This window comes from Rhamphochromis sp. 'chilingali' (assembly GCF_963969265.1).
Source record: "Rhamphochromis sp. 'chilingali' genome assembly, chromosome: 20".
Classification (NCBI taxonomy): Eukaryota; Metazoa; Chordata; class Actinopteri; order Cichliformes; family Cichlidae; genus Rhamphochromis; species Rhamphochromis sp. 'chilingali'.
In genome coordinates, this window is record NC_137947.1 from 22,331,525 (window position 1) to 22,403,613 (window position 72,089).

A 72,089-nucleotide genomic window follows, 5' to 3' on the forward strand; every position below is an offset into this window, starting at 1 on the left:
CCTTACATGGTGACAAAAACTGATAAAGTGATTTATACTACTACTGTAGGCCCCACTACAATAAACAATCAACATAATGACACTGCAAATGTCAACTTCCCTTCCTTAATGCGTAATATCCACGTACAGTAACAGCATAAAATTGTTGCATGATGTTTGACATTAACGTCAGTTAATCTGTCACATAGATTAACTGCCTTTATAAGAACAGGACAGATGCAAATTCACACAGTTCCACAATTTATTGAAATTGCACAACGGAGACCAGACAAGCGCATTAAACGGCATTAGTAAAATTGGACATAATGACATAACCACATTGTATTACTTTTTATATATGAAGTATGTTATTACAAGGGATAATCAGATAAAAAGCACAGCATTATTGGGTATAGAGCATGTCACTGTAATGAGTTCTAGGTTTGATTGTAGCTGGACCTTCACAGCATGCCATTTTCACTATTCTCCATTGTCTGTTTAAGAAAGGCACATTAAAAAAATAATCTAGTGCAAGGGTTGAATTGTTTGGCAAGTTAAAATAAACAAACAATAAACAAAAACATCACATAAAAACAAACTGCAATCATACAGTCCCTTTAAACTGGTAATTAGACCCAACCTTTGTCATGTGAAATTTAAGGACAATACAATGTTGCAAAAAAAGAATAAACAAGAAAAAGCACATTCTTCCTGAAAATTGAAAAACCAAAGCAGAAAAGTGTTGTAAGTGCTTTTGTTTATTAGATCACCTAATGTAAGGTTCCACAGCTGTTCTGGTAGTAACTAAAAAACTTTTTCTATAACTGTTAGTCTACCAGTGTGTGGATGAGTAAAACGGCGAATTACAGTAACTGACTTGCATTACTGTACAGATTAATTAGTTTCAGTATTTGATTGTTATACCTGATTAAGTTCCAACTTTTCAAAGATGCCCAGTGTGCTGGCCCAAAGTTGGGTATAAGAACATGAGTTCAGTTTGTTATTTGCCTAATAAATAACAATATGATTTTTAGTTTTACATAAGTGTAACAAATTTATAAAAATGTGTGACTTCTAGTTTTTAATGACAGGTGGTCTAAGAAATTTGTTAAGCACCATTACATTTTTTGTTGTGCAACAAAAAGCATTTTACATTTGAATTTTTGTTGTTTGTAAAGAAAAAAACAACAAATCATACATTTCCAATATATTTCCTTCAACCACATCTTCCATGAAGAAAAGCTAAAGCACACGCCTCATTTAATGTATAAATGTCATAATATACAAACTGATTTCTAACTAATATAACACAAGCATAAAAGGGAAAGAAATGAATCAGATAGAAAAAGAAAGTGCAAGTAATCATCAAGAGTCTCCAGAGCAAATCCAGTATTCTGACTACCTGGCTCAGTAACTGCCAAATATGCTTGTATATGAGATGCCCACAGATATATTGACTGTATTACAGAAATATTTACAGTGTGTTTTATTGTATAGGAGCCACCATTCATTTTTGGATGCGTCTGATTATTGGATGGTTTCTGTCACCCTGATGATCTATGATGTAAGGCAGGAATGTAAACAGGATTTCAATTTCCTCTTTACGTCTTTTAAGCCCAAAGTTCCCTGTAACATTTCAAGTGCTTCCACTACTGAGGCCTCGTCATGAGGAAAAAGATGAAATTAATAGTTTTACTTTACAATTCTTTTAAATGGGATTTAGCCTGTGCAGAAACATAACATAATGCATTCAGCTTTTCTATTAACCCTGACTAAGACAAATAACCCTTACAGGTAAACAGGTAGATTTCCAGCATAAGAAGCTCCTCAGTCTAATCGCAGATATGGGCACTCATACTGATCAGGCTTTTACACGTGTCACCAAGTCTTTTCACATTTTCAAAATGTGAGATCCTGTGAACAACATCTGGTGCTAACTTATATGTAGCCTTACATTTACTCAGATGTGACTGGGCCTCGGTAGCCCTTAGCCAATTCATCTGGACCCAGCGCCACCACCACTGTATCACGCCTCTCATAACCAGAACCAGGATCCTCATCACCAGAACCAGGATCCTCATCACCTAAATCGGTGTTGCCTACCATGTAACCAGGACCCTCCTCTATGACATTAGACATATCTCCATTGTCCGACACCCCGATGGGCAAGCGGAAGTCATAATCGGTAATTCCGGTCCTGTCCTCCTCTTCTGTCTGTGGGAGTAAAGGTGTGGGCGAGGAAGGCTCCACTTCATCACACCTCTCTAAACACTCCACAGGGTCAACAGTCACCGATTCGGGTGTACTCGTGGGCCAGATAGAGGGTTTAGGGACCTAGACACAAAGAACAACTACTCAGTATGTGCTGAAATTTAAATCCCCCTCCACCTTCAGTGGGGATACATTATTTTAACAACTACAAACTTTAAATAACTCCTGTGTAATGTAATTAGAACTGGTAGATTGAGATTACCCAAGATTTGATCAAAGAAGAAGGTTCAGGCTTGGTAATTTTTTGGTATGCCATGAACAGGATCACCCCGAATGTAGCCACAGCCAGTATAACACTCACGACGTAGACGGCGGTAAAATCTGGACAAGACAGAGAATTTTTTTTTTTTTTTTTTTTAAACAGTAAAACAGCTGTACATAAATACACACACACACACACACACACACACACACACACACACACACACACCCCCCCCCCCCCCCCTGTGGTAGCTCCATAAAACGTATAAAATATGGATGTAGCTTTTGCATCTATAAAGTAAAGCCAGCGCCAAAGTGCCTTAAATCTGTGGTTGATACCTGTGGTTGTAAAAAGACTTCTGGTCCTACAGAAGACAATGGGAAACCAACTTTTCACTTATTTCCTGTTGACATACTGAATAAAAGTCCAATTTATAAATCCTGGTCGCACTATGAAACAAGCTTTATCCACAGAATTCCAACAGGCTGACAACTCAGGCCTCAAATGCCTGAATTGCTCAACTGACATCATGGTGCTGATTACATCTGATTATTCAAATAAAACGAGAAACTTGTGACTGATGACTGTTCATTCTCATTCTGACAGGATGAGCCCATGATGCTAACAAGCTCCCGCTTCCTCTGAAACTTTTTTTTAAGTTAAATAACAGAAAAGAATGTCATTAATCAAAGGTAGTCACTGCCTGGGGGATATATTTTGTACTTGTAAAAAAGATTTGTGTGTGCGTAAAAAAGATTTGTGTGTGCGTAAAAAAGATTTGTGTGTGCGTAAAAAAGATTTGTGTGTGGACTGCAAGTTACAAGTACGGATTTTTGACCCTATTTTTCTTCCCTTCATCTGATTGGTCAATGTCATGTCAATCACAAATGTAACAATCCAATCAGAGAACAGATGGGTTTGGCTGTCGGAGGGGCGCTGTTTTGAACTGCAGGTCCTTGAAGGGTGATACCGTTTGAAGCAGCTAGGTCCCCTAACTTTCAGTAGCTGTTGAAAGGATAAAGTTGTGGTATATCAGTGGTTAGAAATAACATTATTACTTTAGGATTAGTTTAACACAAAGTCAGGGCTGACCCAGGACCATTGCTGTGAGTCACAGTGCGCAGCATAAAAGTCCTTTCACATCGGATGCAGGATACGCTGCTAATGCTAACTGCTAACTAAAAGCAAAGGATCCAGAATTTGTTACGCTGGCTGCTGGGCTCTGTGGGTTTTTGCAGCAGCTCTACCTGTACTAGATGCACCTGCTCCTTGTCTTTTTTATCTTTATGTCCTCTACAAGAGTTTTTTTTTTTTTTGCTAGTTCTTCAAATGTTCAATAAAAACATGTATGCTAATTCATAACGAAGAAAGCTTTGTAATGAAGACTGTCATTTCCAAAACACTGCCCGCCCCCACCCCGCGGTCCGCAGCGCTGTTGAAAAGGCTGTGGAAGTCCCTGTATTAAACACGTAGACCTGTGACATAAAAATCACCAAACTCGGACGACCACAGACTGTTTTCCTTCGTGGTGATGAAGGAAAACGCTGGGTTGGCATGTAAAAGGGCATTTATTCCCTTCAAAGACCTGCAGTTCAAAAACAGCGCCCCTCGACAGCCAAACCCATCTGTTCTCTGATTGGATTGTCACATTTGTGATTGACATGACATTGACCAATCAGATGAAGGGAAGAAAAATAGGGTCAAAAATCCGTACTTGTAACTTGCAGGGGTTTTTTTTCTAAGTCCACACACAAATCTTTTTTACGCACACACAAATCTTTTTTACAAGTACAAAATATTTATGACCACATTTTGAGCCCATAGTTGTTGCACTCACACTACAAACAACGTGCAGTCAGATGAAAAACAGCGTGATTGGAATTGAAGCCATGTTGTTAGAGGCTGTGTTCAGTTCTTCTTACCATCTCTTATTTTACACAAAAGAAAAGGTAGGCGTAAGAAATGTCAACTGTGCTCCCCACAATGGCAGTTTGAGTAAATCATAAATTGTTTACTGCTCTTAAGAAAAGCGACGAGAAAACCTTAAGAAATAAGAAAGAAAGAAAAGATTTTACTCAACTGCTTTGTAATGGTTTGTGGAATGGCTCATCACAGTACAGTTGTGTAGATTTAACCAATATTCCTTGTGATGTTAGTCCGGTGATGTTCACACAGTGTTCCTCTTGTGCTGCATCCACTGGCAGTGTCTTCTCACACACTCTTTCTTCACAGTTAAATGAGTAGGTCTGCACACACAAGAATTTTGAATAAAATATAACACCGACACAAACATTTTTACACGAGGCCAGGAAATGTTATGTGTATGGCTGACTATGAGAGCATGGGATAGCAAAGTATCGTATAATATGTATTTACTCTCCTTTTCAAATCCACCCAAAAAAACTAAAAGAAACAAAAAAACAAAACAATGGGATGTCTAATGGGATGTCATACCAACAGGCTAAGAAACAAAGACGTATTTATGAATTTGAGATCCAAAATTGAGCTTTTCAGCAGAAAAATATTTTGTTACAAGCAGGAAGAAGAAGAAATAAATCAAACATAAAAATGTCTATTTTATGCCACTATATTTCTGAGTTTAGCTGTGTTATAGTAAAGACATGACCAGTATTATGTTTTCAAAGGGCCTTAACAAAAAAACAAACCAAAATGCAGGAGCTTGCTTAGTGTTCTTCCTACAAAAAAAATTTGGTGTGCAACAAAAAGCACTTTGCTTTTTAACGCATTCGTTATAAGTGAGATTTAATTGACTCTAGTTTAAAATACACACTATGAATTATGCTCATGCTACCTCCCCAAAGGCGCATTTCAAAACTGTTGCTAACATATTTCTAGCAGCTAACAAGACGAAACGATCTTCTGACATTGGTGAAATCCAAAGTTTCTGGATAGCTAGCAACATTTTCTTGGCATTAACTAGTGATGCAGCATCAGTATGTCCTGTTTCTGATGACCACATATGAAATTTTTTTTACTGTTTGTTCAACTTTGTAACAATTCCTTAATATGTTTGCTTTAAAGGAGAAAAGAAAAAGAAAAAAGGAAGACAGAACTGACCTGATTGAGGATCTTGACTTTAAAGAAAGAATCCAGGCTGTCATTGTCTTTAAAACATTTCTTTCTATTTTTTTTCATCTTTTGGCAATGAAAGAAAATGGGATTCTCAAAGCTGATATGGACCTTGTTATCTCGCTGGGCCGTGACGTTAACACGTGGAAGATCCAAATAACCTGGAAACCAACAAGTTTTAATCAGAAGTCACTTTTGATTACAAGTACGGTCAGAAGTTCAGCATTTGATCAAATGTTACCCATCCCTTCTTGAGCTATGGTGTTTAAAAATGAACCTTACTATATCACAATTAACATGACCTTTTGAATTTGAGATATTATGTCTGTGTGAAATTCTGTGATAGTGTGTGAACTCTTTAAGCTATGGCCAAAAACAATGCATAGTTGTTTATTTATTTTTATATAAATCTATATTTCTCTCTATTTAGAGATTCTTTATGTAAACACACATATATATGTGACAGATAAAGACAAATAAAAATAAATACATAAATATATATTGTCCTTATACACACACAGACAGACACATACAGACAGACAGACAGACACACACACTCACACTTTGTTCCAACTAGATTTTCGTGGAAATAGCTGAAAGTGATTCCATCGTCTGACGGGGCAGGTTCAGACTCACTACCGTTAACCACAGCAGTTACGGCGACATAATAGCTGTCTTTTGGGTGTGAGAGGGACGACAGATTGGCTTGAAGAGCTGGAGTCATCCACGTGTGACTGTCAGGGGGACTGAAGAAACAAATGAGAAAATGTAGTTAAAAACTTTGAAGAGACCTTAACAAGAAAATAACTCTTGAGTGACATTAAAAATGCAGTAGACTGCAATTAAAAGATAAAAAGAATTTATCTTTATTGCAGCTTGAAACACACTTCTGATTGACAGTGTATATATACGCTTAGGTTGATAAGTGAATAATGACAGATATTTGCCTCAGTAGACTGAAGTGCACAATTTTAGTTTTATATTATGGGCTTTCACAAAAACCGTAACTGTTTTAAATACATTTTTATCCATTTTTTTTTCTTATACAAAGTTTTTGTATTATCACTCATATTCTCTGAAGTAGAACCAGAGTATGTAATCCTATGAGGACAACTGTAGTCTACCTTTTTTAGAGGCTCAAAAAAACACTCTCAAAGTTCAAACCTGGTCTACAGCCAATCAGGACACAGAATACAATACACTGTGGAAAAAAAGAAAAAGAAAAAGAAAAGCGTATAAAGTGTGTAGTGAGGGGCTTTAAGTCTTACAACATCTATAATAATTTCAAAAAATAAAGTTGGCTACTTCGCGGATTTCACCTATCGTGGGTTATTTTTAGAACGTAACTCCTGTGGAGTAAATGAGGGGCCACTGTATCCCATAACACAGAAACTGAAAATCTGCTATAGGAAAAACACAAAGGTTTTAGATTAAGACAACTCAAGTGGATTTAAAACTGATTTGATTGTTTTAACATTAAATTTCATGTAGATCACTCCTGTACTTTGAGTGTTCATCTAGGTTCAAACATATATTTCAAATTAAGACGTTCAAAATGCTGTACGATTCCTATGTACTTCCAGGGCCTATAATTTACATTTTTTATAGTATGAAGGTAAAATGTTGCCAGGGCTCATAATTAATATACTCTTCAACAGAGAAAGGCCATAGCACAACGCAAGGTATCAGGAGTGCTTATCAGCTGTAATGAGCATACACACAACTTAAGGTTTCTAACCTAACATTCTTGTTGTGACATAATAGTGCACCACAACCGCACCAATCTTTGAAATATTAATTATTTATATTTGAACAATTAAGATCCTCAAAACATGTTTTTCTCCCTCTGTATCCAATAACCAGCAAAACCAGCAAAAGCACTTTGATGATTTGTCTCCATCCGACTTCAATAATTTTCATAGTATGTGTAATTAAACTTAATTTTCAGAGTTGTTATTTTAGTTTGTATTAAAGCATCTCAAGACAGACTGGCTGGTAAGCAAAAGACAAATTCATACTATAGAAATGCGCCAATGTCCAATCTGAATTGGAGCCCAGTTGTGTCTTCAGGGTAGCTCCACTTCAGCACGTTATGGAAATTCCGACACTGAAGGGTTACATTCACTGGTGGCAGCACTGTGGAGAAAAAAAAAGGCAAAATCAGCAAATCACTGTTAGAAATGTGTTGTTTTGGGAAGCATTAGCCTATTGATTCAACATTTACACCCCAATTGATGATTTTAGTTTCCCTATACATTAAAGACTTCATGAACATTTAGTTACTAAACAGTTTCTCTCTCAGCCGTCACACTGCCATTCACTTACACTCACAAACCACTAGAGGGCATAGTGTGAAAACTAGTGCACCTGATACTGCTGATGGAACAATTTCTGTGTGGTTTCCTTTGTTCTAATTTGTGCCTGTTTAGCTCCACTTGTCCTATATCTGCCTTCCTGAGAGATGATTCAATTCTTAAAATAAATCAGGAGGACGAAGGAGAGTGGAGGCCCCAGAGCCTCCTCCCGATGTGCCCAGAACATCTCACTCAGTAGGCTGCAAGGGGGCATCCTAGTCAGATACTCAAACCCCCTCAACTCGAACCTTTCAATGTGGAGGAGGAGCGGAGAGTAGGGCACAGCATAAATGACCAATCCAACACTTGCTATGACTATAAAACAAGATTATTTTTAAACCGCATTTTAAGATTAGCTTAGTTAGAGGTGTTGAATAACTACACATAACAAATGTTAAGGAAATCTGTTTATATTTTGTGTGGGGAGTGCTAAGAAATAACAAGAGAATGCCAAGATGTAAACTGGGATATGAGAAAGAGCTGAAGGTCACTCTGACACAGTACCCCCCTTAACTGTAAAGACTGTCAGAAGCATACAGACAGACAAGGCCGTGAGAAAACAATGGTCAGATCTTCAGTGCCTTCCGCTAGTCACTGTGACAGTGCATTGACACACACACACACACACACACACACACACACACCAGGAGCCTCCAGACAGCTATAAAATCAATAATTAGCTAAGAAAACTGCCAAAACAAAAGTGTATAAAAAAATATTTATGTCAGAGTGACAAATCAAAGTAAGGACGTCTTATGTTCCTGCTGCCTTGTGCCTCCATCTGCTTCTCGGGTGAGAGGGAGGGACTAAGATGGAACAAGAGGATGTGAAGATATAAACTAGGAAATGAGAAAGGATGAGTCACTCTGGCACAGTACCCCACATAACTGTGAAGACTGTCAGAAGCTCAAAAGATTGCGAGCAAAGTGCAGGACCGTACCAATGTTTATAAACAAGACCATCAAAAAAACAGAACAAACACTTCACTGATATAATCTGCAGCACCAAAAAAAGAAAACAAAAACAACAAAAAAAAGCATAAATTTGCAGCATTGCACAAAACTCATTTAAAAGCATGACTAATTAAATCTCAATAGAAATTCTTTACCCAGAGCATGCTTATACAGGCCTGACACTTTACCACACCTACAACAGACATGCTTCATCACACTGCACGGTTAACCACACCTCCCTCCAAACGTCCATGCCAGCTACTAATAAATTAAGTTAGATTTATTTATAAATTATGAAGCATTTTCTGGTTGGAGGCATAAATGTTGTCAATTAGACGCACATGGCATGACGATGCTTTGAAGTCTGTTAATTTCCCTGACAATACAAATAAAGCTAGATGTGTTCATTCAAACAAGAGTTTTAAAAAAAAAAAAAAAAAAAAAAATAAGGTCAGTGTTTGTGACTCAGATTCAGAAGCTGAAATTGGATTTTAAATCTCATGGGAGTTACTGAACATGCCACGAGAGTTATGAGTCACATTGTACATTTAAGAGGAGGAGACCCCCCCCCCCCCCCCCCCAAAAGAAAAATATATATAACACGTACATATCAGTTTCCCTTCCTCTGTGAACAGACATTCAATCACATTCACAAAGTAATACCCGCCCACGAAGGCAAATTTAAACGTTTAGCTGTGATGTTGAGAGTGAAAGAAAAATCACTGGTGGGAGCATACACACTGTAAAGAAGTGACAACCGCAACAGTAAAATTGGCGGCTGAGGGTTGTCACCACAATCTGACACATGCACATACTAAGAAAATGAAATGAAAGTGTTTCTAACAGTTTCAACACCGTTTACAGATCTGACACTGAAAATGCAGAAGGCTTTTAGTATTGAGCACTATAGATAAATACCATAAGACACCAGCAACTTAACAGTTTTCACCAACAAGGCCACATCCCACTGCAACCAACCAAAACAAAACAAAAAACCCAAACCAAAGACATAAATTAAAGTAGAATAAAAAACACTGATTATGCAAACTGCTTTGCAAGCCCTGCTGTAGTCCCCACCTTCCATTTGTTCATTTAAAATTTGGATTTAAAAACTGTAAGACAAAAGACAAAAAAACAAAACAAAACCCTACAGCGGCTTTCCGGATGACTTCAAACCATACTGGGGGAAATTACAAGATTGAGTTAGTGAAGATAACATATAGAACAAACAGTAGCCAGCAGCGCTCACACACTTGTGCTTACAAAGCAAAAAATGTAGCACAGGCAGGAAGAGAAAGCAGATGGCATTTGAACTGAAAATGAAGTTACTTGTGGTATGGAAAGTACAAAGTGACTGAAAACCTGAAGTGTGCTTTCAAATTTATTCAGAGAACAGTCATTCAAATCACGCAGGTTTACAGATACAGAGACTTCTTCATCTTAATTTTAGTACCCAACAGCATTCTGACTTTGCAAATGCACGTTCATTCCAATGAAAGCAAAGCTCACTTAGCACCTTGCATAACATCCAAACGCAGATTTTTTTTCAGCCAGAGGCACTGAACAACATCAAAATATTTTACAAGAGGAAAGAACGAAAACAGATAAAGAGATCGACAGGGTGATAGACATACTCTGAAACTGCTTTAAAAAAAAAAAAAAAAAGTCCCCCCCAACACATACACATATATAAAACACATTTTAAACCATTTATCTAAATTACACAGCCCACATGGCTTTCCTGTCTGCAGAGTATCAGCCATGTTCATTTTGTCAACAAAAAACCCCCCCAAACAAACACTGCCAGCACTGCTGTAAGGCTTCATTACACCAAGGTGAAGTCAAGAACAAATACAGTTTATGCAAGTACTCTTGTCTTAAAATGTACTTTCCTTGTTTTAATCACCATCAGATACAAGTACATTATCATCTCCAGAAGACAGCAAAAATACAACTACAAAATGTTTGGTGACCATTATTAAACAAGAGAAATAGAAGAACTTACCAACTATTCTGTGTTAGACTGGTTAAGTGTAGGTCAACAAACAGGAGAAACAAGCCAAGCCAAAAATAACTACGTACAGCCACTAGGAGTCTTGCGTGGAAGTCGGTAATACAAGTAAATGAGGTCTAGTCTAAACTCCCTGGTTTTGGGTGGGATGCCATTTCAGAAGAATAGATCAGATTCTAGTGAAAATCAACTCAGTTTGTCATGATGAAATCCAGCTGGCTGCGTACCTCACAGATGTGGGAAGCAGTAATGACTTTTTTCAGGAACAGTGTTGCATCAGAGTAATGTTATTTAGGAAATCAATATAGTTACTGTCTGTTAGCAAATTACTGCTATGACAGTATTTCACAACATTTGACATTCTCCTAATACAAAGTTTTCCTACTGGCACGCTTTTGGACAAAATATACTCTGTGAATGATAAATGTATGGTTACCTAAATCTGATATCCGATCTATATGTTGGTCAAGCTTGAATAACTTTTCCGGAGAATCAGTTTTTGGTGTATGAAGAAGAAATTCATGACTTAACCATTGCTAAATGTCAGAGACAAAGGATCTGTAATCGGATCTGACTAATTATGATACCACTGTGAGCAATCATGAAATATGCAACAGAACCACAAAACCTACCAAATAACTTCTATACTGCTGCTCAGGTTTAACGCTAAATAAAAATCACGTCAACTGGTCCACCGCAAACATACATGCCTGCATCACTCCGCCAGCATGACATGTTTACTTTTTGCATATCAACACTTTGGTTATTTACTTTATTGTTTTTTTTTAAATCAGTAAATAACAACAGATGGTCAGTATAGACTCGGCATAAGGGTTGTGACTTCTCTTTGTGGGTTTCTAACACAAATATATTCAGTCAAGTAATCCAAATAAAACTGTTTTACTAGCACTAAGCTGGGACTTCACAAGGTTGTATTGCTGCAAATACTCATTAAGCTATGAAAAAAAATTTCTCTGACTACTTTGTGTCTTACAGTAAATAGTTTTCCTTGCTTTAACTGGCACAGTGCAATGCACACCTTCCCCCCAGGACAGACAACATGCATGCACAAGATTGCGCATGCACGTTGTTTGCCGACCGTCATTAAACACAGAAACAGAAGAATGGACTAATGACTACTCTGCGTTTGACTGATTAAGTGTGGGCCGACAAACAGATTGAAAGTTCATGATTAATACAGGAGACAGTTATTACGGTTGTGCTGATGGATGATGACATTGCATTTGAGACACCAATGCCCTTAACCTCCTCTTCAGTTGTGTGTGTGAGAAAGCATGGTGAAGAGTGGAGGGGAGACAACTGAGACAGATCAAAAAGTTAAGAGTCAAGCTAATTAATAATTATTATGCCTTTAGGTGTTTTGCTGAGATCCGTCCAATTTTGTTACCCACTTACTGCAAATTTAAAGTTTCCTGCTAGCTTGTAAACCTCATGCTGGAAATGAGAATCAACTCCCTTTTTCTCTGTTTGGGGCCCATATTGTGCATAAGAAGAGAGGAAAGTACTTTCCTAATGCGTACACATAAAACCTTGCGACCTCTGTGACTCATCATCTGCAGTCACAGAGGGGGTGTCTCACTAACAGTACAGTAACACTAACATGTGACACGACATCCAAGATTCACATTTGAAACATTTTAACATCCCAGTTTCAGATTCCCCCCCCCAAACACAATCTTTCAATTAAACAAATGTTCAGTTTAAACATGCAACCTTCAAAAAAACTAGAAAGCAAATTTCTATTTCAATTTAAAACAGGAACCCTCAATAAAGACTGGGTGAGCCTGCCTCAGATCATCTGCGAGTTTATGATGCGCCCATAATATTGGCGGAGGTAACGGAGAAGAAAATCAGTGAATATCTCAGCAGATGGCTTGGGTTGCCATGCAGCCTGAGCAGTACATCATTATGCAACTTCCATTTAAGTCCCCCTTATTGGAGAAGCACTCGAAGGACCCTTTAGGGAGCTGGAGATGCCAGAAAAAAGGCTGAGGCAAAGGCTGTTCAAAGAGCTTTCCAATCCCCCAATACAACAAGTTCCAGGGCAGGAAAGGTGGCTACTTGTCTGAGAAGAGGAGAGAGCAGTAATGGCTAAGGAAAGAACCAGTAGGATGGCAGGCAGCAGGAAGCTTGAATGAGATGGGAGAATACAGTTGAATGAAGCCTCACTTTGATAGATCAGGTGAAGAGAGCATTAAAATTCCTAATCCAAGCTATATATGACTTTATCTTGTCTAACTCGGCAAAGCTCCAAATACCAGGGTCCTCCACAGGAAGTAGGCTGCAGAGGCTCTCTACAGAGCCTGTATAATTCAGAGCATGAGTTGGCCTGGTCTAAGATCAGCCATCAGGACTACAATAGAGGCAGCAGGAAGAGCTTCCAGGTGGTTGTGCAGCTGCAGCTTAAAGCTATTGAAACAAGTTGGGTCTTGATCAAACAAAGCTAGATCACCTGAGTAAAGATCCATGAGCACAAAAGTTTCTTCTTGTTGTATCAAAACAGTCAATAATTTTCTAACAAAAAAGATAAAGAGAAAAGCAGTATATTTTAAAAATTGCAGGAAATAAAATCAAAAGTTAACAGAAACTAACCTGACAGTCACCAAATGTTTGATCTCAGCTCAATAGTTTTGTATTCATTTCCTGTTTTCTACAAATTTTAGCATTTCACACAAAAGTTCTGCAGTTTAATTCCCAGCATTGAGTCTAATTCCTGTAAGCGGTCACCAGACTACAGTGAGTTTTTCTTTCACTGCTTATTATGCCCAGAGCCTGTTAGATCTGTTAGAAAAGAAAAATAAATGATAGAAGCTTAAAGTAAAGGTGTGGTTTGTGTGTGCGTCTGCTTTGTTTGTTTTAGGAAAGTCCCAGGCACAGTCACAGTGACTTATCACTTTAAACCAAGTTTCAGGACAATACCAAGCATTTCAAATAACTCCGTGGTTGGCAGACCATGTGGCTCCAGAGGTCAAAAGCAGGCTGTCCTTCACAGAAAACTGCCAATAACAGTCTTTACTCCCTAAAGAAATCTGCACTGTGTGAAAGCCACAGTGCCAAATCAAACCCCCAACAGCATGTCAATATATACCTGAGGTTCACACACTCGCCCACAAGACCCTTCTGAAATTGACAACATTCAGGGTGTACAAAGGGTGAACCGCAAAATACAGAACCATTAGTAAACGACAGGATAGCGACGCTGCATACAGTATCTTTTGGTGTTTTAGCATCCACGGTGGGTTCACAAATAATTCAGCATAAGGCTGGGCGTTATGAGGAAAATCTAATATTGTGATTTTTTGGGGGTTATATCACGACACACGATCACACTATTTTTAAATAACCTCCAAAAACAAATGTTATTTTCTTCCTTATAATGCTTAACATTTCACTGGTAATCTCAATCAAATCAACCATTCCTTGTTTAGTTTTTTCTACTTTGAATACAAATTTTTTTTGAATTAATTAAAATGTTTTATTTTACAATTTTTTTTTATCATATCTGCCTTCACAGGTTTTCCCCAAATGACAATACTGTCACACAGTGTCTCTTTCTGTGGTTAACACTCGACCTTTAACAAATAAAAGATCATAACAATAAAAAAGTACATTGAGCTAGAATTCACGAGACAAAATCAAACAACTGAAAATAAAAAGGTCCGTTTTTGTGCTTATGACATATACATAGGGCTGCTCGATTATGGCAAAAATGATAATCACGATTATTTTCACTGAAATTGAGATCTCGATTATTTGACGATATTTATTTAACCCTTTAAGACCTACCATAGAACCAAGTCCGCCAGAGCTTATATTATTTTTTTACATGTTGTAGTGCCATTTGTGGGAGCATTTCAAGTTGCTATACAACTGTTATAGCCCATATTTTAATAATATGTATGCATTAAGTCCATAGTAACTACATTAATTGCAAAAAAGTGCAATAAACTACAAAAAAATTGAAAATTGTTTTTGTTTTTTAACATATATTTCTACTTGGAGAAATTTAAGAGGTTTATCCCTCAAAACTTTAAATACAAAAAAGTTGCAAAAAATAGTTTACAACAACAGGAAATGTATTTTGAGTGTCTTCATAGTTTTATTTTGGAGCTACACCAATTTTTATATACTGCAGGAAAAACAAAAAACAATCCTATGATGCAAATTTGCAAAGAAAACAGCAGGTGCATCAAAATAAACTATTTCCAGCAGTGCAATTCGAGTTCTAAGCATCCCAGAAACTATTCAGAAAAGTCAAACATGACCAGTATAGGCTTTTAAGGCCTACAAGTAAAAAAAAAAAAACCTACATTTTCCGCGAAAATGACATCACTTCCGGTTTCGGGCAGGAAATGGCGGACATGTGATAGTTAGCGGTGAGTCTGTTTCAATGTGCGAAGTGTTACGAACAGCTGATCGGATCGGCAAAGCGTGTTTCTGGAATATTATGTTTTTGTTCCTGCAAGCGCTTTTTATGCAATTTATGTGGAAGGAAACCGTGACCGAGGACAAGCTGATGGCATAAGATGTAAGTTTCATATGCAAAACAAATTATTGCGCTAGCTTACACTGTTCAGGTTCTACAGGGATTTAAAAATAGTTACACAAAACAGTGTGCTGCTCTGACCGGCTTTAAAGGGATAACAATGTATTGAATAATGACTTTAAAAAATAATATAAAATAGTGTGCAACACCACTGAAGGTTTTTTTTTTTTTTTTTTTTTTTAAAACCTCTCTTTTCAACCAACGGCAGTCACTCTCCTCTCTAAATAACTTCTGCTTAGCTTTCCGAGCTTCCCTCGGGTCCTCTTAATCAGCGGTCTCAACCTGTTTTTGCGCCACGGACAATATTTTCACGGACTGGCCTTTAAGGTGTCGCGGATAAACGAGGGAGGGGCTAATAATCGGCTCAGTCATTTTTAATGATCGTTGAAAGCCCAGATCGTAATCGTGATTAAAATTCGATTAATTGAGCAGCCCTACATATACAAATTGTAAAATAAAAAATGTGATGACCTCAAATTACAGAAACAAAAGTCTAGATAGTGAGTATGAAAACGACTGACCACGGACAGTCACAGGTATCGCAGCTGATTTATTTAACATTTTCTTTGGTGTGTTGGAGACGTTGACTTGTGAAGTTTAAAGCGTCTTAATGTTGCAGTGGATGACTTCTCAGCTGATGGAAAAAATATGTGGTACTGCTACCCTGCAGCAATAGTTTTATGGCATGTTTTGTAAATTACCACATCTTTTTCAACATCTTCCTTGTGAAATCCAAACGACAGCGAGTCTTTTTCCCTATCTGGTAGGGCTCACCACAGTGTACCAGGTAGAAAATTGTCTGGTCGGGAGGGAGGCATGAATTATGCATTCACAGCATGTGGGAGAAAAAAAAACTCAGTGCATTACATGCACACAGCTTAATATTGCCATGGCAATTTATGCTCGATGGCAGGGTTGGGCAGTATAAATGGTATATGGTAGAAAAGATAGAAATTTGGCCAACAGTAGAGATTTTGACTATACCGCTCTACCGCGATAGCATCCTGCCATGCAATTGCGTCCAACTTTAGTAACCCTACAAAAATCTCTGCTGTTTAGTTTTCTGTCTTCATTTATGTTGGAAGTGATAGCAGAGCTGTATGTTTTACTTTTTTCAGAAATCTCTCAGTCAGAACATGTTATATCATGTTTAGTTGGAAACCAGCGAGCTAACTTCCTGCTAACTTCTAACTCCATTGAATTTAATAAATTGTTTTCATGGATGCCTGGATGTTAAAACTTAATTGTTATACCTGGTAAAGCAGCAACGCTGATCATTTTATTAAAGATGAAAGAATTTTGACAGTTTTTAACTCTCAGTGATGCGGCTGTGTTCATTTGACTTTGGGACCTGAAGCAGACGGAGTTTTGGACCCAGATTACTCTGCAAGGCTCCTGACTACGGCAGCTGTAATGCTCCGGCAATCCATCAAGCAGTACGGCTTCATAGCTTACCAAAGTCGCACTAAAACATTTTTGACAGATTTCTGCGTGCTGTGTAAAATCGGTTCAAGGTCAGTAAGCACAACCAGAATTCATACATAAGGTACACTGTTGATTTTTGAGAAAATGTAAGGATTTTAAGTGTGCCTTATAGTGTGTAAAATACATTATACAGAAGAATATATCACGATATATATCGTTACCGCATATGCTTCAAATTATACCATGATATGGATTTTAGGCCATTTCGTCCAGCCCTACTCGATGGTTACGATAAAGCCGTTTGATACGTGGAAAAACTCGCGATACACTGAGTATATTCGATATATCACCAACCCCTAATTCAGCACTCTTCACAGCTTCCACTATTTATTTTAAATGCCAAAGACTGCCATTTGATATAATCCATCAGTCTACACAGATGATGTCACAGAGGACTGAAGAAGTATGCCAGAGGTTGTTGTCAGGCCCCTTTTTTAAGAAATGTCCAAAAAAAAGAAAAAAAAGAAAAAGAAGAAAAGGGCATACATATTGCTGCCTTTTGCAACAGGAAGCATTGTGTTGCAAGTCTTAAAATATGATTCAGGTCATGAGTTGTTTTCATCAGAACCATGTTTCTGAATTGCCGTCAAAGGCATTCATGACTTCCTGCCGCTACACAACCAGAAAAGTTACTTTTTACACTGAAGAGGAACTTTTTTTTTTAATCAATGGTGTATTGGATGAGAAAAAAAATACATTTTCTGTGCATTAAAAAAATATTTCTGGTTTTAGAGGGCCTGGTGGCGCCAGTGTCCGGCAGCCTCGCCTCTGTCAGTGCACCCAGGGTGGCTGTGGTTACAATGTAGCTTGCCATCACCAAGTCCCCATTTTGTTGCCCAGCTGAAGAGTCTGGGTGTATCCAAACTTGTCCTATTTAAATACATTTTTGGACATTTGGGACACTTAAAGTTTTGCAAACATTTTTATACCCTTGACTCTGACCTCTGAATAAATTTAGCTGGAGACCACTTGATGCCCAAAACAACATTAATTATTTATAATGACTGAACCTTAAATTATAGATGAGCCATCTATTGAAGCTTACTTCATTATCATTGGTGCTTCCTTCCCTGCATTGTCTATGCAAACATAATTTCTACTTTCATTAACTTCACAGAAGTCAAAAGATGGATGTTAAGTTAGGATTTTTCTTCCTCTGCAGCCAAGGCTGAAAAGATTTCAATTCCTGTCACGATTTTCACTTCATGTGTAAAAAAACAGTGTATAACCAAGGAAGACACAATGCTCAATTAGGGTAATGCGGTTACATCTGTCACATTTCTCTGTGATGTGTCTACTTCTGGGAAATTAGCTTCCTTTGTTAGAACTGTCACACAGGTAGCAAAAGATCTGAGCTTGATTTATACAAAACAGATCCATACTCACAAAAATAACAGTTTATATTCTGTCCTCAATTTCAGTGATAACAGGGCTGCAACAATACATTATTTTTAATGAATGATAAGAGCGGGACAAATTTATACGAGGCCCTTTAAAGTAAAATGTAATTAAATTAATTGTTTAATGGGTCTTATTTTCTTTCAGCAGCAACATAGCTGGGTTTTATTCCTAACCCAAAGCAGGCAGGAAGGCATTTAACAAAAGACCATGACATGGTCATGCTGACTCTTTGACAAAAGATTAAATCCTTGAGTATTTATAGCAGCACACATACAACAAACATCACGCACTCATATAAATGAGGTGTAGATGTCTACAATTAATGTCTGTGTCTGTGCGCGTTTTATCGTCTTTGCAGACTGCACAGGATCAATACTCATTTGGTTGGTGCCTTTGCAATCTGCCATTACCTCACCTCTATGATTTGAAGCAAACAAAGTTAGATCTTGACGTAACCTAAAATTTAATGTGGTGAGATCGTTTAAAACCAGAGTCTCCAACTCCAGTCCTCGAGATCCACTGTCCTGCAGCTTTTAGATGCACATCTACTCCAACACAGCTGAATGGTCACAAACACTGCAGAATACATAATGGGCTTCATTATCGCTTCCTGCCAAGAATTTTGGACAACTGTGGTGAAACACACTGCACAATGAAAGGACTGGGCAACACCTAAAACTACAAAGAGGAAATAAAGAAAAACCCCAGAAAGCTGAAGGGAATCCATTCAATGTCAGTGTCTGTTTTAGTTTGTGCAGTTTATACCCAGACTCATATTAATACCCACAATGAGGCCTAACAGCTAGTTTTAAGTATACCTAATAAGACTGGTGGCCACATATGGAAAAGCAAGAGAGATATTCAAAGATATATAGGCAAAAATAAACAGCTCATCGTGCTTTAAATTCACTTTTTTGTTTCCAGCAACAGCTTCACAACACCGTCAATACACGACTACATGAAATAACTTGTAAAATGTAAAATCCAAATATTTTTAACCAGCTCAGGTCTTTTCCTGGCCCTCTGGTGTGGAGGCAACGTTGGACCTTGTTGGACACTTGAATGTTAGACGTGTAAGGTAAACTCTGTAGCCACAAGAACGAACCTCCTTTTTCCTGTAATCTTTCCCTGACAGTGTTAGCCGTTAGCCATGTACCGTGTTTTCCCTGATAACACAGACAGACAGAGAGAGAAAAAAAACAAACGGCGAAAATATCTCCTGACAAATCATTTTGATTCACACGCTCCGATATCGACGTGTTTACAGTCTCACACGAACCATTTTAGTACATACTGTAGTTAGCAACTATCATAGCTACTCACCGCTGGAAGCTACCACCGTCATCCAGGAAAAATACAGAAAAACGGCGTGGAATGACTCCATTAGCCCGATTAAAACTTCTTCAGTGTTCCAATTTAGCACTCACAGTTCAGCCTACAGTCATACATATAGCTCGTCTAACGCTTTAACCAACAACAGCTTCACTGTGGAATAAGTGGGAGGAAAACCAGGACTACTGCGCTTGTCTGCGGCTCCGGTGTCATGGTCCCTTCACGGACTGTCGTTTCTTGTGAGAGAGGAAGCAACTTAGCGTAGCGAGAAACCCACAAAAACGCGTGACTAAGACTGGCTAAGTAGCTCATCTGTTTCCACTTTCATTTCACGTTGCTTTGTTTTTTTATGTGTTGTTTTAAGGAACTTATTTAAATGTATTTTCATCTCGAGAAGGGTTTTTTTTTTCAGGATTTTTTTTAAACTCCCAAATTGTGTTTTTCTTTCAGTCCAGCAGTGGGTGGAAATTACAGTGGTTGTGATGACGTCTAGGCCACACCTTTTCACTGAAAACAAGTAAACGTAAATATATTGAATGTAATTATTAAGTAATATTGCATGCAGTAAAAGCTGATGCTTTGGACTGCTTTTTCGTGCATTTTCAGTCTAGTCCTTGTACATGGCCAATTTTACAGGAATTTTGTTTTTGTGTTAAGCCACTAAACACCGGTATATAAATCCCTCGAGCATAAAAAAGACAAGGGATGAACTTGAGTGTGACTATGCATAGCAAACGATTTAGCAAAAAGCCATTTAAAATCATATCTTTTGGGACTTTGTTACTAGCAGCCTTCCACAAAAAGATACAATTTGTTGAATATAATTTGAAAAACATAAAATAGTCATTTTTGCACTAACAAGGCAACTCACAAATAGCTCTTAGTGAAAAAATTGGTATATGTGTGGCATGCAGTCTTCTTGGCGAGTGAGGGGATTTCTAAACCACCAATTCACACCTTCAGCTAATATTGTGATAACAGTTGACAACATTTGCAGGAAATCCCATGTTAAATATACTCCTAACAAACTGCCTAAATACATCTCAGTCTTGTCTAAAGCAAAGCATGTGATAAATCAGAAATCACTTCTCATTCTTTACTTTTCTGAGGTGTTACTATATTTAAACTGGAGGTCTGGAGAAAATACATATGACAGTTAATCAAAACCCCTGCATCTTCTGGGGGGGGGCAATCTGTTGCCAAAGGTAGTCAGAAAGGTTTCTTTGAAGATACACAGTGTTTAAAAACTAGGGAAAGTTTTAAAGTTATTCATATTTGGAGTAAAATTGTAGAATAAACTAAGCTTTGCATTAAAGCCCAAAATGGTACAGGTCAAAAGCAACGTTTTTCTTGTTTACAGTGTACTTTCATTTTATTTACATGTTTGAAATCAATCAGTCTTCTTCTTCTTCTGTCCACCACTCTCTATTATTGTCTGCTTTCTTGTCAGTGCGGTGTATAGTCTTTTCCTCTCCCACCATCACTTGTCCTCTGGATATTGTTTGGACCTGACCTTACAGATATGATTGTTTTTAATAACACTACTGCTTCTTGTGGGTACACACATATGCAGAAAGGTGCATCTTTAGATGGGCCAATTTCGACTAACCCTATGTCTTGACTTGTCACAGTAGCCCATAACATGATCAAAAGTTACATATTAATCCTAATTATTAAATCTCAAAACAAGCGGTGTGGATCAACAGGTACTCATACAACTAGTGGTGCAGACTTATCATTTAAATGTGGATAATACTTGACTCAAATATATGGCTCTTATAGTTTGAATATGTAGGTTAAATGCTTAACATGGTGATTCCATTATATAAACACATTGTTGGTATACAGTGTATACGAGTATATATGATTATGTAGTACATTTGTCGAGTGTATATATGTATATATATATATATATCCAATCCAATGTTATTTATAGAGTACTTTAAAATACCCAGCACAGGACCAAAGTGCTGTACAGAAAATACGTTACAGTTTTTTCTGATTGCTTAAGCACATTTTTTGTAACTATTGGCTAATTTTGCAAAACTCTTCACACAAATAAGAAAACCTGTCACCCAATAATCAAAACATTGTAGTTCTCTTGCAAAAGCAAACACAGCTAGATTAACTCTTCACACCTTCGTAAAAATGGTGTTTCCGTATCAAACAGTACACACAAGCCATCATCTACTAAGCACACAATGCGCCAACTGCACACTGATGGTATGAATACAAAACACATCTGGCCTTTGCTTTCTCTGTGCACAAGGTAGGCTATGTCAGTTTGAGCTCATACTTCTGTCATAGATCCATAAGCATAGAGGGATCCAAACTTCAAGTACATCAAAACAAACACAAGTGTTTATTTCCAAGTATAGGATTATTTGCAATCGCCATAATGACTATATGGGTTACTTGGTCTGCAGTGAACATGCTTCCTCTGCCCCCAGCATCTGGTCATCTAGCAATTCTGTAAAGTAACAATTTCAGTATTTTTACATCAATGGTATTGGTGTGTTTCTCATTGGCATATGGCAGTGCTACAAATCTTTGTGCGAAGTGACTGTACTAACCGATTCTCATTTCAAGATGTCCCTATGGTACTTGCTACAGTGTAGCGGCTCGAGTTAGGCTGGACCCGTTGGCCAGCTACCCTCAGGGTCATTCCACGGTTGATTACATGGTCCACTATTGTAGCTCTGATGTCATCAGCAATTCTATTTCTTAGTCTTCCTACCCTTCCTCTCCCCCCTCCTCATCTTCCTCTCCCTCCTCCTCGTCTTCCTCTTGCTCCTCCTTGTCCTTGTCGTCCTCTTCATCCTACTTCTTCACCTCCACGTCCTCTTCCTCGGCCTCCTCTACTTCTCACTCTTTCTGCTCCCTCCATTGTACTCCGCACACACAGCTTACCTGTATTATAGTGCTTAGGCTGATTGCAAAGTGAACTAATTATCTAAAAAAGTTTTCACATGTGAAAGTGTGCCAGACAGTTGGCAAATTAGTGTTAATGATAGCCATACATGTGTATACTTTTGCTAGGAGTGTGTTGGAAATTTGGTAATTGAGTGTTGTGCAGTGAATTGTGCCTGCAGTTTTGCAAAGTGTGTGTTACAAAATTGCAAACTGAGTGCAAAGCAGTTTTTGTGCTTTTAGTTTTGCAAACTCAGTGAGTGGTTTTGCTATAAGTCTGAATAGTTTTAGAGATTGTGCTACAGGAATCACAGTTAGGGTTTAAGCATTCAGAAAAAACTGTAATTACCGGTGAACTGCTAACAGTTCTCACAACAAATCAGTTTCTTCCAGTGAAAATATCTAATAAACAGAGAGTTTATTGAAGTTCAGTGCCACCATCTCCAAACCATACACCATAGCAGGTTTTTATCAACCCCACATTAAACCCATATGTCACTTCTACCACACACCTTATGTCCACATACATGTCCAACACCACCCCCACATACTTCTCTGCCACTTCTGACTTCCTCATGCAGTGGCTTCCTCTCTTGGCATTGTTTTCATCATTCAAAGCTAAGTAATCCTTTTACTTTTTCAGCTGACTCTCTTCACTTGTAAGCACATTTCCATTTCTATTTGTCCTGACCTCATGCACATCCTTTCCAGCTCGATGTGGTGGTTGCCAGTAGCTATTTAAGTCGTATTTGCCTCCCTCATCAAATTTGAAAAAGCACAATGTAAAGATTCTGCAAACTTAAATTAAGTAGAGAAAAAGCTAGCAAATCAGTATGCTTTTCCAAATGCTGTCTGTTTACAGATCATCACCATCATCAGTCAAGATGCAATTCTTAGTGGCAGACAAAAAAAAAAAAAAGCATTTTTCTTCTAAAGACATTTTTCAAAAATCAGAAGTATAAAATAACTTTAAAAAAATGAAGAAATTCACTGAAAATAACTTGAGTGTAGCTTTTCTCTCTTGAACTTCAAGACATTAAATTTTAGGTTGTTCCATCGAGATCAAGTCCAATTCTGGGATTTCCGATAGCACTTGAAAGCAGCAAACTTTGGATCCCTTCCATGTCTTTAACAGGAAATCACCCGTTTAACCCCATGTGTCAAGCCAAAGAAAACCCTCCTCACAGCCATTATGTGTTATATTTACTGGCAGACAAAAATAAATAAAAAGCCATTTATGGAGCCGTCACATTATATAGCTTATTAACGAAATATGTTTTAAATCCAGAAACTTTAATGCAGTGATGACAAAAAAGTATATATAAAAAAGTAAACAATAGGATTCTTCATGGGTCACTTATATTCAGAGCAGACAGAACTTTATTGTATTGCACTTAAGGCTGAACTCAGTCTCTTCCAGATGTGAGTTACAGCTTCCTAAGTGGGATACTTCCCACATCTTGACGTCAGCTGGATGTTTGACTTTCCCTCCCAATTCCAGCCTCACTCTGACGCATTCGCATATCTGGTCCTCAGCAGCATTTTGGGGTAAGTTACACAGCAGAAAACCATGAAAAACTTTCTCTATGCTTACTAACGCTGAAGAGGATTTAGTGTACACTAACAGCTGTCAAATGTGTATTTTTGGGTCCTGTTGTTAACGCTATGTAAGGATCAGAAAGCCGAGCCCTATGTGCATTCTCATATTACATTACATAGCTTATGCATTCCTGGTAGTGTGCGTTATGTAACAGAAATATTCTCACAAATCTTTTTGGTGAAACAAATATGCTCATGATGCTGGATTATCAATCGAGAGTGCCTTTAATTCACTGTTTTGTGTCTCTTCACACTTTACTGCGAACCCCTGAAAGTCTTTCTTCTGAGACTGCTGAACAAACACGGATTTCACAGAGATTAAACTTAGGCTGTTAAACAGGACAGAAATTAAAATTAAACTCCGACCCAAAGAATACAGCCTGATGTTTGAATTTTATCAGTGAATCACTGCATTAACAGACTCTTGCTGGACAGCGATTCATGTTTTTCAAATATGGGGAAGAGAAAGGAAGACAGTGTTCCATCCCAAATATAGTCACGTGAAAAGAAAGGTTTACACAAACCTCTGTGTCTTGGGAAACACCAAGTACAACACCGTGATCCTTTTCTTTTTAAGCCATTCTGCTGTGCGTGGGATCACTGACTTGTTGCATCACCCAGTTTCAGCCAAGCTTTAGCTTTGCTACAGATGGATTCACCTTTGACCCCGGAATACTTTGCTATACAAAAGAGTTGATGGTGATAGCGCTGATGTGCTCTGTTTGTTTTTCACTGAACATAGTGCTGTGCATTATGACCAAACATCACTATCTTGTCAAAAGGACACTGTTTCCTAAGTCCTCCAATTTAATGAGATGCAACTTTGCAAAGAGAAAAGAAGCTTTCTCCTGGCAATGATTCCAAACAAGCCATACTTGGCAAGCACTTTAAACTTTTCTATACCAAGTCTAACTAAATGCTCAATTTGTAAACTACTGTGTAGTGTCTTCTGATGATTTATTTGGTAGCTCCGACTATTCCTCAGTAAGATATGCCAAGCACGTGTGATTAAATGTATTATCACTAAATGAGCTCAGCAAACTGCTGTCAGCCAGATTTTCTGTCACAGTCTTAAACACAGGGGCTGAAGACACAAGGGGAATCTAATAAACCATGAATAGTAACGGCAACCTAGGCATAAAGGAATGAACTTAGAGAACCTAAGAAACTTAAACTCAAACATAAACCATGAACATCAATGTATATATGAACTCAAAACAAGGGGTCAAAAGACCCAGGATGGTGACATCGTCCACGTTTCAGTGACCAGCTTTTCATCATTCATCACATTCAGACGTGACTACTGTGGAGAAGTACAACATGTGGACTCAGAAACAAATTTTCTTTATGTAACTTTGTCTCAAATGATTTTTTAAAAAACTGCTAGGATTATAACTTTTCTTAACTGTTGCTACAACTCATCAGATATTTACAATTTCAATTATGAAAAGCTCCTGTAGAAAAATGGCAGTTACTAGCTATAAATCCTAATGTAACGATGGCTGTGTTGTGGTTCTGGGTCATTCGACTGCTTATTTTATTCCTTGTGATCCGTGGTTTGTTTAATCTTTATATTTATATTCTCTAGTGTATTTAGTTCTGCTCCTTTGTCTCAGTTGTTATACAGATCACTTCTTCTCTTAGCGTTTCACCGTCTTATGTCTAGTTCTTTGTATGCAGTTCATTCATGTCTATGTGTCTTCCCCTTATAGTTATAACGCTTCCTGTGTTATTTTGAGAGTCAGTGCTCCTTGCGTTTTGCTTTTAGTTTTGCTTCCTTCATCTCCTCGCCTGTGATTTACTCCACGAGTCTTCTGTTACCCATCTGTCAAATCATCTATTTCTGTTTCCTGTGTGGTTTCCTGCCTGTTTATTTCATTTTGTATTTTGTGTTTATTTCTCTAGTTTTAGGTTTTCATTTGTTCTGGTTTTTTTACACTGACTCCTTTGGACTTTGTGTTTTGCTGGACTTTCTACATCGGGCAATAAACAACTTGTCTTCTGTTCACCTTTGCCTCCCTAAGCGTTTCTGCATTTGGGACTCATAGATTTATGATATACTGAGATTTTTGCAGCCTTATAAGCCACTCTGCGTGACACAGCTTTAACAAACATGAGCAGAACAAGTATTTGTTTTTCCTTCTCCTTTTGGAACAGGAAATGGTCAACATTTTGTTTTTGTTAGTTTTCCTTGGGAATAGGATGGGTGTCGGTGATTTTGTGTTCATTTGATTTTTATTTGTGTAAATAGTTGTTCTTTATATGTTGTTGGTTTTGATGGCTGCAGACTGTAAAATGCTAATACATGCTCTGTCAAGCATGGATCCTATCCCTCCTCTGTTTGTTGTCGTGCTATATACCCTTTGACTCAGTCATAACAGCTGCTGGGGGAAACCTTTTTATTTCAAACCCAAGCATTTATTTTCCATTCCCTTTTGAGTTTGCTTTGGACTTTTCATATCAAGTTGATTACCCCCCTCGACATTTTTAGTGGTTGGTTACATTGTGAGATGGTCATTTTAAATTTCTAACACTTTTTCCCCGGTAATCTTTGAAAACAACACTGTTAGAAAGGCCAACTTTGAACCTCATGTCTAATTCTTTCATTGTTGGTCATATTTCATCTGGAGCAGCCCAGAATCTCGCTGTATATCTTGACACACTTTACCCTGTGTAGGGTGGGCAGACTTTAGTCCGTGTTGGCCGTGGCCACCTGTCGGCACCACTTTGCTCCAATCCTGAAGCAGAATTAGTCTGAACAAAAGGAAAACACTCACCCTTAAGGCCAATGTCTGTCTGAATGTCAAAATAAATAATTATTAAAAGCTGGTAATCATTACTCTCCACTTCTAGAATTTGCAAGCACAGAGCCAACAAGTTTCTTCTGTAAATGCAAAATTAAATAGGATTTCTCTCTCGCTTTATGTTCCTTTAAGACATTTAATGCAATATCCCAGCTCTTATGACAACCATTGCACTTGGTGGAAATGTTTGCTTTCTTGCAGAGAAAAGAAGCCTAATTTCTGTCTGGTAAATATAAAACCACAGGGAGCAGCTTTCAAGGTTAGCTTACCAGAAAGACAAGAAACAGACATTCAAAGTTGTATTTATTAGGTGGAGGCTGTATTTCAGTTGGTAACAGCAACTTTCCCAGTTGGCTGTCTGCAGATACCTACAGTAATGCACGTACGCCAAGTGCACATTGCACAGCTGTAATCACATTTTATCACATTTTGAGTGTATGTGTGTAAAGTCACACAGTTTTCTTATGTATCCAATTCTGCAGTCTCCAAAAATATTATGTTACAAAGAAAGAAAAATACAAAACGGCAATGAACCCTGAGATTTTATGTAAATCTCATCCATTGGTGAATAAGTGTAAGTACAACAACAACAACACTATAAGACTATTTGAAGTTAGATTGTCTTTTGTTTAATGTAACCCAAAGAAAGAATGTAGCGGTCAGCTTCATCCGGACTTCAAAATGAGGCTGAAAGTCATGTTTCTGCACTGATTGTATTGCCAAACCAGAAAATCTACCGACGGTCATAGAAACCACGATTTCAAAACAGTGTTTTCTCTGGAATCTCAAAGCACAGCTGTAATTTTCTAAGTGTGTTTGTCCATGTGAAATTCAATGTGGGCTTTCTGTGCCAAGCAATATATCCTTAACTGGGGTTCAAAAAGAGCACACCCATCACACATGTGTATGAGTGGGTGTGAGTGTGTGCGTGTGTGGGTCCTAATTCAAACCATCTGTAGATATCGTCCATATCGCCTCTCTTCATGTGTTGGTAAGTAAATATTTAATGCATTAAACGTACAGAGTGACCTCAGTTCATTTTATTTAGTCATTTATGAAAGCGGACCTGAACTGAAAGAGCTTTTTAAAAAATATAGATTATGTTTAAGTCACAACTATATTAGATTTTACTTTTCTCTCATTTTCTTGGCCTCTGTGATTAGTTCAGGTGTGTCTTGTTTTCCACAGCTGTATTCACTTTCACGATTGCCCTCCCTGTTTCCATGCTCAGTGTTCATTGTGCCTCTGGCAATAGTCTGCTTTTCACCTTTTGGATTTTATTTTTTGCTTTATGGATATTTTATGGATATTTTCAACAGCCTAATTAAATGACTCATTTTTGTTCAATCATACCTGTGTACAGTATTTGCATCTTGGGTCTTTCCCTCTACTCTACATAATCAGCAGATTGCGATGGAGTTAAGTTAAATTGGTTGGTTTCTTGGCATGTGCCTAGCTTTAAAGCATAGTCCACTAATTTTCAATTGGGTTGAGCTCAAGGCTGAGAAGGAAATCCTAGAAGCTTAACATTAGCCTGCTTTATTTAATTTGGATGTGTTTCTAGTGGAAGACCCGATTATGTCCATCTAGCTGCTGATTTGAGGTGAAGTTGAAGAATTTAGAAGTAGTCCCCCTCCTCCTTCTTGTTCTATCCACTTTGTGCAATGTACCAGTACTGCTGGAAGCAAAATAGCCCCTGAGCATGATGCTACCACCACCATGCTTGACTGCTGGGACAGTGTTCTTAGGTTTGAAAGCCTCACCTTTACTCCTCCAAACATCTGTTATCATTGTGACAAAAGGCACACAAATTGGAAATATACAGTAATTGTAGATTTACACAAGTTGGAACTGGTCAATTCAACAGTTACTCTAATAATTTCTCCTTTTTATGCTAACAAGAAACCACCAGCTGTAGTCAATTATAATCGCTAATGAGAACAGGCCATGATGCTGTCTTGTTACAATACATTGTAGATCAGCAACACGAATCAAGAGACTTAAATGAATGTATGCATATATTTGAGCCTTTATGTATACTTTTGACCCTGTGTGGATTGGAGAAAATCAAAAATATCATTGGATTTCTCCTCCCTCTATAAAAAAACTATTCTAATAAAGCTTTAAAAGCCCCAAATTACTATGACACTTATGCCCACCTAAGAACATTGTACCAACAGGCAAGCATGTTTGTAAACTTGTAACCACAACTGTATATTTACAACAAAAGCTTTCAGTGCAATATCATCGTGTGTGTCATAGTCCTCGGATTTCTATGCTTCTGTTTATTTTTGGATTTTGTGATTATTTTGAGGTTTTCTGTTACCATTTTTATGACGTTTTTTATGAGTTTCTTGTGTAAATTTACAAGATATTTCTCGAGTTGATAATGACTACATATCTATATCTCTGTATCAATATGTCTCCGATGTTCAGCTTTTGGCATATCATTTTGGTCATTATATGGCATTGAAATATTTAAGGTAAACAACAGGGCTGAGGTGTCTTTTACCTAAACTACACAGCATGAAACAAGACGCAGGCGAATAAGGCAAGTAAAAACAAAAACAAAGTTATTACAACAATAACATGCAACATTAATAACTACCCTTCTTTCATCAGTGTATCCATCCATCTATTTTCTTTCACTTATCCAGTTCATGTGGGCTAGATAGAATGAAGTGTATCCCAGCTGTCACGTTATTAATATAAGATTTCATGATAACAGGCAGCCAACTGATATCCTTTTGTCATGAATCGCTGTGCGGCAGGCAGGAGTTGGACCCAAAATGCAGGACTCACAGACTCGGGGAGGTGAACTCAAAACACAGCTTTATTTGCTGGTAGAACAAACATACAAAACTAGACTAAACTGGGAAACCATAAACTAAGAACTCACAGGGAGACACAGGGAGATCCACACACAGCATGAGGGACGACGCGACACTGACTCAGAGAAACACAGGGTTTAAATACACTGGGAAGTAACGAGGGGAATGAGACACAGAAGGAGGGCACAGCTGGGAGAAATCAGGACTGACGAGACAAGCAAAGCAGGACGCATTCACATGAGACACGGACCATCAAAGTAAAACAGGAAGTATCACACAGAGACGCGAACTTGACACAGTGGAGACAGCAACTAAGAAATACAGAGACATAAACCATAAGGCAGAGGTCTAAGAACCAAAATACACAGGGAAATACTCAGCTGGGAACACAAGAGACTAGACTAGAGAGAGTAACAAAAAACCAACCATGAGAACATAATGCACAATGCAGAGTGACAGAAAACAAGAAACTCAAACATGCAAAGACACACAATTACACAGAACAGAGGGGACACAGAGAGACATGAAGGGCAAGGGATCAAAACTAGAAGCCATAGAATAAATCACACACAAGTACAATAATACAAAAATCACAAAGAACTAAAAACGCTGGGTCAGGAGACCCAGGACCGTGACACCTTTACTTACAGTTTTTTCTGAATGCTTAAACCCTAACTGTGATTCCTGTAGCACAATCTCTAAAACTATTCAGACTTATAGCAAAACCACTCACTGAGTTTGCAAAACTAAAAGCACAAAAACTGCTTTGCACTCAGTTTGCAATTTTGTAACACACACTTTGCAAAACTGTAGGCACAATTCACTGCACAACACTCAATTACCAAATTTCCAACACACTCCTAGCAAAAGTATACACATGTATGGCTATCATTAACACTAATTTGCCAACTGTCTGGCACACTTTCACATGTGAAAACTTTTTTAGATAATTAGTTCACTTTGCAATCAGCCTAAGCACTATAATACAGGTAAGCTGTGTGTGCGGAGTACAATGGAGGGAGCAGAAAGAGGGAGAAGTAGAGGAGGCCGAGGAAGAGGACGTGGAGGTGAAGAAGTAGGATGAAGAGGACGACAAGGACAAGGAGGAGCAAGAGGAAGACGAGGAGGGGGGAGAGGAAGATGAGGAGGGGGGAGAGGAAGGGTAGGAAGAGTAAGAAATAGAATTGCTGATGACATCAGAGCTACAATAGTGGACCATGTAATCAACCGTGGAATGACCCTGAGGGTAGCTGGCCAACGGGTCCAGCCTAACTCGAGCCGCTACACTGTAGCAAGTACCATAGGGACATCTTGAAATGAGAATCGGTTAGTACAGTCACTTCGCACAAAGATTTGTAGCACTGCCATATGCCAATGAGAAACACACCAATACCATTGATGTAAAAATACTGAAATTGTTACTTTACAGAATTGCTAGATGACCAGATGCTGGGGGCAGAGGAAGCATGTTCACTGCAGACCAAGTAACCCATATAGTCATTATGGCGGTTGCAAATAATCCTATACTTGGAAATAAACACTTGTGTTTGTTTTGATGTGTTTGAATAAACACCAGTACTTGAAGTTTGGATCCCTCTATGCTTATGGATCTATGACAGAAGTATGAGCTCAAACTGACATAGCCTACCTTGTGCACAGAGAAAGCAAAAGCCAGAAGTGTTTTGTACTCATACCATCAGTGTGCAGTTGGCGCATTGTGTGCTTAGTAGATGATGGCTTGTGTGTACTGTTTGATACGGAAACACCATTTTTACGAAGGTGTGAAGAGTTTATCTAGCTGTGTTTGCTTTTGCAAGAGAACTACAATGTTTTGATGATTGGGTGACAGGTTTTCTTATTTGTGTGAAGAGTTTTGCAAAATTAGCCAATAGTTACAAAAAATGTGCTTAAGCAATCAGAAAAAACTGTAAAGGGTTAGCGTTTGGCATCAGGACTTTCTGCTTGATTCGATTTAGGAATGGCATTGTGTGCAATCACATCCGTGCCTGTCAACCGTGTCTGCTAGAAAGCTTTGAATTCAAACCTTTCCTGTGTGTGTGTGTGTGTGTGTGCGTGTGTGTACTGTTTTTACTTTATTTATTTATTTATTTATTTTAAATTCTTGTTCAGGATCTATTACTCTAGTAATGACAAACTCAGTTCGCTATTTGTTATTTTCAGTGACTGAATAAATCAAACTATAAAAACGAACTAAAACTGCAAACAAAAAAGAGAAAAAAATAAGAACATTGAAAGTCATTAATAAAATATGTTCAGACTGATGTCTCCCTGTTTCAAGCTCACACAGTCAATACAACTTTATCTGTTTGTTTTCTGGCATGGTCCCAATGTTGTGACCCAGGGTTGTGAGTTACAGTGGTGTGAAAAAGTGTTTGCCCCCTTCCTGAATTTGTCTTGTATGTTTGTCACATTTAAATGTTTTAGATCATCAAACAAATTTAAATATTAGACAAAGATAACACAGGTAAAATAAAAAGCAGTTTTAAAGTTGTTTTTTTTTTTTTTTTTTTTAATTAGGGGGATATTAGATCTAAACCTACATGGCCCTGTGCGAAGAGTGAAATATTCTACGGACTGACAAGGCAAAAGTTTTTTGGATCCACAAACTTTTTGATGGTGTGCATCCCATTTTGTTAAAATTAACAAAGCAGTGTGATGACTTGGGGCTGTTTTGCTGCCTCAAGACTTGGAAAATGTCCGGCCATCCGTCTAATCTCAAGATGAAACGCACTTGGGTTCTGTTGTAGTCCTTTATTCCTCATTAGGTGATGTTTCATTTTGTGCCCAGTCTTGCCTGTGTGAAGTCTGTCTTGTCTCTGTGTTTCTGTTCCTTCTGTTCCTTCTGGTTGAGTTTTGATTGTCTTGTGTGTGCTTGGTACAGTTTTGCTTCCCTTTGTCTCATTGGCTAGAATTAGTTCAGCTGTGTGTTTTTTCTTCAGGCATCTCGCCTCTGCCTTCCTCTTCTCTTGTCTATTTAAACTTGTGTTCTTTGTTGCAATCTTCCTCATGTTGTGTCCCATGCATTTTGTATTTCTTCCATAGTGCCTAATTTGTAAGTTCCTCGTTCCTGCCTTCTCAGTTTTTTGTTTGTTGTTTTGTTCCCATGAGTTTAGCAACAAAGCTGCTTTTAGCTTATTTCTCGATTTCTCAAGTCTGCATTTTGGTCCCACTCCTGTCTGCCTTACAGTCAGCCCTAAAGCTTTTACCACTGAAATGGATGTTTCTTCTTAAGTGCTGTACTATTTTATTATATGATCATTCCCATAATGTTATCATCCACTCTGGAAACTGAGCATTTATACTTAAACTTCTATATTATGGTGCATAGAAATATAATAACTAAGACACGAAAAAGAGAGCACATTACACCAGTGTTACGTTCATTACACTGGCTTCCAGTGCATTTTAGAATACATTTTAAAATCTTGGTACTGACTTTTAAAGCTTTGAATTGTGATCCCCCTGCCTACATTTCTGATCTTTTAGAACCCCACGCTCCTTCTCGCAGCCTGAGATCATCTAATCAAAGGCTGCTGGTAGTCCCACGAACACGTTTTAAGCCCGGAGGTGATAGATCTTTTAGAGCGGTGGCTCCCTCCATCACTACGTTGCCTTGATTGTATTTATTCTTTCAAAAAGCAGCTTAAGACTCATTTATTTAGATTGTCTTTTAATTAGATTTGTGCTGTATGTTTGATTTTCTTTTGTGGTTTTTATCCTGTGAAGAGGGCTATTTACATAAATTGAATTGAATTGAACTGTAAAAAACAATAAAAAACTAATTAAAAAAAAACTGAACAGACCGACTGTCTGTTCAGAGAATAGTAGCCTTTCTTTCTAATTGTTCATTCATTGTTCACCTTGATAATCATGGTCAGAATTTACTAAGACTGCAACAATAAGTGCGATTTGCTGATAATAATGTAATGTTGTGTTTAAATGCAGGACTGATGAAGATGCTCGAGACTCTTCTTCAGCAGTGATGGCTGCTTTCAGCCCCCCTGCCCCTTTCCTCTGTGTGCTGCTGTGTGTTTCGGTGGCTCTGCAGCGATCTGACTTGCACCTGGCTTATGTAACCCACAACAGCTTTTTGTACTACTCCTGCAGCCAGGACCCACAACCCTGCAGCATCTCATCGCTTACAGATTGCGTATGCAAGGACATCCAGCTCTCCACACTGCACCGCCTGCAGTCGCACTTGTCTCCTGTTTTCCAGATGAGACGCTTAACCGTTTGGTTCACGTCACCGTCAAATGCAGCACGTCTGCTCAACAACTCAGAGGTGAGGCACCTCACACTGATCTATTGCGGATCCAGTGGGATGCCTCCTTTTAATCCGGAGGGATATTTTGCCGTGCACCACCTGGAGAGGCTGACGGTGGTCAACCTGCCACAGAAGCCATTTTATCCCTATCCAGATTTGAACAGAGCCAAGACTGGAGACCCAGACAGAGAAAACAATGCTGACTTAGACACAAATAGGTACAACACAGAAATAGACACAAATCTGGACTTAAGGAGAGATTATTTAAGTCTGTCTCCAGCACAGGTCCAAGACATCTTCCTGGGCAGGGAGCTCGGAGCAGAGTATTATGAACAAGCCAGACTGGGAATCATCCACAAATCAGTGCTGGAGGGGGGAGCAGTGGTTAAAGCATACACAGTAAAGACACACATAGACAGCAGTGGTGCGCTGCCTTTCCCTGAACTCCACCTGCCGAAATTGCCAGAGACATCTGTCATATATGTCACTTTTGTATACTGATAAAAAAAATAGTTTAATCTCTTTTAAAAGCAGGATTTCAGTCATTTGAATTAGTGGTGAAAATGTCCACGTTTCTTGGAAACTGAATGCATTTGAAAGAGTTTACATTTGTTTTTGCATTCTTGTCCTGGGAAAAAGTTTTGGTTCACTAACTTTAATCACATCAGGCGGCCCAAGAGTTTGCACAGTTGTTTAATTGTGTGTTAAAATAGGCCAATCACAGAGGGTTTTCTGTTTCTATGTTTATGCTGAAGGCAACGGTTAGAAAGTACAATCTGTTTCCTTCCTGTGTTAGCCAGCCGACCAATATTTACTCTTTTGTTTCCTATGCAGTGCTGTGAAAAAATATTTGCCCCTTCCCGATTTCTTTCCTCTTTTCACATATTCAGCACAGGGTTCAGATCGTCAAACAAGTAAATACAAAATACAGTTTTAAAATGGCAATTTTTATTTATTGAGGGAAAACTGCTATCCGAATCTACTAATTGATGACTCATACAGGAGGTCACAAAAGAGCCCATAACATAATCTAAGTGTTGGCTTCACTTCAATCAGTTAAAATCAGAGTTCATGGTTCAACAGTAAGAAAGAGACTGGGCAGAAATGGCATCCATAGTTCCAAGGAGAAAAATCACTGCTGACCAGAAAGGAAACAAAAGCTTGGGAAAATATTCTATCGACTGATCAAAGCAAGAGTCAAACATGGTGGTGTTAGTGTGATGGTCTGGGGCTTTTTTGCTGCTTCAGGATCAGGACATAGACGACTTGCTGTAATTGATTGAACCATGAATTTTGATCTCTAACACAAAATCCTGAAGGACAACTGTCCAGCCATCAGTTCGTGCCCTGAAGTTCAAGCACACTTGGGTTATGCAGCTACCAAGCAAACCTCTAAACAGGCGATTTGTGCTTGTAAAGCCTCCAGTGTGGCTAAAGTAAAAAAAATACTGTGGGCCAAAATTCCTCCACAGAGATGTGAAAGACTCATTGTCAGTTATCACTAATGCTTGAATGTGGTGCTTGCTGCAGTAACCAGTGGCACAACTAATTATTAGGCTTAGAAAAATGACTTTTTCACATAATGCCAGGTAAGTTTGGAAAACCTTTTTCTCATAAATACATTAAAAACTGCATGCTGTATTTATCCTGGTTGCCTTTGACTAATATTAAATTTTGATTGATGATCTGAAATACGTGTGACAAATTTGCAAAAATAAATAAAAATGGGAAGGGGGCTGAATCCTTTTTCACAGCACTGTATGTGATAAAAAATGGAGAATGCAATGAAAGCTGTGGTCCACTTCCTTAATCTAATGTGAGGCTGCAACACCGTTTCATATACTGCAGCAGTTTTATTTTCTGCATGTCATAATGTCAAGCACAGTGAATGTTGTGAAAAGGTGGAGGGTCCCTAATTGCAACTAAACATTCAGCTGTTTCAAAACGATTTGGTGTAATGTTGACTTATAATAACTTCACTTACACACAGTCTCACGTGTCTGCCATTGCTAGAAAAAAAAATAAAGAAGTTCATTTGTAAGCAAAACATGTTTTTACGAATCCCTCCCAGTTCTGCTTTCTCGAGCTGACTTTTTATTATTTTTTGTGCGATCAGCAGAGTTTTTTGTGAAAGTATTAAAAACAACTTTTTGTTGTTGTTGTTCCAGTTACAGCCTAATTTTTCTATGTTTTTATGATTTCATGAGTTCAGTATAATTTCTATGATATAGTGAAGATGGATTCTCAGCCCACCAAAAAGCTCCTGGTATAGTGGAAGAAGTTGGTCTTCGAGGATGTTTTTATGAAAAAGCATGGGCCACACTGTAAATACCTTATTTTATAGATAAATTTGACTTATTTCAAAATAACTCTTTGAAACTTTTCCATAGATTGCACAAAATCTGAATATAAAAATGAAAGCTTTTTTGGCTACGAGTGCAGAAATATATGAGCTAAATTGTTTGGGGTGGCTGTGGATTACAGAACAGGACATCTACTAATGAGACAAATATTGAACCTTATGTTGCTCCTGATGCATTCGCTGGCATGTGACTGTGTTCTTGTTAGATACGCTCAAAAAAATCTGTCTTTGGATGAACACAATTTAATCATGGCACCTTTTTCCATGTGATTTAACCAAGTACAATAACCCATTTTTGATCATGTCAAACCAACACATTTGGCATTTGGTGGTTTAATGTAATCAGATTACGTTGGATCACCGTAGTATACTTGCATTGACTTGAAGTGACTGATTTAAGTATGTAGAGTGAAATTTGTTTTAATTCATTCTACACAAGTTAAAAACTTTAGGAAAACACAATGAAATCTTGTTGTTGGAACAACTACTTTGTTAATCAAGGCAATTACTGCTAGTCTTGCTTAATGAACCGCTATGGGGTTGATGATTTCATAGAGACAAAGAACCATTTGCACTTACATTCATGGGTAATTTAGAATCACCAAAACCTAACTCTAATTACACACAAACCAGCCAGATTGTGGATTTGAAGCCAGGCTCTTCTTGCTGGGAGGCAACAGTACTAACCATCACGCCACCAAGCTGTCAATCCAGGCTCAACAAAGCTAGGAAAGCTATGATTACAAGGGTTGATGCAGAACTTTCTGCAAGTTTGACATCTAATGTGATCTTGTGAATGTCGTGAGTCCAGGTAATGAACCACTCTTACTAGATTGTATCATGTCATCTCAACAAGAACAAATTAAGTTGCTGAATTTCATGTAGATGCTACATGATTCAATTACGTTCACCATAGAAACGTGAAATTATTTAGTTCAAATTACAAGTTTGGATCTTGTACATGTAACAACCATCCAATTTCATTTGTTTGAGTGTAGAAGGTATTTGTATGATTTTTTGGGCTAAATGGAACATGTTGTATAAAGTGGTCTTAGTGCTGAAGTGGAGCAGACAAAGACTATATAAGAATTCATTTCCCATCTAAACAATATAATCCAGACAACTGAAGTTGCAGCGTATGAAACAAAATGTGTGCAACTGTCATTTGTGCTACTCCCAAAAACGACAGTGGCACAAATAAACCACAAGGTGGCAGCAGATACATTTGAATCAAAGAGGTGGCGACAAACTGAAGGACTGAGGAAGGACTGAAGCGATCTACAGATGCAGTTAACCTAAATGTAAAAGTTGTCATAATTTATCAGCAGCAACATAAAGCTTGTGGGGAGTGTTATATCTGTAGGCAGCGATTCTGCATGTTTCACTTAATAAAGCCAGACAGTATTATCTTTAATTATATAATAATAAAAGATTTAGACTCTTAAACATTCGGGATCTGTATTTGAAAATCTAAACATATATGAAAAAAATGAAAATGCTTCCCAAAGCCTCTTGGCTATGAGTGCACATATGTATGCTACATCTAAAAATACAGCCACATGCTTATAATGTGCAAAATGTTTACAATAAAATGATGTTTTGGTTTACAGTTGTGCTCAGTGTGATTTTAATGTATTTTTTAATCATTGAGTATTGTTTTTGGGCCATTGGTCATTATGAGGCACAGCTGCATATGTCAGCCTTGTGTGTCTGTGGTTACATTTGTAATGCGATAATGACTGCAGTGCTGTTAAAGCCTCTGCTCGCGCGCATGCACGTGTGCGTGCGCACTCATGCGAGTGTGCGCTGACACCTGCTAGAGAGCTGCTTATTTGCATGATAAACGTGCAGCCCATCTTGTTAAGCGCCCTCTGAATGCAAACCGATACCGCCTGTTGGCCCCGCACCTGAGAGGTCAACGCTCAGCCGACTCACCCACCAACCGGGGGCAATTACCGGAGAAATCACAGGCGGGTGGAGGAGCGAGTCAACCCCGCGCTTTTAAAGGTTGGTGTGAGTCTAACCTCTGCTCGGGATAACCTGAAGGCAGACTCCTCTAGTAAAAGCAGCTGCTGAACATGTCCAGTGCGATGACAGAGCACGCCCCGTGTGCACGCTGCGAATATTTCTGTCAGTCTAAAAAGAGGTGGAGAGGGCCCAGACTAAATTGGATTGATTTTAGGTGGGCTCTCCCTCCTCAGCACCCCTCCAAAGAGAGTCTTTTACCACGCTGCCGCCGTCTCCTCACCGGCAGTTTAGCAGTAAAACATTTTTATAATCAGACGTTATTGTTCGCCGCCTCCTTGTGGGAGATGCGCCCATGTTCATTTTTTAAAAGGGCAAATCAGCCATAATTCAGTTTATAAACTGCTGCGCGCAGGGGAGAAATGCCTGGATGAATATTCATTAGAGTCCGCCCGAACTGCCACGCTCGGTGATTCATTAGGCATATGTAAATATCACTCACTTTAATTGCCCCTAAACTGACTCAACATAATGTTGTCATTAGCAAATTATTACTTATTTGCGATACTAATGGTGCGCGGAGCTGAAGCCACACATATATGATTGCAATTACAGCTCGTTTTATTCACAGGGTGACTGCGGGATCTGATGGATCTGTAATCCGTGTGTGTGTGTGTGGCTAAAGTGGCAACAATTAATTTCCTTGATTCTGAGTCTATCAGCCAACACAAACACACCGTGCGCACATCCTGCCAAACCAGCCCACGATAACAAAATAAATCGGCGTGTTTTAACATACCTTTAGAATGAACTCGAAATCATTTTAAAAATCGAAATGTTGAATTAACCTAATGAAAAACCAGTAAAAACCAAACAGTAACTTTATGTTTATGCGTGGATTCCATCGTGCTTGATATTTAAACAGTATAAGAAACATAAAATGTGTGTTTAAAAATATAATACGTGCGCAAAAAATAAAATGAACGTGTTTTCTTCCTCACTGATCATGAACAAATTTATTGATTTTGATTCATAACTCCTGTACTGGTTGATTTATAATGCTCTTTAAATGTTGCAACACTGCTTTTGCATAAAATTTGCTTTAGAAAAACAAATATTTTGATGATAAAGAAAATTATTTGATCCTTTAAAATTAGAGGGTAGATTTGAACAGACTTAAATTGAAGAGAAATATTATTTTTCTTCTTTCAAATACTGTTTGCTAACAATATAAGGCTACCTGTTTGAAAGGGCCACGGTGTAATTCATTATTCATGTTAAATTTCATCAAATATCCCCTAAAGCTTCATATTAAATTAAGGGAAATCAGTCAGTGTTTAATTACTTTGTGTGTGTTCAGTTTACCTTCAGAAAAACAAGGCTCAGCCTCAGATTCCTGTCAGGTACCTAAATCCTCTGATGCATGCTGAAACCAGCGGCTGTCACATTTAAAAAAATAAAAAAAAATCCCTCACTGCTTGTCACAGTCTGCAAAACACAGCTCGGTTTGGAGTTGTTTTATAGAGGCAGCAGCAGTTTGAAACAACAACCATGACAAAACAGGCCCACAAAACAGAGGGAGAGGCAGAGACAAATAATGATGTGTGTGTGTGTGTGTGTGTGTGTGTGTGTGTGTGTGTGTGTGTGTGTGTGTGTGTGTGTGTGTGTGTGTGTGTGTGTGTGTGTGTGTGTGCGCGCACGCATCTGTGAGAGAGAGTGAGGGAGCTAATAAAGTAATGTGATGGATGATCTCCTTTCTCCCAGAGGGACCAGCACCATGTAAATTGGCCCACACAATGCATTATGGATAAGGCAGTTGAGATTATAGCTTGTTAATGTGTCCCTCCCTCGTCCCCTCCCTCCCCTCTCTCCCCCTACTTCTTGCTTTTCTCCCTCGCTCTCTCTCTCTCTCTCTCTCTCTCTCTCTCTCCATCCCTCTGCTTCGGCTCAGGCAGTGACATGGTCACCTCATTGTCGGGGCGCGTGGGTCTTTTAGCTGCAGATGGAGAGGAAGACGAGCTGTACTGCAGCGATCTGCCAGACTTATTGGAATAAGTTTATGTATCTGTGCACGTGTGTGCATGTGTGTGTGTGTGTGTGTGTGTGTGTGTGTGTGTGTGTGTGTGTGTGTGTGTGTGTGTGTGTGTGTGTGTGCGTGCATATGCTGCTCGCATTGTGAGGACAACAGTTTGTTCACCCAGTCACATCACAAGGAGTCACCTCCCAATGCGGGGGGAGAAGGAGTAAATAAGTAAGCTGCCTTTTTAAGGGTTAAGACTGAGCATTTGTCTATAGAATTATAACAGTCATCAGGGGATATATGGAAGTCAATGCAGCATCCACCTAAGTGGCAAAAACATGCTAATGCATGTGTGTGGTGTGTTTGTGAGAAAGACAAGCCAATCGCTAAGCAGCCAGCAGAGACAGTCCGTCAGCAGGGGCCAGGACTGTGGACATATGTCTCCTTCCTCCCTCACCCACACTACACCCCCCTCAGCCTTCCTTAGAGGGTGCCAACCCCCCCTCCTCCCACACAGCCCCTTTCTCTCCACCTCACAGGCCCGTCCAGGGATCTGTTGGGCCATCTGTTGAAGCATGGCCAGAGGAGCCGGTCTGGAGAAAATGCTCTAGAAAAAGGCCAGTGTTGCTGTTGCTAACTAGCAGGGCTATGTTTTTGTGTGTGTGTGTGTGTGTGTGTGTGTGTGTGTGTGTGTGTGTGTGTGTGTGTGTGTGTGTGTGTGTGTGTGTGTGTGTGTGTGCCAGGGTAGACAGGCCCCATATTGTTTGAGCAAAAAAACATGTCTGTGTTGTCTTTAAAGCCTGTATATGTTGTTAATGAGACAGAAAGCATTTTTTCTCTTTATTAATATAACTTGAATGTGTTGATTGTGATTGATTACATGAACCTCGTTACAACAGCATGATGACACTCATGTTAGCCTCAGGTGTTAATAGTCACACTGGAACTGCTACCAGGCTGGACTACCTGCATTTCCTCATCACTTGTATGTGAATGTATGTGAATGTATGTGACTGACGTTAGCAGAACACAGTGAAGAAGGTGCAGAGAACTTCATATGTGAGATCAGTGACTTAACATGCATTAGTGCTACAGCTCACTCATGCTCTCTATCACTTTGTGCAGCTGGAGCTGTGTTAGATGGCTAAGTTGCATGCAACCTTTCCAGCTGACACTGGAGAGCATGATGGATTAACATTATATAAAATACACCGAACAGACAATGACAACACTGAAGACGTAGAGAGTAGGTTATAAATTAAAAGCTATACTTATGAATTGTTGAGCTTAGGGGAAGATTTAGATTTTTGTTGCTGCACTGAACCAAACCAATCTTTCCTGAACATCAGCTCAATAAAAGGTTTAATCAGTTTGATGTCACAGGAAGATCTGAAATAATTCTGGAAAATCTGGAAAACAGCATCTGTGACCTGCAACCGGTTATGTCACTTAATCTGTGACCAAATACATAAATGAACGATTCCTCATTATGAGAAGAAAAAACAATCTTGCTGACATACAGCTTATGTTCAAATATTTGACGCTTGGAGAGAGAAAGCAATAATTAAATGTTATTAATAAAGCGTGTTTAAATCAAAGTGCTATACTACGAAAAATTTAAACAATGAAAAACTAAAAGTAGTTCCTAAAAATCCGTAATGCACACATTCACAGCATTTATGTAAAATAACACAAGAGCAGCTTGTCCTCTGAACACAGTTCCAGATATCAGCTTCCAAAAGCTTAAGAGGAAAAAAAAGCTAAAGAGAAAAAAAAGCATTTCTTTAGCTCAGATTTAAATATCGCCACAGCTGATGAATTTCTGAGGTCGCTTGGGAGAGTTTTAGTTCAACCACAGCAGAGGCACAATAAACTTCGATCACTGGACAGTCAAGAGTGACTGGGAAGCAGACCCTAATGATCTTCAGGAAGTGAATGGATGCAGCATATGTAGCACATATGCAGGTGTAAGACCATTTAAGGCTTTAAATACAAATAGTGCAACTTTATAGTAGTATACTACTAACTGTGGTTTGTAGTCTAAATGTAACAAATCTGACGCTTTTAAAACAAATTCTATTTTTACCAACAAATTCTGTCTTCACCACTCATCTGATCTTTTTCTAATGCACATTATTTTGATTAATGAAATAAGAACACAATTTAAAATTGTTTGTAGAGGTTTAAAACCCTTTTTTTCTTTCTTTTTTTCGTGACATAATCATACAGTATTTAAACTGTCCTTGTGTCACACTCGAGGATACGGCGAACAAATGTGTCACTCAGTAAAAACCAGCCAAATCGCAAACCCTTTTCTCTGTAAAGAAAACCTTGGAGAAAAAGACCCAGAGAAAACTATTGTGCATTTAATGCTATTGACTAAATGATAATCTTAAAGCTCGTAGTTCGCTTTGGCAAATGTTCAGCGGGGATGGAGAGCATATGTAATCTGTACCCAACTGGCTAACAACATTCAAAAGCAGCTGCGTGTGTCCTTTAAGGGGTCTAATAAACAAGCATGAAGGAAAATGGCTGAACGATCCCACTGAGAGCTCAACACCTGCACACACTCAGCTCACCAAAACAGCTGGTGCGATCCACGGCGAGGTTTTCCCTCGTTCTGGAGAGGAGTCTTTGTTCGATCTCAGCTGATATGATAAGTTTGAATGTTCTTTCATTGGAGATGTTTAAATACCATCTCAGGTCAAACCATTTTATCACACAGCTGCTTAAATTGTGAACCACTATTTTTGAATCCAAAAGTGCACAAAAGTCACCATTTTTATCTTTCTTTACAAGGTTGCTCAGGTAAAATCTGCAAAACTGCTCGCTTTTTGAAGCTTTGTGTTGAGTCATTGTTTGCAGTTTATGGTCCAGGATCCTTGTGTCATTTTTAGCTTTCACTGAAACCAACAGTACACAAGAGATAGCGGAGCATTTCAAGACTTTGTTGTTCTTTCAGGAGTTTGTGGAGAAAAAATACAGAAGCAAAGGCTGATGAGTTCATCACAATTAAAAGCTTATGATGTGATGATCCACTATGGCTTGGTTTAGTTGTTATTTAAGGTTTAAAGCAAGACATTAAAGCAAACAAACAAATAAATAAATGCTTCTTCATCTACCTGTCAATTTTGAGATTGTGGAAAGAAAAATCCCTCATACACATGCCAGTATTCATTTAATTACTCAAATTATTCTATGTTTAATAAGATTATACCTCATGTGCAAATTACATCCAATTTCCAAAAACTTAAAAATAGATAAATAAAGAAATAATTAACTTAAATCCACTATGTAATTGTTTTACAAGACAAAGCTTTCAAAGCCTGATTTCATACTCTGATAATCAGAAAGTGTTCAAGCAGTTTCAAATACTCTAATCACCGCAGTGTTTTTTGCTTCTTTTTTTTAGTACAATCTTTCAGAAGCTCGCTGCATTATTTTCAACTGAAGGAATACAGTTGTGAATAAAATGTCAAGCTATCTCTTTACCTTATTCACCTGCAATCTCACCTGAAATAAATCAGTAACTAATGGGCAGTTATGGTTAAAGACAAACAAACAGGTGTGCTCACGGGCGGCGCAACCTTTATTTTTATTTCTGCAGTAGATCAATACAGAAGTATAAACAGTACAAGTTCAACATTTCACTTATTTCACTGATTAATCTGGCAATATTTTATAATAAAGTATAATATTAATTATAAACTGCCAGAAAACTAAGCCAGAGTCGACTTATTCAAATAGTTTTGTTTAGTTGGATGTTTAAAATTGAGACGTTACATGAATGTAAATCAGATAAACTATCACTTTAGAAGCTGGAGCGAGCAAAAGTTTTGCTTTGCTACTTTACCACACAAGCAAACCATCGTGATAGATTTTCTGTGAAGTGACCAATCGGTTAATGATCTAATAACTTCATCTCCAGACCAGCTTCAACCGTCTGTTTTGACAGAGCAGGGCAGGATTTCCTAAAACTTGAAAATCATCTGTTAACGGTTTAAATCGTGCAGAGTCTCCTTGGCTCGCTGCGTCTTGATAAGCCCGGCAATCTTCGGCTCTGTGTGTGTGTGTGTTATGTGTGTGTTTTGTGTGTGTTTTGGCTGGACCCTCCGCGGCTGTGTGTGTGGGTGGTTGCCTCCACCCATTAGAATGGGTCATCTCTCTCTCATGGAGAGTTTTCACGGCTGTGGAGCGGATTAGGAGCAGAGAGGGAGGCAGACAGAGAGAGAGGAGAAGAGATTATTGGGCATGCTGGAAGGAGGAAGGAGGGAGTCTCAAAAAGCGAGAATTAGCATCTACACTTCAGCATTTGTTTGTGGTATGTAGCTGACACTCATCCAGAGTGCCCGGGTGTACAGTGAGTACAAATGGAGGAACAAGTGAACACTGGCATCTCGTCACGAGTGGCCTTTAGAAGAGAGGAAAGGAGGTCTGAAGGGAAGAGAGAGGAGACTGTTGGGTTAAAGAGAGCCTATGTTAATGCATTTATAATTACATAAACTACAAGACAGGTTAAATCTATGCTGACATTTTAACAAGGTTTAAAAATCCGAGCCAAGATAATATTTGTTCCAATCCCTGCTTATTTAAACTAAATTATCTTGTAATTACAATTGCAGTGTGATAAGTTTCACTTTGATTAACAGATAGAAGCTTAAGGTGAAAGTCAAGCGCATAGAAATTAAAATATTCTTTATTTAAATATTCTAAACCAGTCATGTGGATGCAAATTGACTAAAGGCTTACTAACTTTTTTTATGGCTTATGTGATCGAGTCTAGAGGTCCATGATAAACTGAAACGACACCAAAGCAGAAGAAGTTTAAATATCTAGGGTCAACCATCCAAAGAAACGGACAGTGCACAAAAGTGTCAGAAGAACAGCAGGAGGAGTGAAAGACATCTTTTACAAGATGCTAGTGAAACCTGCTGAGGTATGAATTGGGGATAGTGGCACTGAGGAGGCTGAGGTGGAGGTGGCAGAGCTGAAGATGCGTAGATTTTTATTGGGAGTGACCAGAGGGAAAAGATTAGAAATGAGTATATCAGAGGGACAGCTCAGGATGAGTGCTTTGGAGACAACGTTAGAGAGGCAAGGCTGAGGTGGTTTGAACATGTGCAGAGGAGGGTTATAGATATACTAAATATAAAGAGTGTTGAAGATGGAGCTGCCAGGCAGTAGGAAAAGAGGAAGATTAACTGATGTAGTGAACAAGGACATGCAGAGGGTCGGTGTGACATAAGAGGATGCTTTTGAGGAGGATCTGGAGGCAGATGATCCACTCTGGTGACTGAAGGGAGCAGACAAAAGAAGAGTGTCTTGTTGTGGTTTTCCTTTCTTTCCCCACCGTTTATGGTTATCCGCCCCACCCTTTCCCCATCTTGTGTGTAACTTGAAAATTTACGGACATCCCAAAATGTTACAATATACCTTCTGGACCAAGAAGATTGCCATAAAATTCCAAAGTTGCCTTTGTTATTGTTTTTTGTTAGAAATATGTCGCATATGTTGCAGTGGTGACATTTTGAAGCATGTTCGTTTAAACTGGCTTCTCATTGTGTAAAATACGGGACGGGGGTTGGGGGGGGGGGGGGGGGGGCACCCATCTGTCAGCATGCCACATCTCAAAGCAATTGTTTAAAAAAAGAAGTTGCAAAACCAACGGCGTTAAAATGTCATTGTGTTCCATCTCATATTTATAATGAATTACAGGCTCGACAGTCAGAGAATATATGATCGTCTTTATGGAATGTTTACATCTCGGTTGGTGTCTGAATGGAGCCGGGAGGTGATTAAGACATGAAGTGAACCAAACATTAAACCAGACAAAGTTTCGCATTTACAATTAAAGTTTGAACTACGATCTTAATGGCTGTCCCTCTCTTTCACACACACAAAGACACGACACATCCCCCCCTGCACACACACACACACACACACACACACACACACACACACACGGAGGAGCACCATTCGCCAGTTGGTCTTAAAGAGGCAAATTCCTCCACAGCATTTTCTCAACATCGTAAAGCGTCTGCCGTTAAAGCAATGTTTTTTCAATCCGTCTGCTCCCCCTGACATTTCCAGATAACGTTGGCGTTAGGTTGATTTGGGGGAATTTGCACACCATATGCTGCTGTGTCAAACACCTACATTTAAGCCGACTATGCCTCTGCATCTCCTAATAGCGGCATCATTGGAGCTTGTTTATCTAATGTGCCTGTTAATGTTATTTATTGGGAGTCTGCCCGCTATCCAGTTCCTCCATGCATGCTAAGGAGACAGACATAAGATATGCAAATGCTAACGTCGACCGAACTTTGTGGCAGTAAAACAGAACATTTGCATTTGATGTAGCACATAATAAACTAGTTATTAGCATTTTAAATGCGTCAAACAAACTTGAAAAATGTGGCCTGTGCTGATGTGCTTTTTATTATTGCTGTGTGCAAGGAAAACACACATACACACGCCGCACGTGCCGCTCAAAAAAAAAGAGTGCATGGGGAGACACATTACTATAAAACTGCTGTACACAGGACAGGATGTCACGAGGCAAAGAGTCACAGGACGGATGATTTTGTTTCCTCACCGTCTGGTATTTTGGTGCCATAAACTTCCTCTTTCTCAAACTCTACCTATTAAGCTATGAAGAAAATTTCATTTCATCAGCAAATCAGAGAAGAAACTCCAGTTTCAGCTTTGACAAGAAGAGATGATAAACAGGCTGGCCTGCCTGCTGCTGATTTATTAACTGAGACACAAGCATAGGCTGTATATAAAGGATGGACATAGATTTTCTGGTCTGAACAATGAAACCAAAGTGAAAGTGCCTTAAGACACAAGTGTACGATTATGCTGGTTTTTGCCACAGTTTTAATGGTATCCCTTCAAGGTTTAAAGACATACAAATACACACAGATAGTTGTTGCAACTGTTTAAAAACTTTGCAAAGAAAACCCCTCGACAAAGTCTCGGCCTTTGTTTTTTACTTTTTCTCCTCCTTATCAGCTCGTTTGACGTGATATTGTCTTAAGTGGAGACACCTATCATTTCAAAATATTAGTTAGTGTTGACGAGAAATAAATATAGCACAGCTGCAGGGGCCTATATGACCTTTTAAGGAACAATTTTAGCTGCTACTATAGGTCAAATGTTTGTGAAACTTGCACACAATGACTACCTCAAGGGTCTATAACCACACTGTGCTTAAGGTAATACAGGTTGTTTTACGGGGACTCGCTACTCCTCGTGGAGTATTGGTGAGATTTCACTGAAACAGGATTTATTTGTCCTTGATGTGACTGTTAACAAGCTTCCTTGACGTCTCTGTGGATTTTATTTCTCACTAGTTTGTGCAAGACAGCAAACCAACCAAGAAAACTTGTAACTTTCTTTCTGTATTTCATGCATTATACTAACCTATTAATTGTGATGGATCATAAGTCAGATACGTTATTGACATGCTGCCATTAATCCACCTGCTAGTAGTGCAAGGATGCAATCAGAAGCAAATTTGACTTCAGTGACTTGCCCGAGGACACTTTGGCAGGTGGAAGATCAAACAGCTAACCATGGGAGTAGCAGCACAAGTCAGCTGATCACAGCCTGCACATGAAAAATCCACTGTGCTCACCCAATTTTTGGTTCCCACCGGTGATATTCCACTTTAACCCCTGCTGATAGCCTCAAACCCAGCCTCAAAGTATCCCAAGCAACTGTATTACTACTGCTGGTGTTGGTCTCAAGCCTGGATAATGGATGGTCGCATCAGGAAACACATCTGGAATTAAATTTTGCCAAATCAAACATGAGGATCGATCTGTAGCAGGATCAGCCAAAGACACCGTTACCCCATAGCTTAGCAGCTAATTCCTATGGCTATAAATAAAGCAACAACAGTAATAATGTGTAAATAAACTGATATTTATATGGCATTTTTTTTGCGTATTTTCCTGAGCATCCATATGAAATTCTAGTATTACGACTATCCTGGTACCTAAATGATTTTAATGGGAGTAACACTCATTAGTTTAGCTCATATTTCTTTTTTCTATCTTCTCTTTCTTTTTAGACTGTTTGTGTGATTAGCATGCTGAGCCAGAGCTTCAATGAATAAGAAGCATGGATGGCTTATGTTTCACTGCCCCTGCTACCTAGCGAACACAGAGCGCCGGGGGGGAGCTGTCTGAATTGGTTTTTCATTAGGAGTTAATGATGTGATAATCTCTCTAACAGTATCCAGGCCTTAGACACTGCAGCCTGCAGTACTCCTCTAATCGAGTGTGTATGAGTGTGTCTGCCGTCCAACATACATATGTTTAAAAGAAGGGACTGTATTTGTGAATGTGAATCATTATAACCCAGTGTGGATGGTGAGCGTTATACAGCCAGGGTTGAGATGGATGGGCAGTCATCACTGAACCACACATGCACGCAAACATGTGCACAGATCAGACCTGATCTGATCTCTACATGTAACCCCGCTCACCCACCCTCACCCCATCAGCTTAAATCTTACATGTTAATCTCCCTCCTTCTCTCTGTCTTTCTCTCAAACACGCACAAACATACTCGCTTTCATTCCCCGCTTGCAGAGACCCCTGCTTCATTTTCTGGTCATGTGCACCCATTGCGAGGGGGCGAAGCGGACACAAAGTGAAACAGGGAGCAGAATGGGGAGGAGAGGAGGCGAGGCTGGAGCTGCGGCCTGAAAGGAGGCGGTGGGAGGTGTCTAATTGTCCCACGCTGAAAGGGACAGTTAAAAGGAGAATCTTGTTGCAAAAGCTGGTGGGCTGGGCTGGAGGCTGGTTAAGTGCTGGTGGTGTGTGTAACCGTGTGTGTGTAACTGTGTGTGTGTGTCTGTGTGTGCTTGTATGAGTGTGAGTCTAATGAGGAGGAGGATGACTGATGACCAAAGGGAGGATGATACTGAAGAGGATGAGTTTAAAGGTTAAAGAAATAAATTAAAATTGCAGTTAAGTTAGTTTTAGAGCAAAAATATTAATATCAACACTCAACACGATCCAATATTGTAATTAGCTAATAAAAAAGCTAATTAATTCCAAAAATGTATAACTAACAGCGTGCATAGTGTCACTTTCACTCCTGGTTTGCACTCACACACCCTGAAAGACATCCAACAAAACAGAGGTTATAAACTATGTTGCATGGTAGAAAATCCAATTAATTCATATTTAAGACAGTACTGCTTATTGACAAAACATATTATACTATCTAAGACAATGCTGGTATAATTTTAATGTGATGAAAATGCTGTCAAACCATGATAATACTGATATAAAGCATTTGCTTTCCCTGAGAAAACGAGACAAGGCCTAACATGTGAGGCACATGGGCAGTATATGTAGTGCCTTAACCTTGCCTTTTTACATTTTTATTATGTGTTACATTGGTGTGCATCATGAATGATCCACTAATACAAATAAGCCCCTAGTGTACCTCCAAGTATATGTTGGTAAATATAATTACACCATAATATCAAGTAAAAGAGGTGAAAATTCCATTCGTTTCTTGGGCTGTATTATAAAGTATTACTAAAATTTCCAGAGGAAACTCTACCTAGCTTGGTTACTTTTGTACTTATGCTGTATCACTGCTATTTTACAATAATGTTGCTGCTGCTTTCATCTGGTGGTGATAGATTTACACTTTGAGTTAGGTCATGTGTCATCAGTGACAGTAGCTCAAAAAGAAAAAACATTACTTTTTTTTAATATAGTCATAAAAATCATTTTCACAGATTTTCTTAAACTATCTTATGGTTTAAGGGTACATCACCCATTCCTACCACCTGTACAGGCCATCCAACAAATTCAAGTTCTTTAATCCATATCACTAGTCATCGCCATGCACCCACCAGGTAGTCATGCTAGTTACCTCAATCTAATGCAATCTAACAGCAGTTCATGAAGTAATCACAACCTCTAATCTACTGAGTCGTGTCCTGGAGCATAATTTTTCATTGGGCTAAGCTCATATATATAGATTCAAGGTTCAAGGTTCAAGGTTCTTTATTTGTCACATGCATAGTTATACAAGTATAACACACAGTGAAATGTAGCCTGACACGCTCCTCGACATGTGCAAAAATGGGGGGGGGGGGGGGGGGGGGGGGTGTAGAGGAAGAACATTATATATATATATATACACACACACTGGGTGAATGTGCAGTAGTAGCAGCAAGCAGGTGAATTCTGTACATTAATATGAATAGACATCTGACATTCATGTGCCATCACTTCAAATGCACTAAGCTACTAGTAACTGAAGGGTTAGCTTTAGGTCTGTGAAGGTCTGTTAGCTTTAGCTTTACTGACCTCGTGCAGATCAGATGCTTCATTACCAAATGGCATGATTTAATTTGACTTACTGTTGTAGAGTATATCAGCAGAGAGGACATTTTTGGGTGGGCATAGACACCAACACTGTGGGGTTGTTGGTTCTGATTAGCAAGCTAGCTGTAGCGCTACTAACACAAGATGCAGGATGTAGCTGGTGTTAATAGCTTTGCTATGTACGGCTCAAGTCTGTTGTCCTTAGGCCAATGCTCAGGTATACAGTACAATATATACACTGATCTCTCAGTTGTGTTACAACACATCTGACTTAGACGCAGCAGCGCATCAAGGAGTCCAAGCATGCACCAAAAGGATGCTGTCATTTAACGGTCACAGGTGTTTACTTGATGTTTGACAAAGAACTGTTAAAGATGTAAAAGATTTCTTGCACTGATATGTAGCAAAGATTCTAAACTAAATTGTTTTCCAAAATTGTTTTCAATAAGGAAAACAAGAATTGCACACATTGATCAGTCGTGCATTGGGATGAAAAATATGTGTCTGAAAACTTCATTGCTTCTGTTTGATAAAAAACATGCCTCAGAAAGCTTTGAGATGCCAATTTTGTATCAGAGTGTGTTCAGACAGAGAGAAATAAGAACATGAAGGTATGTTTCTTCATTACTGAAATGTTAATTTGACTTGTTTTTGCCTAATTAACGCCAGTGTCTTCCAAGAACAAAACAGCCCGACAAATATTAATTAGGACCTCAATATTCATGTTGGCAGAGATGGTTGTGAGGTCTGTAATTAACGAGATTTTAATCGTTTGATCATCTCCTTAATTAAAGGCTTGCTATAATTTGAAGGTTTGTTTACTTTTCACAAAATAGGAATGAAGAAATCTTATTGATATTCTTTTACCCACAATTCACCCAAAGAAAACTGAGAAGGCAAAATCAAGCTTTTAAAAGTTGCCATAACATATCTGAGAGGTGCGGTACATCTTTTACTTTTCAAATGTTGACCTATCATTTAGAAAAATAAATCTCAGAACTACTTTTTTTTACGGTTTTTGCTTGGCATCACTGTGAGATATCAATACTCCTGTTGCTGTCTTCCATCTGCCACTCAAACACTTCAAACTAAGCGAAATCTCTTTTAGTGAAACTTCAAACTGTGGTTTGATGGTGTCTTTGATGGGTAAAATGAAAGGAGTATACATCCACAGTTATTCATGCATGGATTGTATTCAGTAAAATGATGTGTAGGCAACGTTTCTGTAAGAAAAACAAACTATCCACTGTCAGCTCAACTATTTGCAAGAATTTACAAGTTTCTTTTTTTTTTTTTTTTTAGATTATATTAGCATAAAAACACATTTGTCCTCCTGAAGAAGGAAGAAATATAGATTGAAAATCATTCACCACAGTTAATAAGCCACATGGCAGGAGCCCAATGCATTTAGGCATGTACATATGGTCAAGACCACCTGCTGAGGTGACTGAATGTGGTGTGGTTGTTATTTCAGACACTCCTGATCTACTGTGGTTTTCCACACAACCATCTCTAGGGTTTACAGAGATTGGTCAGAAAAAGAGAAAATATCTACACGCACATTGTGCCTCACCAACTGAACATTGTTTAAATGCCACAGCTTACCCGAGTACTGTTGTTGGTCATGTCCGTCCCTTTATGACCACAGTGTACCCATCTTCTGATAGCATCTTCCAGCAGGAAAACTCGCTATGTCATAAAGATCAGATCATCTCAAACTGGTTTCTTGAACACGATGATGAGTTCACTGTGCTCAAATGGTATCAAAGAATTATGGCAGTCCAACACAGTACTAGCAAGGTGTAACTTATGAAGTAGACAGTGAGCATACAGTTACTTGACTGCTACAAATGAACGGCTCTAGGTTTCTGTTCTCACTTTTATATAGATGTTAATGGAGGTCCATATTAAATAAAGTCAGAATAACTCTCAGCAACAACTGCAATACATTTTTAGGTTTGTGTGAGCAATTATATTTGAACCATCAGTAACTAATATATAATTGAATTTTTATTTATTTAAAGTTACTGTCAGATTTCTGTTTTTTTTGTTAATTTGTTAAAGTATGTGGCATGAACCAATGCCAGATACATTCACATTTTACTCCTTTGATAGTCCTTTAAAGTGAAAGTTAGCATCAGATACAGAAGAGATGGCACAAAAGACAAACTCTACAAGTAAAAATAAATTCTACAATATGAAACACACAACCCAACTTTTGTTAATATGCCAGCAAAGAAAAAGGTTTTAAAGCAATTTTAAATCAAATTAATTGTTAGTGTCTTGTAGCCTCAAGCAGTTCGTTTTAACAAAATTGTTCAGCAGTAAATGTTACATTTTGGTGATTTTTGAAAAATAATGTTAACAGCTTCATCTTATTTATGATGATATATAACAAGATTTCTAATGAGGTCCTGCAGCACATAATTAAATGTGTAAGGTCACAGAGTGAAGACTCATATGCCCACCTCCACAGACCAGGTAAGTGTTTACAGTCTTTACTGAAGTAAAGCATGGTTTGATATACAGACGATTACTCCATGTGAACTAAAGCAGAAAGAACACAAAGAGGCAAAATGAGGAGACAAAACATGTCTAACTCCTGACGATCTTTCCCGTTCTGCATTTCAGAGTATGTGAGAACTCAACACATAAAATTTTTAGTTCTTTTTTATACCAGTGACATCAGCTATTATCTTTGGCTCTGACTTTTACTTTCTTTATTGTCTCAGGTATGTGTGTCATTGTTCTTTAAGGTAAGAGATACTCAGCCAGTCATGTGTCACAGACACTCACTGCTGACCACAAACTACCAGAGAGAAGCTTCCAGTCACTGTGGACTGTCCTGAGACTAGTAGAGGTGGTCTAGTAGCCGGAGCCTCCCAGGAGGTAGATGAAGAGGAGACTGGTTGCTTCCCAGGTGCACCAGGCAGGATGCAAGATGAACAGGTAAATAGCAACAGGTCACTTGCAAAGTCCACATAGAAAGCCCCTCAGCCAGCTGATGGGTTCAAACCTGGGACCTTCTTTCTTTAAGGTGATGGTGCTAACCACCAAACCATCATGCAAACATTATAAAAAAACTGTAAATGACCTATTATGGACTTAACTGTGTTACTATCTTGTGTTTTTGGGGTCAGTAATCTAAGCAGACCTCCTACTTCCTGCTCTTTGGTGACACATCAGAAATGTTTTTATATATCTCAGTCATTTAAAGGCATCTCTGTCTACATGCACACATGTGCAACACTCAATTTTCTCATGACCCAACGTTGCATGAACCTGTGATGCCTAATACACATGCATTACAGAATGGTATATGTACAACATTCAAACGGTGACATCTAAGATAAAAAAGCAATAGTGCTGGCTCAATTTGGGTCCCTGTGATTGTGTCCTTTTGCTGCCCAGAGAGCTGATGTGAGAGGGCAGAGAGCCACTTCTCAAAGAGAGGAACAAAAAAAATGTGAGAGGGTTTCAAGAGAAGAAGCAACCCTAACCAGAATCTTGTGAGAAGGAGTACAGAGAGTGAGAAAGAGTGTGAGAGGAGGAGAGAGGGGGAGAGATAAAAAAAAAAGATACGAACAGAGGAATAAAAGGAAAACGAGGAGCTTACGCAGTGAAAAGAGCACATTATGGGCGACCTGCTGCGACAGTAGTGTGGGGAACAGTGAATAACTGCCTTCATTTAGGCCAGTGTCCTGGTGGTGTTGAATCAGAGGCCTCAGATGGACACACACACTCACAAACACTAAAATACATAAGCAAAAAAATACCCTTTGCAAAGCATGTGTTCCTGCACAGATTGATATCTGACACACACACACATGCTAACAGACCTGCTCTGCCCCTCTCATTCACACATTTCTCCACATTGGCCGGATTAGGAACACTTTCTCTTGGGTGTGCGAGGCTGCCCCACACACAAAGAAACACTTGGGGACAGGATTAGTAGGCTTACAGGGGATTCACATATGTCCAGTTCAAGCAATTGGTATTCAAAGCTTTACACTATCAAATGCCACCAAGAGAGAGCAAAGCCGACCAGCGCTTTTCTTTGCATTGGCAGCACCTTTATGAGAGGGGCTCTTTTGCTGGGCCAACAATGAGGCTGTGAATACACATTTTTACTGTTCTACCAGGGGGATCTCATTGGTGAAGGATGAAGCACGGAGCAGAGTTTGAGGCAGACTTTATTATCGGGGGTTTGAAGTGCTGGGTGGGTGAGAGTGCAGACGGATGGATGGATGGAGGCACGGATAGACAGATGGAGCGATAGGGATGCTGAGGTGGTTGGTCAGAGGAAGAGTGCTTCAGTTACTTCCACATGTTATTGTTGGTGGCCCGTTCCCCCACTCCACCTCGACAAAACAGATCTGGAGTAGACTCTTCAGAGTGGAGAGAGCACTCTCAGCTGCTCAATATAGACAATACTGACTCAATTTACACCATTCGCCCAATATTTTAATGCACATTGAAAGATCAGCTTTTTGCTTCAGTGGATAAAAACTAACGTTTTGACTGTTTTCACTGCGTGTTGACAATACAGAATTTTTATGACTGGTTTTAAGATTTAGTAGTTTTTCTTCCCTTTTGTTTTTGACACATCTGTGGTTTGGCATGTCTTTCCATTTTGTCGTATAAAATTTTTTAGACGTGGTTTCTGTGCATGGCTTGTATTTGGCTAATATTGTATTTTAAGTAGCTTATAATGAAATTTAATTGATTGCTGAAATGATTTCAATGTTTGAATGTTTTTCCAGTTTCTCCAGTAGTATTTATTTTAAGATAATAATAATAATGATAATAATAATAATAATAATAATAATAATAATAATAATAATGTGCTTTCAGCACATGGAAGCTAGATGTTGGACCATGAGGCACAGCCTTGTAAACTCTGACATCCGCATGCTGCCATATGGCCAGCAGAGTGCCGCGAGTCGGAGCCGGCATGTTACCTCCGTCCCAGCGGAGGCCCTGCACCCCTGCGGCAGCACTAACCGCTGAATGGGAAAAGCAATTTCCCTTCCCATTCCTCGTCATTCCCTCAGGCGGCCACCGGCGGAACCTCGGAGACTTTGGCTTAAATTTTGACCGTCCGATACAAAGTGAACAGCGTGTGTGTGAGTGTGTGTGAGGCTGATGAGGTTTTCTTCTTTTACAAAAATGCAGCATGATCTCTGCAGTTGCGTTTGACAACAATTTTAAACGGCTCTCTTTTCAAAATTTATTTCTTCTTTCTTGGGATGTGATCGCGGTGCGTGTGTGCGTAAAGTATGGGAAGATCTCATAATAAACCGCGTGTGCTTTGTGCAGTAAAAATCACTAAGGAAGAAAACTGACCGGTTTCTCCAGGAAGAGCAACTTTCCCTTCCACGAGAGAAGTGGAGGGGAGAGGAGAGAAGCGCGGTGCCCCCGACAGTTTTCTGACAATGGCAGTGAATGGTTGCGCACCGCGGTCACTGGGACAGTCAAAGCACACCGCCCCCTTTCTAACGGGCACGTCATCTTCCTAACTAGGCGTTATGAATAGGAAAGCCGCTTTTGTCTGTCCGCGCGTATAAATACCCACAATCAGTGTCCCCCTCACCGCAGAGTTACAGAGACACACGCAGAGTGAAAGTCGACAGACACTGACGCAAAGTGGGAACCGATGTGATAAGGACAGAAGCACGGGACAGGAGGGATACAGGCAACATCAGGTGACCAGAGTGACTAAAGGCTTCGGGAAAAAGAGAGAAAGGGAGAGGCAGGGAGTAAAAGCTGAGAGGGGAGAGTGTGGGGAGAGAGTGAAAGTGAGAGTGAGAGAGAGAGAGAGGGAGGAAGCCAGCAGCGACCTCCTACCCAACAACCTCGGAAGCAAACTCATAAAATGAATTCAGACTCCAGCCCAAGCAGCAGAGCCTCATCCCCGGACATGGACGGCATGTTTCTCCGTGACCACCACCCGCATCACCATCACCATCATCACCACATTGGCTCCTCCGTGTCCTCCTCCACGCAGAGCGGCGAGCAGCAGCGCCAGAAGATGAGCGGGGGCGAGCACCTGCGCTCAGGAGAAGCAAAGTCCGCGTCGGTGGGAAGCAGCAGCAGTAGCAGCAGCAGCAGCAGCAGCAGCAGCAGCAACAAGTATAAACTGAAGAAGCAAGTCACCGAGGAGGAAATGTACCAGCTCCGTCTCAAGATTAACGGCCGGGAGAGGAAGCGCATGCACGACCTCAACCTGGCCATGGACGGCCTACGCGAGGTGATGCCCTACGCGCACGGGCCCTCAGTGAGGAAGTTGTCCAAGATCGCCACGCTGCTTCTGGCCAGGAACTACATCCTGATGCTCACCAGCTCCCTGGACGAGATGAAGCGGCTGGTAGGGGAGATATACGGAGGGCAGCACTCAGCCTTCCACTGCGGCCCCGGCGGACACTCCGGAGGTCCCGCCGCTGCCGCCGCTGCAGCAGCCGCTGCCGCTCACCAGGTGCACCCTCTTCTCGGGAGCGCGCTGTCTTCTTCCACGTCCTCCACTCTGTCCAGCGCGCTGCCGGGGCTCACGTCCATCAGAGCACCCCATTCCCTGATGAAGGGGGCTCCAACTGCGCCCTCGGCCCTGCAGCTGGGCTCCGGTTTCCAACACTGGGCTGGGCTGCCGTGTCCCTGCACCATCTGCCAGGTGCCTCCGCCTCCTCCACACATCCCCATCACCTCTACCGGCCTCACGAGACTCTCAGGGGAGGGGAAAGACGGGATGAAATGATGCCCGTGTGTCTGATGAGCAGCAGAGACTGAGAGATGTAATGATGTTTGTAAATAGATAATTCAGGGCATGAGGGGGAATTTGGCCTCACTGGTGCATGTTGTTGTTTAGTCTGTTTTCTTGTTTGGCGTATAACAGAAAAGCCTCTTTCCTCCTTGTAACAAGGACTTAGACTATATATATAAAGACTACTGATTTTTGCCAGTTGATGGTAAAAAAAAAAAAAAAAAAGGAAAGAAAATACACACCGCGCTCCTGCTGTGTTTAACTGAGTCTTCGTTGCACATGACATTGTGAAAGGTGAAGGAGGCAGCATGAACATTTTAATTTTGCTTCTTTCTTTTTCTTTTTTTAAAACATTTTTTAAATATATCAAGCGTCATTTTGTGAAAACGAAGAATGCTCTGTGCCTTGTACCAAGGATTTTAAACTTGAGTTCTATGTAAAAAATAAATAACAACATGTTTGTGTTTGGCTAAAACGATTCTGCCACCACGGAAATTTGTTTTAAATTTTTTTAAGATTTATTTTAATCGTGTGGCTCACTGTGTGTCGATTTGTGCCCTGATTTCTATTGATTTCTATTTTGATTTTAACTTCTGTTGTTTTTTTTTTGCATGATGGTGTAATTATCACAGCATGATTGTTTTTGCTGAAATGAATTTGTTATGCCCAGAGACCCCGTGTCTTTATTTTTGTACATTGTTGATGACTGATGAAATATTTATTATCGCCCAGCGTCACTGGATGAAATTTCAATAAAACTGGAATTATGAATCATACCCAATTTATTCCTCTGTTTCTTTTAAATACTCACCAAATCATCGAAACGACATTTTTTTTCTATCATATAAGAATTAAACCCCCGGAAGTTTAAGTCAGTTTTACTTTTTATTTCTTTAATTAATTTTGGTAGTTTCAGACAAAATCTTAAGATAAATACGAAGCTGTGCTTCTTTAAATATTTTATTTTGCCCACATATATGTAATCATTGCACATTAAAAAAAACAAATCTTGTTTTAAATAATAATTATTGCGCAATGATTATAAACATTTCAAGGCCTCAGACAAAAACACCTCAGCGCGTTTTTTCTTTTACACTTCTCATCATTATTTGATCTTTTTTTAAGACCCCGGATTTTTCTGCTTATTTAAAACAGACTACATTGAAATCAACAAAACGCAGAGATTTATAGATAAATGAACATTTGCTATTTTATAGTAAAGATTTCTAAGGAAAGCTGAAAATTAGCATCTGATATTTTTCTCCTTTGAATGATCCTAGAATAACTGCTGAAATTACGCAGCAGGACATTAAACATTTTGCTGGTTGTTGAAATTCATGTTTTAGAACTGTTCTAAAATTAACCAAAGTTTTGAAGTCATGTCACCTTCTTCTCGGGGCATACACGTCTGAACAATAACACGAATGCATCATTTATTTAGAAATGTTAGGAAAAGGGAGAAACGAGAGGGAAATAAGGCACTGAGCTGCAGCCTAATGGAGCTCAGCTGAATTGGTCCCTGCAGCAGCTAGAAAGTGATTCGCCTTGGGGCGCGCAGAGCAGTTTGTCCGCCGGGTCCCTTGGGTGTTTCTCCGTCTCATCTCTGCAGCGACAGAATGCACGTATGTTTGTGGAGATTACAAGTTAATTGTTCATGGGGGACCGAGAGGAGAAAATCACATCACAGAGAGGCGTCGGGATTACAGGCTTCTAAATGTAGAAGATTATACATTCAGACCCCCTCCTCGGCCTCGCCGTATGCAAATGAGTGTGTGGATTAAAAAAGTAAAGAAAGACAGAAAGAGAAAAGGAGACGAAGCCCTTTTGTAACTTATTTGGAGGGAAGAAAACACAAGTTTGGTGGCTAAGTCGAGAAAGAGTGAAAGAGTTCATTTTACGCTTCTTCTTCTTTTTGTCTTTAGGAATGAGTATAGCCTGTCTGTCCCTCGCAGGCTGCCAGATGGGATGTAAATAGCTGGGTAGCTGCAATGGCCTTTTAACCACACAACACTGAGGAGGATGTTGTCAAGGGAAGCTGGCGGTTTGCGAGTTAATAGTCATGAGTTGGGGTAATTACTTAAGGTTTATTATGCTCTGGTTTCAAAGGAAATAGACCCTTCAATGGGCTGAGAAATACTTCTTAATTCTGGCTAATTAGGAGCCGAGCAAAGCAGAGACAACTGCTGCTTCTGCTGCTACCAGAGAGGGAGAGCATTTGTAAGTAAGCCACAAAATAACGCACAAAACAATCATGCACATGCAAATGGCGTGCACAAGACACATCCGTGTTAAAGAGAGGAATGTAAACCAGCTTAAATTTGGAAGTGTACGTCCTGCTCTGATATGTCGATCATATGGCAACAGAAGCATCTTCCTGCCTTTGGCCTGCACACTGAAATGGAAGATTTCCCTCTTATTCTTCTGAAAGCTGGAAAGGTAAACAGAAAAACTAACTTGCAAGCAGCGAGTGAATTACAGGTTTTCTGTGTTTATCTAACAGAGGGGCTTATCTTCCTGGCAGGGCTCACAAAAATTATCCTCATTAGACTGAGACTTTTAGTTTTGTTTTAAATAAATCCCACTGATATTCAGATTTGTCTTTTTCATTAAGGCAAAAACAGGAGGAGAGAAGAGGATAATAATGCAACACAACAACAATAACAACATCAACACAAACGCAAAACTAAAAAGAAGAACTGATAATGTTAAGGACCGAAAAACTCAACTGGAAAAATAAAAACGGCTTTCAAATTTGGACATTTTATGTATTTGAGCACCTATTTGTTATACCAGAGGCAGTTAAACCAGAGAAGGTTGTTGGACAGCTGATTTTGGTCAGTTCTGCAGCAAACATCAAACTTAGAGAGTGTGCGAATAGTGAAATACAAATAACATAACATCCTTAAAGCAGCATTAATGCATTAGAAGTGAAAAAGGTGTTTATTGCAGAAATTATATGGAAAATACCAAAAATACTTACAAAGAAAGCTATAAACTCTAAAAAATGAGATGCATATATATTTATATAGCACGTGAAAGAGGCTGTGAGATCAAATCTATCATTTCTACAGAAACTTTGTGTTTTTGTTTGCAGGCTGGTCAGCGATCATAGGATGGACTCGTGGCCATCAGCTCTTCTTTTCATGAGGCTTGACAAATGACTGGCCCTTTACAGAGCACACACCTGTTACTGTGAGCCACTCGAGGTTTATCACTTAGAGAAACACTGCTTTGTTCACCCTCTCCACACACACACACACACACACACACACACACACACACACACACACACACACACACACACACACACACACACACACACACACACACACACACACACACACACACACACACACACACACACAATGAGAGGCCTTTTTTCTCCATTCTTAAACATGGATGCTAACAAGGCAACAAATACCGTCAGCCTCACTTGCTGGCCCTGTGACAAAGCTCCAACCTCCAAATCTGAAAATCCGCAAAGTTGTTTTAATTAAAACACCCCGACAGCTGCTTGCCAGCTCCATCACAGATATAGTTTTACAAAGCTGCAAATATAAGGGTTGTTTTAGAGGGGGGGGTGTCAGATATGCACAAACAGTAGGGGCATTTAAGGCTTTTATAACTCCAGAGTTTGTATAAACATGTCATTTGGCAGCCACAGACTGCTGTTGCATTGAGTGTGAAGAGTCCTGCCTGTGTGGAAGTGTATGAATGTGAAGTGGTCTTCTGGTTTGTTTACTTGGTCGGTCAGTGAGCTGCTGCCTGAGGGCAGCAATTGAAAATAAATTTTAGTTGAATAAGGGGCAGTGGCCGCATCAGCCGAGCTGCTGCTAGAACAAAAGCAGTTGAGGGGATAAGTTATTGACCGAGCTGACAGCCTGAACGAGGCTGATTATAACCGCCTGGTTATGCTCAGTGTGTGTGTGTGTCATAGTCATATTGAAGCAGGTGCAAAGTCCGTTCCCTCTCTGAGTTTACCTCCATCTTTCTCCCTTTCTGCCCTGAGGGAAGCTTCTGAGGCCTCTGCCCTAATGTCCTCAGCTGATTCCTTAGACTAATGTTTAACCCATACTGCCAAAGCAGAAAGCATATTTCCATCATAAGAGCGCTTTGCCATTGCCATTAGCGACTCAGCTCATTTGCATGTTAATTGTGCAGTTAGAGAAGTGGTGTTGACACTTCCCTTTGTCCAAGCAGGGTCGCGGAAAGTGAGAGGATGGGGCTGCAGAATGATAACCATGTGTGTTATTGTTTCGGGCTGGTTATATCATCTGTCATCACGGGACGTTTGAACACAATGGGAGATAGACTGAGTTAATTTCATAAGGTGCTATTTATTTATCATGTGAGAATTAAATAAAGTGTTTAGCTGTACTTAAAAAAAAAAACGCAATAGGATAGCTCATTACTCCCAAATGAATTTGTCATAGTGTGAAAAGTAACACACATTTACCCGGGTAGTGAAATTTTGAGGCGTTTTGATCTGTGCACAGATGGTGAATTTCTGGGCCGATGCGGATACAGAAATATTTCCCATTTTTGCTCGTTTTTGTTTTCAGTAGCCCCCTTTTGTGTCAATGAAACAAAGAAATAGCCATTAAGAAAAATGGCTGAACTATTCTAAAGGTTAAAACCTCTTCATCACACTTCATCTTTGAACATTTAGCGAACAAAAATATGGCAAAGGTTTACCACGGTGCATCCGTAGCTTTACTCAACCACATCTCAGGTATTCAATATTAATCTGAAAAACAAAACAAAACCTTTTTTTGCATCTTTAAGTCAGAAATTCAGTCTGTTTTCTCAATTAAAGGTTATCTTCTCAAAAGTTTGAGTTAGTAAGTCAAGCTTTTGGGACATACACAATGAAAAATTCTCTAAAATGTTAATAATAATAAAGGTTTTAAATGCTTCTACATCAATTACAAAAGTAGTTCTCAGTCAACTTGACATATCTGCAACAAAGCCATCTTTCATCGTAGCAAACGCTCGCTTTCATTTAAGAAAATATCCGAGTTCTTCCTCCAATGAACGGCCATGCATGCAGGATGGCTGTCAATGTTATCAATTACGGGCTTAGAAAATAAACTGAAACACATAAACAACATTCCTGACAAAATGGACATGCTGTGTTTACACATACACAAACACACACACTTTCACTTGTCCGCATACAAGCCAGTTTTGGTGTGAATTTTGTGTGATAAATACAGATTCAGCCAGACAGAAAGTGCCTGTGCGTGCGTATCTGTGTGTGTGCGTGTCTGTGTGTGTGTGCGTCAGCAGTAATATCCTCCTACAGTGACTGACAGATGGCGTTCAGTGTTTGGCCGTAAATGTGCTCTCTGAGTGTTTGTCTGTGTGCCAGTCGCCTGTAGTTTGGAGACTCCCTGTGAGAGTCTAACTGTCCTGACACTGTTCAAAACCAACTGTCCTTGATTGTCAACCGCAGATGAACCGTAGTGTATGTGTGCGTGCGTGGATGTGAGTGTGTATGTATGTACATGCTGATGAGTGTGTATGCAGTGGCCTTCTGGAAGGAAGTGCTGAGCAGGCCAGGGGAGCAGATGTTAATGGGTGAGATATATCTATCTAAATCTCTGGCCACCACATGCTTCAAATCTGCCCAGAGGAACGGGTGTCTCTGCTTGATGACACGAGGCAAACTGTGCAGGAAAGGTTTTCTTTTTCTTTTCTTTTTTGTCTAAAATATAGGAGACGGAGAGAAGATTTTGTGTGTGTGCTTATGTGTGTGTGTGCCAACTCCAAGCCTGGCACAGTCCTGGGTGACAGTCCCCTCTCAGCAGGGGGGAGTCGGGCGACAAAGTGAAACATGGTCATGAGGAGAGCGAGCCACGACTGAAGCCAAGAACAGACAGCACAAATAGAGAGATCAGACTACCTCTTTGCACGGTCCAGTCCAAAACAAAACAGAAATGTGTTTGATAATGTTCCTTCACTGACAACAACATGAAATCAGGGGACAGGAAAGTTTTAAAATGAAGAGACTTTGAGCGCGGATCAAGTTTTTTGGTTTTAAGGCTTTGAAGGGAATGTGACGTCCCAACCAGTACTGAACAGCTCATCATCTTTGCCCACTGTGCAATCAGTCATTCGTCATATATTCAAACAGCCTGCAACATATCAGTAGAGAGAATTTAGTGCTAACTTAACTGATAATACATGGTGAGGTGCTTATGAATGTTTTGAGGCATGACTGATCAAGACATAGGTATTTAAGTTGATTGGCTGAATGCATCCAGCCATAAAAACCTTTTTTCAGAGGTCATTGTCCAAACAAAAATAAATCTACACTATCATCCTTTCATTTGTCTCATGAGGAAGCCTGAATCTGCTAATGCACGGTGATTGCTCATGAAGACCCAGAGACCTTTCAGCAACCACTGACCAGTTGGTGAAAGGTTGCCAGCTTGTCTGCAAACACATGATAATTAACCACCAAGAGGAAAAGTAAAAGTTGTGCCTTTGAAGGGGAGCAGGCTCCACTTCCAGTTTTGTTGAACTTTTCATAGTTTCAGTACACATTGAGTAGTTGTTGAATGTTTGCAGACAAGTTGGCATCTTCTATGCAAACTTTGTTATCAGTTTCATCTTGTGACAACAAGCAACTACATATATATTAGCCAGGCTATTGGAGAATACACATTTTTCCCCATTGACTGGTGTTAACCCCGGGTCACTGACTACTTTCTAATTATATGTGACTGGGGCTTCATAAGTGAATTCACAGTCCAGCAACCACTCGCCAACCAGCTACGAAAGGTTTTTCCCTAGCAACCTGTGGTTACCGGGTCTCACTGGTCTCAAGACCTGTTTAAATTGGGGCTTAGGCTCCCTGGTACAGCACAAAGGTGACTCAAACCCCTGACCGCTCACTATAAAGTCATACCAAGCTAACTGGTCTTCACACTCAGCTCATCACAGGATTATGATGCTGGCAAAAAGGGGTCGGGACGTGATGGTTGTGGCACTCAAGACATGTTGAGTTCAGCCGGAAATAAGGTTTAAAATTAAATTTAAACCTACACAGTTGTAAAAGGCTTAAAAGTGTTATTTATATTAATAAAAACTAGAGATGGACCGATCCGATATTACGTATCGGTCCGATACTGACCTAAATTACTGGATCGGATATCGGAGAAAAATAAAAAAATGTAATCCGATCCATTAAATATCACGAAAGCACCTCACAAAACTTGCAACACGCCGTAACTCACCTCAGAATGTTAGCACGTCGGAGCAGTATGCATCACGTGATAGAGCGGCTGTGGCATGCGGACCGTCGGTGGTCTGGATAGCATGTGGAGCTTCGCTAGCAACCCGGCATTTCATCTCCGACAAAGTTATCCCGAGAGAAGTAAAGCAAGTGTGTAAGTCCATCTCTGAATGTTTGTAAAGCATTCCTGCCTTAAGCTTAACAAGCGACTGCGTCTTCTTGCTGCTACTTCAATGATGAAACTGCTTAACGATCAGCTGATCGGCTTTTCTGTCGCGAGTCCGTGTCTCTAGTTTGCTTTTGGCCCACTTTGCACCAGAAAGAGGAAACCAGCGGCTGAACAACAGCAGCACGTTTAAGCTTGATCAGCTATTGTTAGAATGTATTTAATATTACTTTCTACTCCAGGATCTTTTTCTACGTAGCTGACGCTGGTAACTGTGCAGGGGCGGATCTAGCAAAGTTTAGCCAGGGGGGCCGATAGGGCATTAACAGGGAAAAGGGGGCACAAAGACATACTTTTCTTTCTTATTCTCATTTAAAATGTCGAGCTTTTAATAAATAATTATCTGACACCCAAAGTTTTAATTTGATGTAAAATGAATAGAAGTCAATTACTGTATATAGTGACTATTAAGTCTAATATATATACCCTAGTAAGCTATAGTACTTTTTCCTTTGGGAAGGTACCATCTGTGCAGTCTGCAATTTTGTTGAAGAAAGATGTTGAATCTATTTAATATTTCTTGAAAAATAATTGATTTCTGTGCATTTTTTTCACACTGCATCAAATTAAGGTTGATTACGTCGATTAAGCATCATGAGGTGGAGCGTGAGGGGTGGTTCCCTATTTTTTATTTATTTATTTTTGTTGTTGCTGGGAGTTGGAACCCTATTAGTTAGGTTGCTTAATATTTATGCTAAGTACTCTTTAAAATACCAGAATAGGGAGGATGGTGTAGGTTTAAGTTTATTAGATTGATCAGTATTGCTGAACTATGAAATAATTTTTTTTGCATACAGGTATAACAGAATAGCTTTAGTGTAGTTGTTGTTTTAAACTTGAGTATGAACTTATACAAAATGCAGCAAGATATTTAAAAAACAGTTTTGTTGATTAAAAAACATTATATCGGATTCATATCGGTATCGGCAGATATCCAAATTTATGATATCGGTATCGGTATCGGACATAAAAAAGTGGTATCGTGCCATCTCTAATAAAAACAGGCTCATAAAGAGAACATTGCATGGCTACATGTTCACACCCATTAAATAATCAGATACATTGTCAATCAAATGTATAAAAAATCAAATGTTTTAATAGTTGAATTGATATTTCTTGCTTCACAAGAGACTGTTTTTGTACACGTCTGTTTATCATGTGACTTTTACCTTTTGACTGGGTAACCTCACTGGCTCCTGTAGCTTCTGCATGTCAACATCATGTTCAGTGAAATTATCAGTTGTATTTACCTCCATTGCATTTATAGTCGTAGTAGTTTTACAGTCACAGTTAAACATGTACAAAAACCTGCCCGTATATCAATCATTTCAATCAAAACAAAGCATTTGTTGCTCTTCAAATTTAAGCATAACAATACTGATTATTTTTTATTTTTGTTCTTAAGTTTCACAATTTAATTACACAAATATTAAATAGCCAACATACAATAATGTCACGTTTGTGATAAAGTGACCATTTATTTTTATTTTTCAGCTAAACGTGAAGATGAGAGATTCAAAGAGGCCTTTGGGAATTGATCTAACATCTCTGTTGGCAGCATTGTTAAGACAGACATTACACCTCTCAAACTTAAGGTACGTGGTTTGGCATGTGCCCACATTTACAGGAGGTCTAACCTTCTTGTCTATCGCGCATCATTTGGCAGCAGAAGTATATATATTACATGTCTCCAATCTGACCAGATGTTAAGTACATCTAGGAAGGTCCTGATCAAAGATACCCAGTCCCCTTAAAGCTTTCTCTGAAGACTTCAAACATTTTCATTACATTTCCTCAGGTCTGTGTAAGACTTTGTGATCTGGCAATGCTGTTAACCCAGGCGTTAGCCTGCCATCTAACCCTCTGTGTGAGCTGGCTGCGATGTTAAAGTAGACATTAGCCTCCTCCCTCTGGCCTGGATTCAGCTGGCACGTTCAGACCTCATTGATGGCTCTGCCAGGCAGACTCTGTCACAGTTGGTGATTTTGATCAATATCAACACCCAGACAGCTTGTTGGAGAACAAACAAACATGTAAATAATGCGTCAACACGTTCTGAAATTCTGGACAAGGTGATTATTGTATGAGAGGGCAGAGAAGGAGACAGAGAGATCAGCTTATGCTTTGCTACGTGTGTGTAACCTGCATCTATAATCTTCTCATAAAGACAATGTCACTTGATATTGTTGTCTCTTTCACTTTAATAGAAGCTATTAATGCTATTAATTTCATTTCAAGACAGCTTTTCTGAGCCTTATTTTACCAACAGCTCTCTGGTTTCTCTCAGTCTAGACTTTGTTGTTCAGAGGACTTAGAGTTGAGTCTCTTCCACATATTATCCAATAGCAAAATAATACTACTCAGTGTGGTAAGAAAGTCTTTGGGCTTTACAGGTCAGGGATTCTCAACCAGGAGGTACACCAGGAGAAATTTAACATGATTCTTGGAAAATGAAAATGCAATTCAATTAAGTGTACATTAAAGAGTTAAAACAGTTAACAGCTAACTGATATGACCAGAGGTAGTTGTTGGAGGTTAGAGTGAGCACGACCTAAAATTTTTGTTTCTGTGTGCAGTCTTGTTGCCTTTGAAATCAATGTGGACCTGGTCTGCAACCACTTCCAGTCAAAGTGGCTTTGGTGCATCAGTACAGTGACAAAAATCAATAAGATTGAGTCTGCTATCAGTCTTTGATTGAATGGAGCCAAGCTGATGATTGCATGCAGTTTTTTTGTGCAAAATCTGTTGCTATAGATACAAAAATTCACATTAAAGAGAAATTTTCATTTCTGTCCAACGAGAACATCATCCGTTTTAAAAGGAAAATCAGAAATTTCTCCACAAATTCTGTACAGAAACTTCGCCTTTATATAGGAATCTAACCAGAATACAAGCCCCCTATTACAAAAAGATATGTCACAGACATCAGCGGAAACTGATTGCAACGTGTTGGCAATCTGTAATCTGCAAGCCTTCCCCAATTTCTCTAAGAGTGATTGCAATCAATCCGAGTCAAACTGTGGTTGTTTGGAGACAAGTTACTTCCTATCAGGTACCATGTGCACTCGTCTTAGGTCTGAAAGCGGTTGTCCAGAAGTTACTGCAATTATTTGTAATCAGTCTCCCAGAGAAAGAAATTCAATGTCATTTCATAATGTGAATGAGCCATATATATGAGCCAAACATAAAGCTAAAATGATAGAAGTTGGAAAATGTCACCTCTGTCAGTGCGCCCCAGGGCGGCTGTGGCTACAATGTAGCTGCCATCACCAGTGTGTGTGAATGTGTGTGTGAATGGGTGGATGACTGAATGTGTAAAGGGCTTAGGGACTAGTAAAGCGCTATACAAATACAGGCCATTTACCATTTACCATAAATGTACAGCTGTCAGGTATAAGTATAGAATATTATATTCTGTTTGCACAATAGAATTAAGAAATAAGTTAAAATGGTGTAAAAAGTTCAGATTCTTAGGAAATCTTTGGATAATCTAATGGATAAAGTCTTAAAATACCTAAAAAAAATGTAAAAATAAGTTAAATTAAAAGTATGATTGGTAAGTAAAAAAGGAAGCAGAAGGGACAGAGTGATCGGTGGGGGTATGACGATACAGGTGATCCAGAGAAAGCATCAGTGCTAATAAAAGAAAAGAAGTTTAAGAGGTCACAAATGAAGCAAAAATGATCTCAACATGATCTCCCCTGAAGGGAGTCAATCTGCATCAGCTTTGCTTGGCAGTGCTGGTCGGTGTGAACACAGCCCCGGCGAGGACAGGGAAACACACGAGGAAGGCACAGCTCTAATTATAAACAGCCATTATCATGGGTGTGAAACCAGAAGTGACAGCAGCAATGGACAGCCAAACACACACACACGCACACACACAAACTCTGATGGGCCAGAGTCATCATATGGCCGAATCACAACTGCTCTGGCTCAGTAATGTCTGGCAGATGTTAACGCTTTGTACTTAATGACTCCCCCGAGACCTCACCCAATCAGACAGGACACAGCGATATGCCGGGGGGGGGGGGGGGGGGGGGGGGGGGGGGGGGGAGTGTGTTGACTGTGTGTGTGAGTGATGCAGTAGCTAGTGGCTTGGTCAAGACGCAAATCTTGAAATTCATACATGTCATTAAACCTTGTTTAACATCTGTAGTGGCTGAATCTTCTGTGGTTCAGTTTAATCAGAGGTTTCAGGTCAACTGTTTAAAATGTAAGTGTGTGTGTGTGTGTGTGTGTGTGTGTGTGTGTGTGTGTGTGTGTGTGTGTGTGTGTGTGTGTGTGTGTGTGTGTGTGTGTGTGTGTGTGCAACAGAGGGAGAGGGAGAGGAACCCTTCTGCTACCAGAGAGTCATTTCATGCTTGACTACTGCATGTTTTAAAGAATAACTGGATTTATGTTGCACATCTCAGCAAGTAAATCGATCAAAGCAAACAGAGCGGGATTAAAACACATTTTCAAACCTCCTCTCTGAACGTGAGATCAAAGGACGACCCGCGATAAATGTTAACGTTATTGCTGGAAGATACATTTAAGGTTAGTTGTGTACCTCTCCTCAAACTAAGCCGGTATTGTTATGATTATTATAATGATGATGATGATGATGATTAAGAGCATTTAAGTATTTTGTTTATATGGCATTTATTTTATTGTTTCTGTTTCTTTTTTCTTTGTTTTATCTTCTCTTCCTTCCTTTCATTGATTCTACATTTCATTCTTTCTGTTTCTCAACTCTTTTTATTTTCTTTATTCTGTTTTGTTTCTTTTTGTCTGATGGGTTTCATGTGTTTCTCTTTCACTTTTTTGTCTTCCTTCCTTGCTTGAAGAATGAACTTGACACTCATAATCCAGATTAATAGACTTTCTTTTCTCTTCTCCTTTGGACCTGTAAGAATTCTGTAATATAAGCTACAGTGAGAAAAGGGTCAAACCTCTTAATGATGGAACCAGAAACAGCTTCGGGGTGGGTCTGAGATTAGTGATTCAGTTGTGCACTGTGTGTAAGCATTCACTACAAAACAGTTGTTATTCAGACACAGTCTGTTAAAAAAAAGTAGCTAATGTAGCTTTGTGCAAAAATATTTCTCTCTAACACATAATGTCATAACAGCAGCAGTGCTCTGATTTGCTATATTGAAAATGTCAGCAGCAGCAGATGCTGCGCTAATGGCCACTGGATGCTGCACCAGAATCTAGCAGCTGGAAACCATGACGCTAACTACCACCGGGGAGAAACGCCAAGCGATCCACAACCCTGTTGCAGTCGGGCAGCAGTACACAACACTCCATCACAGTTTTGGGGACAATGCGATACATAAGCCTCAATTTATACTTGCTGAGTGAGGAGGCTTAATGAGGAGATTCACTCAAGGCAGAGCCAAAGAGAAAGTTGGAGTGTGCACTGCAGTGTTCAGAATCACCAGTGCAGCAGAGTCAAATATTATATCCCACCAATTCTTCATCTTTGTAACTACTTCACCCACAAGGCAGCTTGACCATGATGTAAGTCATAGACTACATTTTCATGTAGTTTTCCGTATGTCACTTGAAGCAGTCCGCATAACTTGGCCCTGTACTCAATGTCATATCAGAATAGGCCCAAGTGCACCTGTGTGTGTAAAGTGAAACCTGCCTGTATGTTTCCAAAGTTCAGATGCAGCTAAATTAGTTAATTCTCTGGCTAAAGCTGCACAAATCCACAAACCCAGAACCCTGCCAAATCTGGCAAACATTACTGGTTCATTGTCAGAACTCTGCTGAGTGATACAGACTCCTTTGTCTAACACTTTTAATTTAGTTGCTTTCCAAATTTTCACAACTTTTTCACACATCCATTAATGCCCAGATGATGATAACGAACATTTTACAAAGTGAAAGGTTCGAGGTGCTGCTGAAAGGAAAAGTTTCCCTCAATAAAACCCTCCACCCATTGGCCCTGTCGCTTTCTGATGCCCCACCAAGAGCTGTCACTCATCCCCAACTCCCCATCTTCCTCTGTCTGTCTGTCAAACAGGAAGAGTGCCTTTCCCCTCCATCTGTTATTATCTTCTCTTTTCCATGAGTACTGGGGGGTCAGTGGGGGCTGTCCAGGGGCTGGCCATCCCGTTAGAGGCCTATTAACAGTCCCCAGGCTCTCTGCTGGGGCCTACTGGAGAGAAATCCATATCAATACCTGTCTGTTATGCCTCCAACCGTTAGACACAGCCATGCTGCCTGCCTGGCACAGTCAAGCACTGCATGGGCCTCCTGTCGAGACACGGAGAAGATGGGGTTTCAATGCAAGCATGGCACTTGAGTGCGGACCTCCTGTCAGTCCTCCTGTTGCACTGACGGACCTAAGTAGACAATGCACAGTTTGAAAAGGCACACTTCCCAGTCCTGTTGCTGTCTCTAATAGTATCAGTTGTCTCTTTGGATCACATCTGGCCTGCAGAGATTACTTCCTCTAACAAGCTGGGAGGAAGGTGGCTAGAGGTGAGGTGAAGAGAAAGTTGGTGATGGCAACGACATGTGTGGGCTGGAGTTTGTAAAATTCACCATTCACAATATTCTCACAAAAGGCTAATGTGTGGTTAATGCAACTCATAAATTAAAGACACAATGGAAGTATCACTTTTCACCATTTTATTCAGTCTCACCGTCATTTGTTTGTGATGGTTTTTATCTCTTTTTTCAGTACCTGGATGCTGCAGGTGTATGATGGATCATATACACTCCTTAATCTCACGGGGCTAAATGCTCATAACATTTCTTCTGCTCAATAAAATTAATGTTTTAATTTTTTTGCTTTGAAGGTGATTGTTCTTTATTTCCAGTTTGTGTCACATTTTTTGTAGTTTTACTGCCACTGGGCTAAGAGTAACAGACAAGCTGGCATCTTCCATGCTTACGGCTATGGTTATGCTTGTGGGTGCATCATGTAGAATATGGCAGGAATGCACTTGTGACATCGCATAAGAAAACTCCTGCTGTGCATTATGTTATATGTTTAAGACATCAAGGCCTCCACTGGATCCACTGTTTTTGTCAATTTCTTACATTGTTTGCATGATTAGAGCGGTAAGTGTTGATAAATTAAACA

General features: G+C 39.5%; 3 protein-coding genes and 1 long non-coding RNA gene across 4 annotated transcripts; 3 read left to right on the forward strand and 1 right to left on the reverse strand.

Moving 5' to 3' along the window:
* Positions 1-227: 227 nt before the first annotated feature.
* ifngr1l (interferon gamma receptor 1-like) lies at positions 228-20,054 on the reverse strand. Its single transcript, XM_080868875.1, has 7 exons — positions 19,637-20,054; positions 7,561-7,678; positions 6,104-6,288; positions 5,531-5,703; positions 4,533-4,698; positions 2,453-2,571; positions 228-2,313 (listed from the first exon to the last, which is right to left on the reverse strand). Exons 1-7 carry the CDS (start codon positions 19,695-19,697, stop codon positions 1,936-1,938), a joined length of 1,200 nt encoding a protein of 399 aa, XP_080725001.1. The 5' UTR covers positions 19,698-20,054; the 3' UTR covers positions 228-1,935.
* A 4,025-nt stretch (positions 20,055-24,079) lies between these two features.
* Positions 24,080-34,600, forward strand: LOC308388438 (uncharacterized protein). The gene is made up of 2 exons (XM_080869192.1): positions 24,080-24,103; positions 33,756-34,600. Exon 2 carries the CDS (start codon positions 33,793-33,795, stop codon positions 34,573-34,575), a length of 783 nt encoding a protein of 260 aa, XP_080725318.1. The 5' UTR covers positions 24,080-24,103; positions 33,756-33,792; the 3' UTR covers positions 34,576-34,600.
* Positions 34,601-56,355: 21,755 nt separating this feature from the next.
* Positions 56,356-58,315, forward strand: olig3 (oligodendrocyte transcription factor 3). The gene has a single exon (XM_080869330.1). The coding sequence runs from the start codon at positions 56,658-56,660 to the stop codon at positions 57,531-57,533; it is 876 nt and encodes a 291-aa protein (XP_080725456.1). The 5' UTR covers positions 56,356-56,657; the 3' UTR covers positions 57,534-58,315.
* A 6,528-nt stretch (positions 58,316-64,843) lies between these two features.
* LOC308388466 lies at positions 64,844-71,764 on the forward strand. The gene is made up of 3 exons (XR_013970104.1): positions 64,844-64,933; positions 66,500-66,600; positions 71,685-71,764. It is a non-coding gene; the product is annotated as an uncharacterized lncRNA (long non-coding RNA).
* Positions 71,765-72,089: the final 325 nt, after the last annotated feature.

What these genes read in the sequence shown, in the direction of transcription:
- ifngr1l (XM_080868875.1), bottom strand. Translation starts at nt 19,697, where the DNA reads ATGGAGTCATTCCACGCCGTTTTTCTGTATTTTTCCTGGATGACGGTG. An exon ending in GACGGTGGTAGCTTCCAGCG is followed by an intron (nt 7,679 to 19,636) that starts GTGAGTAGCTAT and finishes TTTTCTCCACAG; the next exon opens with TGCTGCCACCAGTGAATGTA. An exon ending in CCACAAACCATTACAAAGCA is followed by an intron (nt 2,572 to 4,532) that starts GTTGAGTAAAAT and finishes TGTCTTGTCCAG; the next exon opens with ATTTTACCGCCGTCTACGTC.
- LOC308388438 (XM_080869192.1), top strand. Translation starts at nt 33,793, where the DNA reads ATGGCTGCTTTCAGCCCCCCTGCCCCTTTCCTCTGTGTGCTGCTGTGT.
- olig3 (XM_080869330.1), top strand. Translation starts at nt 56,658, where the DNA reads ATGAATTCAGACTCCAGCCCAAGCAGCAGAGCCTCATCCCCGGACATG.